Source organism: Salmo trutta, chromosome 31 (genome assembly GCF_901001165.1).
Source record: "Salmo trutta chromosome 31, fSalTru1.1, whole genome shotgun sequence".
NCBI classification, from domain to species: domain Eukaryota; kingdom Metazoa; phylum Chordata; class Actinopteri; order Salmoniformes; family Salmonidae; genus Salmo; species Salmo trutta.
The window spans coordinates 32,402,281-32,473,127 of record NC_042987.1 but is presented as its reverse complement, the minus strand read 5'-3'; the positions used below and the strand labels follow the sequence as shown (position 1 = coordinate 32,473,127).

At 44.0% G+C, this 70,847-nt stretch overlaps 4 protein-coding genes and 1 long non-coding RNA gene across 14 annotated transcripts in view; 4 read left to right on the top strand and 1 right to left on the bottom strand.

Annotated features, from left to right (window-relative positions):
* The window catches only part of LOC115169993 (metal-response element-binding transcription factor 2), a 17,138-nt gene extending 13,617 nt beyond the window's left edge, over positions 1-3,521 (top strand). For all 3 annotated transcript variants that reach the window (XM_029726176.1, XM_029726175.1, XM_029726174.1), the window contains exon 15: positions 853-3,521. In XM_029726176.1, the coding sequence (XP_029582036.1) occupies positions 853-1,222 (370 nt within the window). In that variant the 3' untranslated portion in view covers positions 1,223-3,521. The remainder of the gene's footprint in view (positions 1-852) is intronic.
* Positions 3,522-4,090: 569 nt separating this feature from the next.
* Positions 4,091-11,367, top strand: LOC115169992 (uncharacterized). Of its 3 annotated transcripts, XR_003870951.1 has the most exons (11): positions 4,091-4,309; positions 5,248-5,335; positions 5,479-5,548; positions 5,711-5,809; positions 6,013-6,073; positions 6,162-6,513; positions 6,659-6,928; positions 7,930-9,715; positions 9,863-9,935; positions 10,046-10,797; positions 10,920-11,367. XR_003870951.1 is itself a non-coding variant. In XM_029726173.1 (10 exons), the coding sequence occupies exons 2-10, from the start codon at positions 5,265-5,267 to the stop codon at positions 10,189-10,191; spliced, it is 2,928 nt and encodes a 975-aa protein (XP_029582033.1). In that variant the 5' UTR covers positions 4,091-4,309; positions 5,248-5,264; the 3' UTR covers positions 10,192-11,367. The 3 variants fall into 3 exon arrangements, 1 of the variants encoding a protein (XP_029582033.1); XR_003870952.1 differs by lacking the exon at positions 5,248-5,335; XM_029726173.1 differs by having other exon boundaries at positions 10,046-11,367.
* A 4,734-nt stretch (positions 11,368-16,101) lies between these two features.
* LOC115169990 (coiled-coil domain-containing protein 18-like) lies at positions 16,102-54,557 on the top strand. 5 transcript variants are annotated; one of them, XR_003870948.1, is made up of 10 exons: positions 16,102-16,276; positions 16,373-16,482; positions 22,635-22,772; positions 22,869-22,978; positions 29,141-29,278; positions 29,375-29,484; positions 35,639-35,776; positions 35,873-35,982; positions 39,288-39,371; positions 42,640-42,761. XR_003870948.1 is itself a non-coding variant. In XM_029726171.1 (4 exons), exons 2-4 carry the CDS (start codon positions 49,614-49,616, stop codon positions 54,451-54,453), a joined length of 426 nt encoding a protein of 141 aa, XP_029582031.1. In that variant the 5' UTR covers positions 49,183-49,466; positions 49,568-49,613; the 3' UTR covers positions 54,454-54,557. The 5 variants fall into 5 exon arrangements, 4 of the variants coding, with proteins under 4 accessions (XP_029582031.1, XP_029582028.1, XP_029582030.1 ...); XM_029726171.1 differs by lacking the exons at positions 16,102-16,276; positions 16,373-16,482; positions 22,635-22,772; ... (5 more) ...; positions 39,288-39,371; positions 42,640-42,761 and adding exons at positions 49,183-49,466; positions 49,568-49,731; positions 49,885-50,098; positions 54,360-54,557; XM_029726168.1 differs by lacking the exons at positions 16,102-16,276; positions 16,373-16,482; positions 22,635-22,772; ... (5 more) ...; positions 39,288-39,371; positions 42,640-42,761 and adding exons at positions 49,183-49,470; positions 49,568-49,731; positions 49,885-50,098; positions 54,360-54,557.
* Positions 52,093-54,839, bottom strand: LOC115169991 (uncharacterized). Of its 2 annotated transcripts, none has more exons than XR_003870949.1 (2): positions 54,252-54,839; positions 52,093-52,239 (listed from the first exon to the last, which is right to left on the bottom strand). It is a non-coding gene; the product is annotated as an uncharacterized LOC115169991 (long non-coding RNA). The 2 variants fall into 2 exon arrangements; XR_003870950.1 differs by having other exon boundaries at positions 54,341-54,839.
* A 12,048-nt stretch (positions 54,840-66,887) lies between these two features.
* The window catches only part of LOC115169989 (gelsolin-like), a 40,570-nt gene continuing 36,610 nt past the window's right edge, over positions 66,888-70,847 (top strand). Inside the window, exon 1 of the mRNA XM_029726167.1 lies at positions 66,888-67,045. The gene's annotated coding sequence lies outside the window, so the exon portion shown is untranslated. The remainder of the gene's footprint in view (positions 67,046-70,847) is intronic.

Here is a 70,847-nt window from a genome sequence, read left to right as displayed (position 1 = left end):
TTTCTACCCTGCTAGAGCTGCCCCGTCAACTCTAAGTGCTGTTATTGTGAAGTGGAAATGTCTTGGAGCAGCAATGTCTCAGCCGCGAAGTAGTAGGCCAAACAAGCTCTCAGAATGGGACCGCCATGTGCTGAAGCGCGTAACAATTGTCTGTCCTCAGTTGCAATACTCACTACCGAGTTCTGTACTGCCTCTTGAAGCAACGCCAGCACAATAACTGTTTGTTGGGAGCTTCATGAAATGGGTTTCCATGGCCGAGCAGCCTCACATAAGCCTAAGATCCCCATGCGCAATGCCAAGTGTCGGTTGGAGTGGTGTAAAGCTCGCTACCATAGAAATCTGGAGCAGTGGAAACACCTTCTCAGGAGTGATGAATCAAGCTTCACCATCTGGCAGTCCGACGGACGTATCTGGGTTTGGCGGATGCCAGGATAACGCTACCTGCCCCAATGCATATTGCCAACTGTGAAGTTTGGTGGAGGAGGAATAATGGTCTGGGCCTGTTTTTTCATGGTTCGGGCTAGTCCCCTTAGTTACAGTGAAGGGAAATCCTACCGCATAGTGACATTCTAGACGATTCTGTACTTCCAACTTTGACAACAGTTTGGGGAAGGCCCTTTCATGTTTCAGCATGACGGTGCTCCTATGCACAAAGCGAGGTCCATACAGAAATTATTTGTCTATTGGTGTGGAAGAACTTGACTGGCCTGCACAGAGCCCTGACCTCAACCCCATCGAACACCTTTGGGATGAATTGGAACGCTGACTGCGAGCCAGACCTAATCGCCCAACATCAGTGCACAACCTCACTAATTCTCTCTCTTGCTCTCTCTCTTCCCTATTCCTCCCCAGCTTGTGTAGCTCCAGTAAGACGTTCACGAGTCGCCACTGGCCCATCGCCCAGCCCCCCCTGAAGAGGAGACGGGGCCGGCCACGTCGGGCCCCCCTCCAGCCCCCCAACCCTGAGATCCCCCCTCACCAGCCAGACCCCCACCACCTCCCAGAGCCCCCCAACCCCCTGCCGGGGCTCCACTCCACGGACATAGTGCACGGGCTGTGCCAAGGTGGTCAGCTGTCCCACCTGAAGAGCTCAATCAGTAGCTACTTTGGGGTGGCAGGCCGCCTGGAGTGCGGGGAAAAGTACCGCATCCTAGCTCGCCGGGTCACCCTGGACGGCAAGGTTCAATACCTGGTGGAGTGGGAGGGCGTCACTGCCTCCTAAACTTGTCATAGCGCTTACGTGGTTTATTACATATACGTAGCGCTCAACATGTTTACACAGCGTTTATAAAGCGTTATAAACTGGGTGGTTCTGAATGCTGATTGGCTGAAAGCTGTGGTATATCAGACTGTATACCACGGGTATGACAAAAATGTATTTTTACTGCTCTAACTACATTGGTAACCAGTTTATAATAGCAATAAGGCACCTCAGGGGTTTGTGGTATATGAACAGCCCTTAGACGTGGTATATTGGCCATATACCACACCACCTCGGGCCTAATTGCTTATTTGCACTCTCCTTCTGAGATCGGGCTTCCCAAGTGTTGCCCAGTCTGAAACGGCGCTTGCATTTCCAGTGATATGGTCTTTCTGTGACTTGTCTTTTGTGTTTCAGATCTGTTTCGATTTTGTAAACTGAAGAGGTTAAGAGATAAGCTTTGGCAGAATGTAAAATGAATGGTGTTTAGAGTGGCTAGGTAGGGGGTGTGAATGGTGTTTGAGTGTCTTTGCGCCTGACCTGATATGTTGAAAGTGTGCCTGTTTGTGAGTAGTTGATGTTCGAGAGGGACTCAAACAACAGAGATGATGTTGTGCTGCTGCAAACCCGTTTATTATTATTGTTTATTATGAATTATTATATATATATATCTTTACTTTTCTACTTGTTTTTATTGATATGCCTCGAGTGTGTAGTGAGACACAGTTAATTTTTTACGATTTGGATTTGATTGCACATACTGTATCAAGTTCAGCCTGTCATACAGCAATTCTCCTGAACCCGTTGTGCCCAGGCTCATAAAATCACTTAGATATGAAGTTTCTCTTTTCAGTCTTTGGCAGCTGAAAGCGTGTAACCTCTAGCTCTAATCTCTGCTTAATGTTCTCCAAATCATCTCACTATGAATAGTATTAATTTCACTGTATTCTAGTCCAAATCTACACTATGTCAAGATTTTACTCAGACTTTTTCTAACGCATTATTAATTACTGGTAGAATTTGCTTTGAGGGCTGAGCTTGTGCGAAAGAACGTTAGTGACTGAATTCATGCGGTAACTGATACTGTTAGGCCTTGTTACATTTGAAAGGTTGAGTAATGTACCCACGTTTTTTACTTGTGTTCTACAATATATGTTCTGAAGATATACATTTTTGCTGCATTTTTTTATATGCAATCATTGTACTTTTAAATATCTACAGTTACATTTATGAACCTCTTAAAGGACTTTGTTCCTTAGTTTTCTTCCCTCTGTGTGGTTATTTTATGACTTTGATCAGTGCGAACATTGAATGCAAAAATCTCATGGACCTTTTTACTTAAAAAATAATCATTCTTAAAGCCGCCTATGCAACTTAAGTCTCGAAAGACAATTGTTTTTGTATTTCAATCACTTGACCGCAAGATTGGCATCAGCAACAAACCACAACAATATTTTGGTTACATCTGACTCAGGCCTTTTTGTTTTTTTATTTCAGGTGCTATTTATTTCACCTTTCACTCCTCAGAACTGTGCACTTAGTCAGACGTCTGCTGGTACAGCCAAACTCACCTAGAACCCACTCAGGATATGCTCAGATACTTTACTGTATTAATGACGTGCTCATAGAACTCAAAGATTTGGAATATAACATGTTATTGATGGAACATTGGAACATTTTCTGTGGTGTCAGTATTTCGTTGAAGTTAATTTTAAAGAAAATGTAGCATTAATTTAGTCATTCCTCTGTGACTGGCTGTTTTCAAAAAGCTGTAGTTCAGTCCATTATGCTACTGGGTCACAAAATGTCTCTTAGTTCATCTGAAAACATTATCTTCCACTTATCTCATGAAGTGTTTTTAATTTTTTTAATTTTTTTAGTTCCCTTCACCTCTGAGGGGTTAGATTCAATACAGAAGACACATTTCAGTTGAATGCATTTAGTTGTACAACTGACTAGTTATCTCTCTCTTTCTCTCTCTCTCCTCTCTCTTTTCATTGTAAGAGTTCAAGCAGTTGATGCCTCTTGCTGTTGGATGTGTTTTTGTTATTCTCAGAAAATGCCATTTTCCCCTTGAGGCAGTGGAGTTGGGTCTTGACGTTGATACCTCCTTTATTTAAAAAAAGAAAAAAAGTTGAGTTATTTTAAACTTTTCTTCTGTATCAAACTTTATTGGTCACATACACATTTAGCAGATGTTATTGCGGGTGTAGTGAAATGCTTGTGTGTATGTTCCAGTGTTAGAACCATGGATCTTTGTTTTCTACTGGCTTTGAGCAGGCTTCTTCAGCCGAATAATAAATATCTAAAAGCCTACTGATATCATTGTTTTGTTTTTTTTCTTCACAATGGCACTTTTGTTTTGATTCCACTATGTCATCTTGCTGTTTTTTAAATAAATGTATGACATGTTACATTTCCATGAAGTAAAACAGAGTAGAGAATTCATTCAGGTCACACATTGTCACCAGCTAGCTAGTTAACATTAACCCAGATTTCACTCCAGTAGTTGGCTTACATGTCAGCTGTGTCATTGTGGTCATCTCTGGCGATCATCATTGACATGATACAAGGGTAGTTTATATTTATTCGTATATGTATAAGTTTTATTCCAAAGATGAAGTGGCAGTTTCGAGACAACTGGAAACTCGGGGAGGGAAATGAGGTCAAATCATGACAACGGTGATCTTCAGATTGGAGATCTAGAAAGATGCCAGAGTTTCCGACTTGGAATTCCGATTGTTCCCAGTCGGAGCTCGTTATGTTCGAGTTCCCATTGGTCTTGAACGTGCTGAAGTCGGAGATGTTCGAGTTCCCAGTTGTTTTGAACGCGGCATATGTCCCAAGATACAAGACAAGATGATATACTATACTAAGTGTGGCCTATTGTTGTCGTGGGGTATTTTTGTTTTCTTCTTTCGCCTATGACGTAATCTGGTCCAGAAATACGTCACCTGAACATGAGCGTGACAGGACTTCTTGGGTCAGTTCTTCATCAAGGAGTCAGTCAGTTTTCAGGCCTACCTACCATCAGGCTAGGAAAGGACACCCGCTCAGACTTCGTGAGGTCAAGTCTGTCACAGAGGCTAATGTAGGCTAATCCACGAGGTACATGTATGTTGATTGTAGACCACTGCGACTTGTCTAGCAGATGACCCGCTAATGCGTTGCCAGCCTCGACTCCAGGCTTCACTCGGGAGACGAAAGCCTGTGGCTGAGTTTAGGAAAAGGAAACGCTGCCGTATGTTTCTATGTAATGTTAAACGGACACGAGGCACACGCAGGGAAATGTTTCTCTGCCCCTTCAGTTTCCGCTTGAGTTTTCTAGATGTTTGATAAACGTGGTTAACGTGTTGCTAACAGGGCACTGAGGATTAACAAAGAAAAATAATGATTATTAGCTACGTGGTGGTGGGACTAGGCTATAGGTTGGTTTGGGTTTAAACGCCCCTCCTGTAATTCTCGCATAAACCACTATATGTCACCAACATGCATGTATTTCATCACTTCCACTGGATGCCACTAGTCCGCTCAACTAAAATTATCATCTGTCTCATCTCAACTTTGTTAAATCACACCGACAAAACGGTTTTGAGGTACATTGATCTTTTATTTTGTTATTTACAAAAAGTTATATAGCTCAATAATTTAACAAAGTTAGAGCAGTTGCTTGGCCCTACATCCATTTCCGGACTTATTAATGATATGTACCCATTTGATTCTTGAAAAAACGTTTAAATGCCGCAGGAACTTAGTTCAATTGTCATATCCCATCAGACCCCCAAATATAAGCTTGTTTAACTCCAATCTGTGTAAACAAAGTAAATGTAAACAAACATTATATACCCTCAAAACATGGTTCCAACTATAATTGTGATATAATGGATGGTCAGTCCTTGCGTCCATAGCTCTATGAATTTGAGAGCGGGTACGTCTCCAGCCCCATCTCAGCTTTTTTTGCGAAACAACTGCTGATTGCCCCTTTAAAACCTGAAAACACATGAATTTAATTGAGTTGTGGGAATAAGATATATGTTTATCTTCAGACAACATCATCCTAAAAATGTCTGACTACATTGTGAAAATCGAGGGAACTGGTCCCGAGGAGTCCGAGGCGTCCCCTGAGAAGTCCAGGTAGCTATTTTTAAAGCAGACAGACAAGACAGACTGACAGATCTAAAATGGATCTATATAGGTGCTCAACAACCACTCACGACCACTAAATAGACTCAACAACCAAATCTCAATGGTTAACTCAGACGTGCTGTGGCCTACAGGGACCCGTCTCCTGAGCCTGCTGTCCTGCCCGTGACAGATGTGTCCTTCCTTGGAGCAATGGAACACACGGTGAAAAATGAATATTGAAATTGTTGAATAAATCTTGAGCATAAAATGTCTTCTAATCTGCTGGGTCTAGTTGAAAGCATAAAACATGATAGCAATCTACAATATGTTATCTAGTACCTTTAGCCTAGCAAGCTATTAATCAATAGATTTTCATGCTCACAGAATGAGATGCTTAGCTCCCTGGATCAAGTGATGGACAGTCAAACACAGGAAAATGGTGAACAAGTGGAAGCAACTGAAAGTCAGAGGAAGAGACGGAAGGTAGCAATCATCTAATGTTACTGTCAGTACATTTCTCACAAATAACCTGCCAACCTGCCTTCAAAAGCCAAGGGGACTCTCGTCGTCAGCCGTTACCCAGTGTAACGGCTGCATTTCATGAACTCAATGTGCTATCAAATGTTATGATTGCTGCATTGTCTATATTAGTATATTTGACACGGTTTACAATTGTCTCGAAACAGGGAAACCTAGGTTTGTCCTCTGCTGGGTGTTCACTTGGATGTATTCCAAGCTTTGACTCAGGTCAGTGTTTAATCTTTACTTGATTACTTTATTGTATCACTATGATAACACCAGCAATGTGTCAGACATTTCATCTTCTTTCCTCTAGTGTCCCTTACATCTACGGTCAACACGGATAACAACTCAGCGGAGAGTCTAGAGCAGCTGCAGTACCAAGGGGTCCTGAGGCTGGATACATGTGATGAGGTGGAGGTCAAGATGCCTGTAGATAATGACACCCTGATGCCCACAGTCGTTGACTGTGACTCCTTGACAGCGCTGGACCAGATAGCCTCCTTGAGGACTCTTCAGGAGGAGATGGACAGAGTGCTAGACATGGACACTGAGGATTGTCTCTCAAGAACAATTAGCTTTGAAAGCAGCACAATTCCAGAGAGGAGTGGAAGCACAAAGCCATATTGCAGTGGTGTACGCTCGGCAACCCCCTACGCTTCAAAACCGTAAGTATTTTTTTTTACCAATTCTGTGACAGCCTATGCTTTTCTCATTCTTACTTTAATTTTAAATGTGAAAGTTGAAAACAAATCCTAGATCTATGAAAGTTATCTGAATAAACCCAATGTTGTTTTTCATTGTCTGTTGTAGATCCCTTACATCTATTGACGCACATGGGGCTGAAAATGAGGTGGAGGCCAAGGTGCTCAATATCGACTTATCTTCATTCACCCTGGACCGGATTTACTTCTCCAGTATTCTGCAGGAGGAGAACGACAGAGTGCTGGACATGGACACTATGGATTGTCGCTCACTGTCAAGAACAGTTCACTTTGAAAGCAGCCCAATTCCGGAGAGGAGTGGAAGCTTGAAGACGTATTGCAGTAGTGTACGGTCGCCCACCCCCTACCAGTCAAGATTGTATGTTCATTTCGTTTGACTACATTATTCATTCCATTCTCATTCTTGTAAGAGTTGAAAAAAGGTCCTAAACAGGTGGTCTATGACATCACTTATCTGATAGTAAGAGTTTTGTTGCAAAATGCAATATTCACACATTTCTCAACTTTGTGTGTAAATGATTACTATTTTAATATTAATAGTACTATTCTCAGAATTTGAATTAATAGATTTTAGCTTTAAAATGTGTTTAGTTGCTAAACGCTATATATCCATTGTTTAACCCCTTACACTCATGGGAATTGGCCTATATGGATAGGGCTAAATTAAAATGTTTCTAACAGAAGAAATATGGAAAGTATATTAATAACCACGGTAGCAATTTGGAGATTATGGGGAAATTATTAGACTAAAGGTGAGGACACAACAGTTCACCTGACAAGACTGAATCCAAACATTATACTGTTGATATTATGTACATTTGAAATTGACTGTCGGCAACATTTTTGCTGCATTTGTTGATAAAGAAATCTGCAAACACTCTGGATACATTCAGTAACAAAAAAATGACAAGGGTTTGAGTGAGAGGTCTAACTGGTGTTTCCAAGTGGCCACACACCTCTCCAAAGTGTGCACTTTTATGACTCAAGAGTCTTCAACTATAAGGTGCTTTATTAAAATCTCCTAGCTGTGCCGTTGAAGAATTAGACCAAGCACACTTGTAGTTGTTTTGTTTGGAACACAATTACTGTTGTTGTTTACGCAGTCCTAAGAACGGTTCATTATAAATCACAATCTGGGTCAGGTGGGCATAATTTCAAAAAGAATTCTATTGCCAACAAGTTATAAAATACAATCTTACAGTCTTAGGCTTTCACAAGGCAATTCAGAGAACCAGATCGTAATTTTTGTGTGCATAGAATGGAGTCATGAGTGCATTCAGGACATTTTCTTCACAATACAACAAAGATTTGGAATGAAACTCTTTGTATGTTCCCAACGGTGTACTTTGTCTATTACAGATCCCTTACCTCCACTGAGGCACATGATCAAGTTGCACACAGTTCAGGCACACAAGTGAGCCTCCAAATCCTGATGGACCCTCTGGAGGAGCTTTTTGGTATCACTCAGGATATGATATACACAGATGTCCAGGATAGAGTGATTGAAGTGCTGCAGGACATCTACTCGGCAGCTAACCAGCTAGAGCAACAGCTATTCCAGAGTGTCTTTGACAGGCAAGCCAGAGCCATTGTAAAGGCGGTAGTGCAGCAGATCAATGCCGCCCTGTCCAGGGCTCTCCAACAGACCTGCTCGGGATCACAATTACTTACTATAGTGGGATCTGCCAAGCTCTATAGCAAAGATGGGTTGGCAGCGGTTGAGGGCCAAGGAGTTCCTTTGATCACCTCATCAGCAGAGGGAGACAGGGATGGCAACAAGGAAGGAAGTAGACCGTTGAAACGTTGTTTTAACAGCTTTGTTCGTGTTTTGTCAGCAAAAATGAGGAGTATCTCCAAGGGGATCAAACAGAGCAGCGAGAGGGCACAACAAGAGCACAGGCTAGTTGTTGAACTGCCAGCATCATCTGACGAGGGTACAGAGCAACAGGCAGCAGAGAAAGCTGGATCTAGTACAGTTTCTGAACCCTCTAGGGAGATCACAGAGGTCAGTGAAGTTCTTCAGTCGGAATCCGATGATTCTCTACTTCCCTCCATCGGGGGAATGCTCTTCCACGTTGGATCCATGCCTCATACAGAGGATTCAGTGGAGCTATACGGCAGGGTCCCATCAAAGTTGACACCAGAAAGTATGGTGCAGGAAGAACGTGTTGATGAAGGCTTGTCTAAGGATTGTTCCAGGACAACTTCTTCAACCAGCACCACTTTCAGCATGGACGACGTCCAGAAGACTGCTACTTTGACCACTTCTGGAAGTGACAGGGGTAGAAGCATTATCACTACCCCAGAAACGCCAGAGCAGAGTCTGCACCACCAGGGAGGTGGACTGGACAGCCCTGTCTCCTCAGAGAGAAGAGTGGCTGAAAGTGTCAGAAAGAGCCCTGCAACTTGGTCAGACGCAGAGGGATTAAGTTATGCAAAAAAGGCTGTGTCGGAGTTAATGGAGAGGATGGTGCTCAGCCGTGAGGATGCAGCGTCAGCAGAGAAGAGCCTGGAGATCCTCCTCTCCTCTGGTATTCTTCGTCCTCACACTGACAAGTTAGTCGACCAGCTGCGAAACCTTTTGATGGTGAACAGCACACTAACAGCACAATCTGTGTCTGGCAGGTCAAAATCAGAATCTGCTCTGCCAAAGTCCAGCATGACAGGGGAACTTCAAAGGGAGATCTCAAGGAAGGGTTTGCTGGAGATAGCATATACTATCACCGAGAGATCTATAAAGACCCTTTTGGAGCAGCTGCTCACTGCCCTCCTCCCTCCATCTGCAGTGGTTGAGGTTGCCAGGTCATGTCAGAACATCCGACCAGTCACTCCCTCTCAGGTGATGAGTTCTGAAGTTAGCCCAGGGTGCTGCAACCCTCTTTCAATGATTTGCCGTGTGATCATAGATGTCTTTACGATCACAAGACAGGTGGTTGAGACAGCCAGTGAAATGGATATGTCTCCCCCCGGAGAGAACATTAATGGAAGGCTTTGTAGCAACACGGCACCACTGCCCACTGATTCAACCCCATCTGTCCACCCGATCAACCGTGAGTGCGACAGATCTTTGATGACCAAACCAACAAACAAAGTCAAGAGCTTGACATTCTCATTTCCTAAGCTCCGAAAGATCAGTCTCATAAAGGTAAAACCCAGTCTTCATTATTTTGGGCAAGGCATTGAGATCAACTTGGACAGTAAATGTATTGGTATTTTGACTGCAATCAAAAATAAATGTTAAGCTTGTTTGAAATTCTTTGAAATTCTTCTTTCCTCGCGTTTAAATCATCAGAGCAAGAAAGTCAACAAAGGGGATATCGCTCCCGTTGAGACCACCAAGGATCCTGCGGATGTCAACTATAGTAGTATGTAGCTAATAGATTACTAACTTTGCTTTCAAAAGCATACAGGTAGTACTGTGCATGATCAGTGTTTTCTGTTATCCATTTTCTAACGCCACGTTCTTTGTTCACAGTATTCTGCACTACTCCAACACCAGAGAATGCACAACGACAAGAGGAAAATCTTGCCTCCTGCTCCTCACAGAGGAAGGAAAGGCCAAAGAACCAATTCTTTTTAATCAGGGTATACTCTGCCATGTCTAGGCATGACAACAGCTAGCGTCAGTAGAAATGTCCTTTTGGTTATTTGGCAACACAACCAGAGGACCATCTCGTCACCTACTCCACAACGAGGAAGGAGAGGCTCAAGAAGTGTTCATTTTCACTGCCATAACTAATCATTTCAACTCAGTCCTACTGACATCCCACTGTGCAAAAACTGGTTTAATCAACATCGCTTCCACATCATTTCAACACACCAAAAAATCTACATGATGAACTGATAGGATTTACAACAAGTCATGAACGTCAGGGCATTTCGTCTTTTCTTCACCCAACTTTTAATCTAAATCCAATGACATGGTGATTTTTTTTTAAAACGTTGAAGTGACGTTAGTTGACAACTCAACCAAATGTAAATCACAACTAGATGTTGAACTGACATCTGTGCCCAGTGGGATTTGCTGTTGTCAGTCTTCTACACGGGTTTTGCAACTGCATCAGAGGACCATCTTGCCTCCTACTCCCCAACAAGGAAGGAGAGGCCCAAGAATTGTTACTTTTTTGTCAACCAGTCCTTTCAACTCTTTCAAAACTCATTTCAAAACTCTCTTTTCACCTATTAATCTCATTCACGAAGCTTCCAAAGAAATATCTCAACAAAAATGTAAGTGGATCTCACTCCCCTTCCGACCATCCAGAGTGAGACATAAAGCATGCAGGTAGTGCTGTGCATGATCAGTATTTGTTATAATCTGTTTTTTAAACACCACATCCTCTTGTTCATAGTGTCCTACAACACCACCAGAGGAGGAACTTGCCTCCTGCTCGCCAATGAGGAAGGAGATGCCCATGAAGCTTCCTTTCACTTCCTTCAATAATAAACTGCCACTTCATGCATTCATGAGTCCTTTAGTGAAATTTATATTTGAAAAAGTAAAGTAGAGTGGAGAGATCGACAAAGAAGAAAATTAATGGGCATTCAAAGTTCAAAGAAATCCTTCATGACATTCTATGAGTCTTAATCCAGTGGTAGAGTTCAACATGGACTATATAGGTCTGGCTGCCAAGCCTGTGAATCCTATTCTCTTCTCCCCTTTGGACTCAAATATTGATAAAGTCCCTGGCAGTCAGGTTCATGTGTGACACAAATGGTCTGACAAGAATATTTACTATGAGTTAAACACCATTGCAAACCATGAGGCAATCTGACCATAAATAAATAGGCTTTCCATTATATACTGTGATCCTGGCTTCAATCACACATTCATTAAGTTGGTTGTAACAGATGATATAACAGTATTGATTACTTAAATGTTACACAGACGCCCAAAGGTCACTATTACTGATGGTGCAGTCTTCTATCCACCCATTGGCTAATATACAGTAGCTACATCTATCATACAAACACACTCTAAAGCCTGCTTCCCATCAGAATGTGCCTTGTTGATCAGAGTTCAGTGGGAGTCATGAGACTGGAGCACGAAGTCTCAGTGGGTGTTAAGGTAAATCAGGAGATGTGTGTTAGCTCTTAGCCGAGTGTAACACACCTATCTCTCATGTTTAATGCACTTGATCCATATTCAAGAGTTGATCGAAAAGTCCAAGTAGTCGGTTCCACGGAATCTGTATATTAAATGTCTAACAGATGAAGCCACTTGTGATATAAATATAGGTATGTCGAATCTGGCACTCAAATGGTGGTATATTGGGACACAATTTAATGTCTCATCTGTAGATACTATCCCCTTATGGCGTTTCTTCCCTCTTAAATGACCTTCAAAGTAATTGTATTTCTTTATGAAAATGCTGCTGTAAGTTTGTTCTCTCATCAAATGTCTGAGATCAGTCTCATTTTGAAGGGAATTTATTCGGATATATGACTCATGATATGTTGTCAACTACATGAATCAAAAGGTATGACCCAGTGACTTCATCTCCATGCATTATATTATTTGGTCATTCTGCATATTTAAGAACAACAATTTGCCAGGAATATCAGAAATTAACACACAAACACAAAAAAGAAAAATCAAGGAGGCCGAGATGCAAAAATATTATTCATTTAAATCCATACTGAAAATAATGGAAATAGTGATACATTAGAAATCTCTGGCAATGTTTTCAATTGGAAGGTCTAATTGTGACACCACTCGTGACATTTGCAGTTCACGACCTCTTTGTACAACCAATCACTTTTTAGACAGTTCCCTCTCGTCCAATCGGATGACGTGATGTTGAAACGTGTAGTTGTGTTGTTTTTAATTTGGAAGTGAGCGAATCAGGGAACTGTCAAGCTGTAAAAAAGAGCACCACGTAATTCCAGAGTATCACAGTTGCTATAGCTTCAGTTAGCTAATTAACATAAACCCTAGCAACCTGTTGATTGATGTAAGCAGGCTAACGTTAGCTAGCTAGCGTGTGTAAAATAATAGCCACCAATGTTTAACAACGATGAGGATCTTCTAGATGTGACCACTTTAAGGAATCAATTGTGATTTACGGAGATACGTTTGAAAAGTTTGGGAGAACAATTATGGTAACGCTAACTTAGCTTATAATTGTCAATCGACATGTTTACTGGTGCAGGTCAGGTTGGCCAAAGCCAGGAAAATGCCATTTCATCACCCACATAGCTAGCCTAATTGGCAAAAATGAACAGACGGTTCGGTCCTCTGAAAGTCCAACATGTGTGGCCCTCACTTTGACATGTCTCTTCCCCATCCTCCTAGTCAATCAGGACATGAGTCACAGTGAGTGGTCTGAGCAGAGTACAACATGTGGGTTGCCAGGTCGCCTGACCTAGAGCAGGGGTTCCCAAACTTTCCAGCATTGGGGAACAGCCCCACCTGGCAACCCAATTCTGGAGAGAACCCTCAGCCTACCTAGTACTGAGTCCAGGGTGAGAGAGATAACCAATAGTTATATTGTATAAGTCAATGGAGAGAACCATCCAGTTTTTGTGGTGGACAGTGTCTGTAACTGTATATCTTCGTGAATGTGTGTGGTCATTTGTGCAGTAGTGTGTATCTTGTCCATGACTTTGTCTGTTTGTTTAATAACATCAAATCAAATTGCATTAGTCACATGCGCCGAATACAACAGGTGTAGACCTTACAGTGAAATGCTTACTTACGAGCCCCTAACCGACAGTGCAGTTTCAAAAAATACGGATAAGAATAAGAGATAAAAGTAACAACTAACTAAAGAATAGCAGTAAAAAATAACAATATATACAGGGGGGTGCCGGTACAGAGTCAATGTGCGGGGTCACCGGTTAGTTGAGGTAGTATGTACATGTAGGTAGAGTTATTAAAGTGACTATGCATAGATGACAACAGAGAGTTGGCCCCGGGGGGGGGGGGGGGGGGGGGGGGGGGGGCAGCAATGTGAATAGTCTGGGTAGCCATTTGACTAGATGTTCAGGAGTCTTATGTCTTGGGGGTTGAAACTGTTTAGAAGCCTCTTAAACCTAGACTTGGCATTCCGGTACCGCTTGCCGTGTGGTAGCAGAGAGAACAGTCTATGACTAGGGTGGCTGGAGTCTTTGACAATTTTCAGGGCCTTCCTCTGACACCACCTGGTATAGTGGTCCTGGATGGCAGGAAGCTTGGCCCCAGGGATGTACTAGGCTGTTCGCACTACCCTCTGTAGTGCCTTGCGGTCGGAGGCCGAGCAGTTGCCATACCAGGCAGTGATGCAACCAGTCAGAATGTTCTCGATGGTGCAGCTGTAGAACATTTTGATGATCTGAGGACCCATGCCAAATCTTTTCAGTCTCCTGAGGGGGAATAGGTTTTGTTGTGCTCGCTTCACGACTGTTATGGTGTGCTTGGACCATGTTAGTTTGTTGGGGATGTGGACACCAAGGAACTTGAAGCTCTCAACCTGCTCCACTGCAGCCCCGGTCGATGAGAATAGGGGCGTGCTCGGTCCTCTTTTTCCTCTAGTCCACAATCATCTCCTTAGTCTTGATCACTTTGAGGGAGAGGTTCTTGTCCTAGCACCACACGGCCAGGTCTCTGACCTCCTCCCTATAGGCTGTCTCGTTGTTGTCGGTGATCAGGCCTACCACTGTTGTGTCATCGTCAAATTTTATGATAGTGTTGGAGTCAGGCCTGGCCGTGCAGTCACGAGTGAACAGGGAGTACAGGAGGGGGCTGAGCACGCACCCCTGAGGGGCCCCTGTGTTGAGGATCAGCATGGCAGATGTGTTGTTACCTACCCTTACCACCTGGGGGCGGCCCATCAGGAAGTCCAGGATCCAGTTGCAGAGGGAGGTGTTTAGTCCCAGGGTCCTTAGCTTATTGATGAGCTTTGAGGGCACTATGGTTGAACGCTGAGCTGTAGTCAATGAATAGCATTCTCACATAGGAGCAATAGAGACGGCATCATCTGTGAATCTGTTAGGGCATTATGCAAATTAACTGGGCCTAGGGTTTCTGGGATGATGGTGTTGATGTGAGCCATGACCAGCCTTTCAAAGCACTTCATGGCTACAGACGTGAGTGCTACGGGTCGGTAGTCATTTAGGCAGGCTACCTTTGTGTTCTTGGGCACAGGCACTATGGTGGTCTGCTTAAAACATGTTGGCATTACAGACTCGGACAGGGAGAGGTTGAAAATTCAGTGAAGACACTTGCTAGTTGGTCAGCGCATGCTCGCAGTACACATTCTGGTAATCCGTCTGGCCCTGCGGTCTTGTGAATGTTGACCTGTCTAAAGGTCTTATTCACATCGGCTGCGGAGGGCATGATCACACAGTCTTCCGGTACAGCTGGTGCTCTCATGCATGTTTCAGTGTTTTTTGCCTCAAAGCGAGCATAGAAATAGTTTAGCTCGTCCGGTCGGCTCGTGTCACTGGGTAGCTCTCGGCTGTGCTTCCCTTTGTAGTCCGTAATGGTTTGCAGGCCCTGCCACATCCGACGAGTATCAGAGCAGGTGTAGTACGACTCGATCTTATTCCTGTTTTGACGCTTTGCTTGTTTGATGGTAAAGTCGGAGGGTATAGCGGGATTTCTTATAAGCTTCTGGGTTAGATTCCCGCTCCTTGAAAGCGGCAGCTCTAGCCTTTAGCTCAGTGCGGATGCTGCCTGTAATCCATGGTTTTTGGTTGGGGTATGTACGTACGATCACTGTGGGGACTACGTCATCAATGCACTTATTGATGAAGCCAATGACAGATATGGTGTACTCCTCAATACCATTGGAGGAATCCCAGAACATATTCCAGTCTGTGCAAGCAAAAGTCCTTTAGCTTAGCATCTGCTTAATCTGACCACTTTTTTATTGATCTAGTCACTGGTGCTTCCTGCTTTAATTTTTGCTTGTAAGCAGGAATCAGGAGGATAGAATTATTGTCAGATTTGCCAATTCGAGGGTGAGGGAGAGCTTTGTATGTGTCTCTGTGTCTGGAATATAGGTGGTCCAGAGTTCTTTTCCCTCTGGTTGCACATTTAACATGTTGATAGAAATTGGGTAAAACTGATTTAAGTTTCCCTGAATTAAAGTCCCCAGCTACTAGGAGTGCCGCCCCTGGGTGAGTGTTTTCTTGTTTGCTTATGGCGGAATACAGCTCATTCAATGCTATCTTAGTCCCAGCCTCTGACTGTGGTGGTATGTAAACAGCTGCAAAGAATACAGATGAAAACTCTCTTGGCAGGTAGTGTGGTCTACAGCTTATCATGAGAAACTCTACCTCAGGCGAGCAATGGCTCGAGACTTCCTTAGATTTCGTGCACCAGCTGTTGTTTACAAAAATACATAGACTGCCGCCTCTTGTCTTACCAGACGCCGCTGTTCTATCCTGCCGGTACATCGTATAACCAGCCATTATGTGTGAGATGAGTGTTTCTTAGATGTTTGTGTGTGTGTTGGGTTTGTGTGTGATTTATTTAGGCGTTCATTGCTTCTGTGTGTTTGTATATGTCTTATATGCATTGCCATTTTGTCGCTGATGGCATCTCTTAAATGTATGCCAGTTTTTCACCTCAGTCTATCTCATCCAGGGCCGTGGAGATGGAGGTTGCCCCCTCCTCAGGAAGAAGCTGGGTTACCTGCGTCAAGAGAACGACTCCCTGGAGAACAGACAGCTCATTAGGGACCTGGAGGTGGCCCAGATTGAACTGAGCAGCTCCAAGACCAAGGTACTTAGTGAGAACAACTATGAATGTGAAGATCGTTGACGTTCACTAGGTGGGGATGCTAAATGGTCTCTGTTTCTCTGCTCTTCCTTCCCTCAGGTCTGTCTCCTGGGCTCCACAGTAGGGGCTAAGACCTCCAGTGTGACTGTCACGAGATAACAGATCCTGGGCTTGGAGGCCGATGTAGAGGCCCAAGCCAAAGAACTCCGGTAACTAAGCATCTTGTAACTAAGCATCTTCTCACATAACCATAAAGCCCTGAACTTCTACACACACCTTTGCCCTGAAATTCTGAAAATGTTGTATTATTCTATTTAGTTTTGTCACGATACCAACATTTCCCAACTTTAAAAACATTAGGCACCAAATAGAATTTAAGGAGCACCAGAAAGATAGATTTTTTTATATAGTTTAGGCTTACATTAGGCCTACATGAATCCTACCTTTGAAGCACATCTCATGATTAGCAGAGCCCTTTATTTTTTTCCTGGGCCAATCAGATGTGCCTTGACCTACTGTCAAGTTACCAGGTTGTTAGCTAACTAGGTAACATGACTGAACAACGTTGTTTGTTATCCAACCAATAACAAGCGACCCAGGATCAGTTTAAAATGGATCACGACATGGTTTTATGAGATTTTACATTACATTTACGTCATTTAGCAGACGCTCTTATCCAGAGCGACTTATGAGATGATATAAAATGTGCACAAAATCGAGCAGAAAGAAAAAAAGCTGATCACAGCTGCCACATGTGATATGCGCATGAAGTGAACTGGAAATTATTGGACTGGCGCCTCCAAGATTAGTTGCTGTTGCTTAAAAAATGTAACTGACTTCATAAAGATTTTATAATGGGCGCCAGCTGGTTCTTAAGATCGTTGGTAGTATCATATGAAACGGTATTCTAACATTTTAGGATCATGACGTTTTGGTACCGTGATATTACCGTGGTAACGGTATACCATGCAACACTAGTTCTATAATGTCATACCATTTTATAACATTGGTTACAGAAGACTGAGGATTCTGTGCACCATGGTGGCTGTAAACTTAAAGCCGGGGTCCATCAATGCCTTCAGCAGCCCTGTAGGCTCCAGTCTTACTTCTGTGTTGTAGGAACGCGTGCGTTTTCCCCCGCTTTTTATGGAAACCATACCTAACCGCCCAGTAGCTTTCCATAGCCCCCCTACACACACTGTTTTATGTTTTAGATGTATTTAACCTTTATTTAAGTAGGCAAGTCAGTTAAGAACAAATTCTTATTTACAATGACGGCCTACCCCGGTCAAACCTGGAAGACTCTGGGCCAATTGTGCACCGCCCTATGGGACTCCCAATCATGGCCGGATGTGATTCAGCCTGGATTCAAACCAGGGACTGTAGTGTATCCACTTGCACTGAGATGCAGTGCCTTGGACTACTGTGCCACTCGGGAGCCACTGTGGTGGGCCCTGTCCATTGTGCTGACACAGCGCAGCGGAGCTATCTTTTTTTTTTTTCACCAACCTGCCACTCACTGAACTTTTTGCTATTTTATATATGGATCATAAAACTGAGGGGGCTAAAGTTTAAATTGAGGAGCCGGGCTCGCAGCTGTAAGTCTTTCTGGGTAAGACTCTAAGAGCTTTGCACACCTGGATTGTACAATATTTGCACATGATTATTAAAAAATTCTTCAAGCTTTGTCAAATTTGTTGTTGATTGTTGCTAGACAACCATTTTCAAGTCTTGCCATAGATTTTCAAGCCATGTCTGTTGGAAAGCAGACTGAACCAGGTTTCCTTCTAGGAGTTTGCCTGTGCTTGACTTTATTCTGTTTCTTTTTATCCTAAACAACTCCCTAATTCCTGCCGATGACAAGCATACTCACAACATGATGCAGAAAATATGAAGAGTGGTAGTAGTGAGCAAATGAGGTTTAAGTTCCTTGTCGGCTCGAGTATTTGAACCAGCAACCATTTCGTTACTGGCCAAATGCTCTATCCACTAGGCCAGTGGTTCCCAAACTTGTTATAGTCCCATACCCCTTCAAACATTCAACATCCAGCTGCGTACCCCCTCTAGCACCAGGGTCAGCGCACTCTCAAATGTTGTTTTTTGACATCATTGTAAGCCTGCCACACACACTATACGATACATTTATTAAACATAAGAATGGGTGTGAGTTTTTGTCACAGCCTGGCTCGTGGGAAGTGACAAAGAGCTCTTATAGGACCAGGGCACAAATAATAATCAATAATTTAGCTCTTTATTTAGCCAACTTACATATAAAACTTTATTTGTTCATCGAAAATTGTGAATAACTCACCACAGGTTAATGAGAAGGGTATGCTTTAAAGGATACACATAACTCTGCAATGTTGGGTTGTATTGGAGAGAGTCTCAGTCTTAAATAATTTTCCACACATAGTCTGTGCCTGTATTTCGTTTTCATGCTTGTGAGGGCCGAGAATCCACTTTCACATAGGTACGTGGTTGCAAAGGGCATTAGTGTCTTAATAGCGCGATTTGCCAAGGCAGGATACTCTGAGCACAGCCCAATCCAGAAATCTGGCAGCAGCTTCTGATTAAATTCAATTTTCCCAGAACCGCTTGTTGCAATTTCGATGATGCACTCTTGTTCAGATATCTGTAAGTGGACTGGAGGCAGGGCATGAAAGGGATATCGAATCCAGTTGTTTGTGTCATCAGTTTCAGGAAAGAAATTGCGTACCCAATTCACTCAGGTGCTTCGCTATATCACATTTGACATTGTCCATAAGCTTGAGTTCATTTGCATACAAAAAATCTTACAATGATGGAAAGACCTGTGTGTTGTCCTTGTTAATGCAGACAGAGAAGAATTCTAACTTCTTAATCACAGCCTCAATTTTGTCCCGCACATTGAATATAGTAGAGGAGAGTCCCTGTAATCCTAAATTCAGATCATTCAGGCGAGAAAAAACATCACCCAGATAGGCCAGTCGTATGAGAATCTCGTCATCATGCAAGCGGTCAGACAAGTGAAAATTATGGCCAGTAAAGAAAACTTTAAGCTCGTCTCTCAATTAAAAAAAACTTGTCAAAACATGTCTCTTCCCCATCCTCCTAGTCAATCAGGACATGAGTCACAGTGAGTGGTCTGAGCAGAGTACAACATGTGGGTTGCCAGGTCGCCTGACCTAGAGCAGGGGTTCCCAAACTTTCCAGCATTGGGGAACAGCCCCACCTGGCAACCCAATTCTGGAGAGAACCCTCAGCCTACCTAGTACTGAGTCCAGGGTGAGAGAGATAACCAATAGTTATATTGTATAAGTCAATGGAGAGAACCATCCAGTTTTTGTGGTGGACAGTGTCTGTAACTGTATATCTTCGTGAATGTGTGTGGTCATTTGTGCAGTAGTGTGTATCTTGTCCATGACTTTGTCTGTTTGTTTAATAACATCAAATCAAATTGCATTAGTCACATGCGCCGAATACAACAGGTGTAGACCTTACAGTGAAATGCTTACTTACGAGCCCCTAACCGACAGTGCAGTTTCAAAAAATACGGATAAGAATAAGAGATAAAAGTAACAACTAACTAAAGAATAGCAGTAAAAAATAACAATATATACAGGGGGGTGCCGGTACAGAGTCAATGTGCGGGGTCACCGGTTAGTTGAGGTAGTATGTACATGTAGGTAGAGTTATTAAAGTGACTATGCATAGATGACAACAGAGAGTTGGCCCCGGGGGGGGGGGGGGGGGGGGCAGCAATGTGAATAGTCTGGGTAGCCATTTGACTAGATGTTCAGGAGTCTTATGTCTTGGGGGTTGAAACTGTTTAGAAGCCTCTTAAACCTAGACTTGGCATTCCGGTACCGCTTGCCGTGTGGTAGCAGAGAGAACAGTCTATGACTAGGGTGGCTGGAGTCTTTGACAATTTTCAGGGCCTTCCTCTGACACCACCTGGTATAGTGGTCCTGGATGGCAGGAAGCTTGGCCCCAGGGATGTACTAGGCTGTTCGCACTACCCTCTGTAGTGCCTTGCGGTCGGAGGCCGAGCAGTTGCCATACCAGGCAGTGATGCAACCAGTCAGAATGTTCTCGATGGTGCAGCTGTAGAACATTTTGATGATCTGAGGACCCATGCCAAATCTTTTCAGTCTCCTGAGGGGGAATAGGTTTTGTTGTGCTCGCTTCACGACTGTTATGGTGTGCTTGGACCATGTTAGTTTGTTGGGGATGTGGACACCAAGGAACTTGAAGCTCTCAACCTGCTCCACTGCAGCCCCGGTCGATGAGAATAGGGGCGTGCTCGGTCCTCTTTTTCCTCTAGTCCACAATCATCTCCTTAGTCTTGATCACTTTGAGGGAGAGGTTCTTGTCCTAGCACCACACGGCCAGGTCTCTGACCTCCTCCCTATAGGCTGTCTCGTTGTTGTCGGTGATCAGGCCTACCACTGTTGTGTCATCGTCAAATTTTATGATAGTGTTGGAGTCAGGCCTGGCCGTGCAGTCACGAGTGAACAGGGAGTACAGGAGGGGGCTGAGCACGCACCCCTGAGGGGCCCCTGTGTTGAGGATCAGCATGGCAGATGTGTTGTTACCTACCCTTACCACCTGGGGGCGGCCCATCAGGAAGTCCAGGATCCAGTTGCAGAGGGAGGTGTTTAGTCCCAGGGTCCTTAGCTTATTGATGAGCTTTGAGGGCACTATGGTTGAACGCTGAGCTGTAGTCAATGAATAGCATTCTCACATAGGAGCAATAGAGACGGCATCATCTGTGAATCTGTTAGGGCATTATGCAAATTAACTGGGCCTAGGGTTTCTGGGATGATGGTGTTGATGTGAGCCATGACCAGCCTTTCAAAGCACTTCATGGCTACAGACGTGAGTGCTACGGGTCGGTAGTCATTTAGGCAGGCTACCTTTGTGTTCTTGGGCACAGGCACTATGGTGGTCTGCTTAAAACATGTTGGCATTACAGACTCGGACAGGGAGAGGTTGAAAATTCAGTGAAGACACTTGCTAGTTGGTCAGCGCATGCTCGCAGTACACATTCTGGTAATCCGTCTGGCCCTGCGGTCTTGTGAATGTTGACCTGTCTAAAGGTCTTATTCACATCGGCTGCGGAGGGCATGATCACACAGTCTTCCGGTACAGCTGGTGCTCTCATGCATGTTTCAGTGTTTTTTGCCTCAAAGCGAGCATAGAAATAGTTTAGCTCGTCCGGTCGGCTCGTGTCACTGGGTAGCTCTCGGCTGTGCTTCCCTTTGTAGTCCGTAATGGTTTGCAGGCCCTGCCACATCCGACGAGTATCAGAGCAGGTGTAGTACGACTCGATCTTATTCCTGTTTTGACGCTTTGCTTGTTTGATGGTAAAGTCGGAGGGTATAGCGGGATTTCTTATAAGCTTCTGGGTTAGATTCCCGCTCCTTGAAAGCGGCAGCTCTAGCCTTTAGCTCAGTGCGGATGCTGCCTGTAATCCATGGTTTTTGGTTGGGGTATGTACGTACGATCACTGTGGGGACTACGTCATCAATGCACTTATTGATGAAGCCAATGACAGATATGGTGTACTCCTCAATACCATTGGAGGAATCCCAGAACATATTCCAGTCTGTGCAAGCAAAAGTCCTTTAGCTTAGCATCTGCTTAATCTGACCACTTTTTTATTGATCTAGTCACTGGTGCTTCCTGCTTTAATTTTTGCTTGTAAGCAGGAATCAGGAGGATAGAATTATTGTCAGATTTGCCAATTCGAGGGTGAGGGAGAGCTTTGTATGTGTCTCTGTGTCTGGAATATAGGTGGTCCAGAGTTCTTTTCCCTCTGGTTGCACATTTAACATGTTGATAGAAATTGGGTAAAACTGATTTAAGTTTCCCTGAATTAAAGTCCCCAGCTACTAGGAGTGCCGCCCCTGGGTGAGTGTTTTCTTGTTTGCTTATGGCGGAATACAGCTCATTCAATGCTATCTTAGTCCCAGCCTCTGACTGTGGTGGTATGTAAACAGCTGCAAAGAATACAGATGAAAACTCTCTTGGCAGGTAGTGTGGTCTACAGCTTATCATGAGAAACTCTACCTCAGGCGAGCAATGGCTCGAGACTTCCTTAGATTTCGTGCACCAGCTGTTGTTTACAAAAATACATAGACTGCCGCCTCTTGTCTTACCAGACGCCGCTGTTCTATCCTGCCGGTACATCGTATAACCAGCCATTATGTGTGAGATGAGTGTTTCTTAGATGTTTGTGTGTGTGTTGGGTTTGTGTGTGATTTATTTAGGCGTTCATTGCTTCTGTGTGTTTGTATATGTCTTATATGCATTGCCATTTTGTCGCTGATGGCATCTCTTAAATGTATGCCAGTTTTTCACCTCAGTCTATCTCATCCAGGGCCGTGGAGATGGAGGTTGCCCCCTCCTCAGGAAGAAGCTGGGTTACCTGCGTCAAGAGAACGACTCCCTGGAGAACAGACAGCTCATTAGGGACCTGGAGGTGGCCCAGATTGAACTGAGCAGCTCCAAGACCAAGGTACTTAGTGAGAACAACTATGAATGTGAAGATCGTTGACGTTCACTAGGTGGGGATGCTAAATGGTCTCTGTTTCTCTGCTCTTCCTTCCCTCAGGTCTGTCTCCTGGGCTCCACAGTAGGGGCTAAGACCTCCAGTGTGACTGTCACGAGATAACAGATCCTGGGCTTGGAGGCCGATGTAGAGGCCCAAGCCAAAGAACTCCGGTAACTAAGCATCTTGTAACTAAGCATCTTCTCACATAACCATAAAGCCCTGAACTTCTACACACACCTTTGCCCTGAAATTCTGAAAATGTTGTATTATTCTATTTAGTTTTGTCACGATACCAACATTTCCCAACTTTAAAAACATTAGGCACCAAATAGAATTTAAGGAGCACCAGAAAGATAGATTTTTTTATATAGTTTAGGCTTACATTAGGCCTACATGAATCCTACCTTTGAAGCACATCTCATGATTAGCAGAGCCCTTTATTTTTTTCCTGGGCCAATCAGATGTGCCTTGACCTACTGTCAAGTTACCAGGTTGTTAGCTAACTAGGTAACATGACTGAACAACGTTGTTTGTTATCCAACCAATAACAAGCGACCCAGGATCAGTTTAAAATGGATCACGACATGGTTTTATGAGATTTTACATTACATTTACGTCATTTAGCAGACGCTCTTATCCAGAGCGACTTATGAGATGATATAAAATGTGCACAAAATCGAGCAGAAAGAAAAAAAGCTGATCACAGCTGCCACATGTGATATGCGCATGAAGTGAACTGGAAATTATTGGACTGGCGCCTCCAAGATTAGTTGCTGTTGCTTAAAAAATGTAACTGACTTCATAAAGATTTTATAATGGGCGCCAGCTGGTTCTTAAGATCGTTGGTAGTATCATATGAAACGGTATTCTAACATTTTAGGATCATGACGTTTTGGTACCGTGATATTACCGTGGTAACGGTATACCATGCAACACTAGTTCTATAATGTCATACCATTTTATAACATTGGTTACAGAAGACTGAGGATTCTGTGCACCATGGTGGCTGTAAACTTAAAGCCGGGGTCCATCAATGCCTTCAGCAGCCCTGTAGGCTCCAGTCTTACTTCTGTGTTGTAGGAACGCGTGCGTTTTCCCCCGCTTTTTATGGAAACCATACCTAACCGCCCAGTAGCTTTCCATAGCCCCCCTACACACACTGTTTTATGTTTTAGATGTATTTAACCTTTATTTAAGTAGGCAAGTCAGTTAAGAACAAATTCTTATTTACAATGACGGCCTACCCCGGTCAAACCTGGAAGACTCTGGGCCAATTGTGCACCGCCCTATGGGACTCCCAATCATGGCCGGATGTGATTCAGCCTGGATTCAAACCAGGGACTGTAGTGTATCCACTTGCACTGAGATGCAGTGCCTTGGACTACTGTGCCACTCGGGAGCCACTGTGGTGGGCCCTGTCCATTGTGCTGACACAGCGCAGCGGAGCTATCTTTTTTTTTTTTCACCAACCTGCCACTCACTGAACTTTTTGCTATTTTATATATGGATCATAAAACTGAGGGGGCTAAAGTTTAAATTGAGGAGCCGGGCTCGCAGCTGTAAGTCTTTCTGGGTAAGACTCTAAGAGCTTTGCACACCTGGATTGTACAATATTTGCACATGATTATTAAAAAATTCTTCAAGCTTTGTCAAATTTGTTGTTGATTGTTGCTAGACAACCATTTTCAAGTCTTGCCATAGATTTTCAAGCCATGTCTGTTGGAAAGCAGACTGAACCAGGTTTCCTTCTAGGAGTTTGCCTGTGCTTGACTTTATTCTGTTTCTTTTTATCCTAAACAACTCCCTAATTCCTGCCGATGACAAGCATACTCACAACATGATGCAGAAAATATGAAGAGTGGTAGTAGTGAGCAAATGAGGTTTAAGTTCCTTGTCGGCTCGAGTATTTGAACCAGCAACCATTTCGTTACTGGCCAAATGCTCTATCCACTAGGCCAGTGGTTCCCAAACTTGTTATAGTCCCATACCCCTTCAAACATTCAACATCCAGCTGCGTACCCCCTCTAGCACCAGGGTCAGCGCACTCTCAAATGTTGTTTTTTGACATCATTGTAAGCCTGCCACACACACTATACGATACATTTATTAAACATAAGAATGGGTGTGAGTTTTTGTCACAGCCTGGCTCGTGGGAAGTGACAAAGAGCTCTTATAGGACCAGGGCACAAATAATAATCAATAATTTAGCTCTTTATTTAGCCAACTTACATATAAAACTTTATTTGTTCATCGAAAATTGTGAATAACTCACCACAGGTTAATGAGAAGGGTATGCTTTAAAGGATACACATAACTCTGCAATGTTGGGTTGTATTGGAGAGAGTCTCAGTCTTAAATAATTTTCCACACATAGTCTGTGCCTGTATTTCGTTTTCATGCTTGTGAGGGCCGAGAATCCACTTTCACATAGGTACGTGGTTGCAAAGGGCATTAGTGTCTTAATAGCGCGATTTGCCAAGGCAGGATACTCTGAGCACAGCCCAATCCAGAAATCTGGCAGCAGCTTCTGATTAAATTCAATTTTCCCAGAACCGCTTGTTGCAATTTCGATGATGCACTCTTGTTCAGATATCTGTAAGTGGACTGGAGGCAGGGCATGAAAGGGATATCGAATCCAGTTGTTTGTGTCATCAGTTTCAGGAAAGAAATTGCGTACCCAATTCACTCAGGTGCTTCGCTATATCACATTTGACATTGTCCATAAGCTTGAGTTCATTTGCATACAAAAAATCTTACAATGATGGAAAGACCTGTGTGTTGTCCTTGTTAATGCAGACAGAGAAGAATTCTAACTTCTTAATCACAGCCTCAATTTTGTCCCGCACATTGAATATAGTAGAGGAGAGTCCCTGTAATCCTAAATTCAGATCATTCAGGCGAGAAAAAACATCACCCAGATAGGCCAGTCGTATGAGAATCTCGTCATCATGCAAGCGGTCAGACAAGTGAAAATTATGGCCAGTAAAGAAAACTTTAAGCTCGTCTCTCAATTAAAAAAAACTTGTCAAAACATGTCTCTTCCCCATCCTCCTAGTCAATCAGGACATGAGTCACAGTGAGTGGTCTGAGCAGAGTACAACATGTGGGTTGCCAGGTCGCCTGACCTAGAGCAGGGGTTCCCAAACTTTCCAGCATTGGGGAACAGCCCCACCTGGCAACCCAATTCTGGAGAGAACCCTCAGCCTACCTAGTACTGAGTCCAGGGTGAGAGAGATAACCAATAGTTATATTGTATAAGTCAATGGAGAGAACCATCCAGTTTTTGTGGTGGACAGTGTCTGTAACTGTATATCTTCGTGAATGTGTGTGGTCATTTGTGCAGTAGTGTGTATCTTGTCCATGACTTTGTCTGTTTGTTTAATAACATCAAATCAAATTGCATTAGTCACATGCGCCGAATACAACAGGTGTAGACCTTACAGTGAAATGCTTACTTACGAGCCCCTAACCGACAGTGCAGTTTCAAAAAATACGGATAAGAATAAGAGATAAAAGTAACAACTAACTAAAGAATAGCAGTAAAAAATAACAATATATACAGGGGGGTGCCGGTACAGAGTCAATGTGCGGGGTCACCGGTTAGTTGAGGTAGTATGTACATGTAGGTAGAGTTATTAAAGTGACTATGCATAGATGACAACAGAGAGTTGGCCCCGGGGGGGGGGGGGGGGGGGGGGGGGGGGCAGCAATGTGAATAGTCTGGGTAGCCATTTGACTAGATGTTCAGGAGTCTTATGTCTTGGGGGTTGAAACTGTTTAGAAGCCTCTTAAACCTAGACTTGGCATTCCGGTACCGCTTGCCGTGTGGTAGCAGAGAGAACAGTCTATGACTAGGGTGGCTGGAGTCTTTGACAATTTTCAGGGCCTTCCTCTGACACCACCTGGTATAGTGGTCCTGGATGGCAGGAAGCTTGGCCCCAGGGATGTACTAGGCTGTTCGCACTACCCTCTGTAGTGCCTTGCGGTCGGAGGCCGAGCAGTTGCCATACCAGGCAGTGATGCAACCAGTCAGAATGTTCTCGATGGTGCAGCTGTAGAACATTTTGATGATCTGAGGACCCATGCCAAATCTTTTCAGTCTCCTGAGGGGGAATAGGTTTTGTTGTGCTCGCTTCACGACTGTTATGGTGTGCTTGGACCATGTTAGTTTGTTGGGGATGTGGACACCAAGGAACTTGAAGCTCTCAACCTGCTCCACTGCAGCCCCGGTCGATGAGAATAGGGGCGTGCTCGGTCCTCTTTTTCCTCTAGTCCACAATCATCTCCTTAGTCTTGATCACTTTGAGGGAGAGGTTCTTGTCCTAGCACCACACGGCCAGGTCTCTGACCTCCTCCCTATAGGCTGTCTCGTTGTTGTCGGTGATCAGGCCTACCACTGTTGTGTCATCGTCAAATTTTATGATAGTGTTGGAGTCAGGCCTGGCCGTGCAGTCACGAGTGAACAGGGAGTACAGGAGGGGGCTGAGCACGCACCCCTGAGGGGCCCCTGTGTTGAGGATCAGCATGGCAGATGTGTTGTTACCTACCCTTACCACCTGGGGGCGGCCCATCAGGAAGTCCAGGATCCAGTTGCAGAGGGAGGTGTTTAGTCCCAGGGTCCTTAGCTTATTGATGAGCTTTGAGGGCACTATGGTTGAACGCTGAGCTGTAGTCAATGAATAGCATTCTCACATAGGAGCAATAGAGACGGCATCATCTGTGAATCTGTTAGGGCATTATGCAAATTAACTGGGCCTAGGGTTTCTGGGATGATGGTGTTGATGTGAGCCATGACCAGCCTTTCAAAGCACTTCATGGCTACAGACGTGAGTGCTACGGGTCGGTAGTCATTTAGGCAGGCTACCTTTGTGTTCTTGGGCACAGGCACTATGGTGGTCTGCTTAAAACATGTTGGCATTACAGACTCGGACAGGGAGAGGTTGAAAATTCAGTGAAGACACTTGCTAGTTGGTCAGCGCATGCTCGCAGTACACATTCTGGTAATCCGTCTGGCCCTGCGGTCTTGTGAATGTTGACCTGTCTAAAGGTCTTATTCACATCGGCTGCGGAGGGCATGATCACACAGTCTTCCGGTACAGCTGGTGCTCTCATGCATGTTTCAGTGTTATTTGCCTCAAAGCGAGCATAGAAATAGTTTAGCTCGTCCGGTCGGCTCGTGTCACTGGGCTAGCTCTCGGCTGTGCTTCCCTTTGTAGTCCGTAATGGTTTGCAGGCCCTGCCACATCCGACGAGTATCAGAGCAGGTGTAGTACGACTCGATCTTATTCCTGTTTTGACGCTTTGCTTGTTTGATGGTAAAGTCGGAGGGTATAGCGGGATTTCTTATAAGCTTGTGGGTTAGATTCCCGCTCCTTGAAAGCGGCAGCTCTAGCCTTTAGCTCAGTGCGGATGCTGCCTGTAATCCATGGTTTTTGGTTGGGGTATGTACGTACGATCACTGTGGGGACTACGTCATCAATGCACTTATTGATGAAGCCAATGACAGATATGGTGTACTCCTCAATACCATTGGAGGAATCCCAGAACATATTCCAGTCTGTGCAAGCAAAAGTCCTTTAGCTTAGCATCTGCTTAATCTGACCACTTTTTTATTGATCTAGTCACTGGTGCTTCCTGCTTTAATTTTTGCTTGTAAGCAGGAATCAGGAGGATAGAATTATTGTCAGATTTGCCAATTCGAGGGTGAGGGAGAGCTTTGTATGTGTCTCTGTGTCTGGAATATAGGTGGTCCAGAGTTCTTTTCCCTCTGGTTGCACATTTAACATGTTGATAGAAATTGGGTAAAACTGATTTAAGTTTCCCTGAATTAAAGTCCCCAGCTACTAGGAGCGCCGCCTCTGGGTGAGTGTTTTCTTGTTTGCTTATGGCGGAATACAGCTCATTCAATGCTATCTTAGTGCCATGCCTCTGACTGTGGTGGTATGTAAACAGCTGCAAAGAATACAGATGAAAACTCTCTTGGCAGGTAGTGTGGTCTACAGCTTATCATGAGAAACTCTACCTCAGGCGAGCAATGGCTCGAGACTTCCTTAGATTTCGTGCACCAGCTGTTGTTTACAAAAATACATAGACTGCCGCCTCTTGTCTTACCAGACGCCGCTGTTCTATCCTGCCGGTACATCGTATAACCAGCCATTATGTGTGAGATGAGTGTTTCTTAGATGTTTGTGTGTGTGTTGGGTTTGTGTGTGATTTATTTAGGCGTTCATTGCTTCTGTGTGTTTGTATATGTCTTATATGCATTGCCATTTTGTCGCTGATGGCATCTCTTAAATGTATGCCAGTTTTTCACCTCAGTCTATCTCATCCAGGGCCGTGGAGATGGAGGTTGCCCCCTCCTCAGGAAGAAGCTGGGTTACCTGCGTCAAGAGAACGACTCCCTGGAGAACAGACAGCTCATTAGGGACCTGGAGGTGGCCCAGATTGAACTGAGCAGCTCCAAGACCAAGGTACTTAGTGAGAACAACTATGAATGTGAAGATCGTTGACGTTCACTAGGTGGGGATGCTAAATGGTCTCTGTTTCTCTGCTCTTCCTTCCCTCAGGTCTGTCTCCTGGGCTCCACAGTAGGGGCTAAGACCTCCAGTGTGACTGTCACGAGATAACAGATCCTGGGCTTGGAGGCCGATGTAGAGGCCCAAGCCAAAGAACTCCGGTAACTAAGCATCTTGTAACTAAGCATCTTCTCACATAACCATAAAGCCCTGAACTTCTACACACACCTTTGCCCTGAAATTCTGAAAATGTTGTATTATTCTATTTAGTTTTGTCACGATACCAACATTTCCCAACTTTAAAAACATTAGGCACCAAATAGAATTTAAGGAGCACCAGAAAGATAGATTTTTTTATATAGTTTAGGCTTACATTAGGCCTACATGAATCCTACCTTTGAAGCACATCTCATGATTAGCAGAGCCCTTTATTTTTTTCCTGGGCCAATCAGATGTGCCTTGACCTACTGTCAAGTTACCAGGTTGTTAGCTAACTAGGTAACATGACTGAACAACGTTGTTTGTTATCCAACCAATAACTAAGCGACCCAGGATCAGTTTAAAATGGATCACGACATGGTTTTATGAGATTTTACATTACATTTACGTCATTTAGCAGACGCTCTTATCCAGAGCGACTTATGAGATGATATAAAATGTGCACAAAATCGAGCAGAAAGAAAAAAAGCTGATCACAGCTGCCACATGTGATATGCGCATGAAGTGAACTGGAAATTATTGGACTGGCGCCTCCAAGATTAGTTGCTGTTGCTTAAAAAATGTAACTGACTTCATAAAGATTTTATAATGGGCGCCAGCTGGTTCTTAAGATCGTTGGTAGTATCATATGAAACGGTATTCTAACATTTTAGGATCATGACGTTTTGGTACCGTGATATTACCGTGGTAACGGTATACCATGCAACACTAGTTCTATAATGTCATACCATTTTATAACATTGGTTACAGAAGACTGAGGATTCTGTGCACCATGGTGGCTGTAAACTTAAAGCCGGGGTCCATCAATGCCTTCAGCAGCCCTGTAGGCTCCAGTCTTACTTCTGTGTTGTAGGAACGCGTGCGTTTTCCCCCGCTTTTTATGGAAACCATACCTAACCGCCCAGTAGCTTTCCATAGCCCCCCTACACACACTGTTTTATGTTTTAGATGTATTTAACCTTTATTTAAGTAGGCAAGTCAGTTAAGAACAAATTCTTATTTACAATGACGGCCTACCCCGGTCAAACCTGGAAGACTCTGGGCCAATTGTGCACCGCCCTATGGGACTCCCAATCATGGCCGGATGTGATTCAGCCTGGATTCAAACCAGGGACTGTAGTGTATCCACTTGCACTGAGATGCAGTGCCTTGGACTACTGTGCCACTCGGGAGCCACTGTGGTGGGCCCTGTCCATTGTGCTGACACAGCGCAGCGGAGCTATCTTTTTTTTTTTTCACCAACCTGCCACTCACTGAACTTTTTGCTATTTTATATATGGATCATAAAACTGAGGGGGCTAAAGTTTAAATTGAGGAGCCGGGCTCGCAGCTGTAAGTCTTTCTGGGTAAGACTCTAAGAGCTTTGCACACCTGGATTGTACAATATTTGCACATGATTATTAAAAAATTCTTCAAGCTTTGTCAAATTTGTTGTTGATTGTTGCTAGACAACCATTTTCAAGTCTTGCCATAGATTTTCAAGCCATGTCTGTTGGAAAGCAGACTGAACCAGGTTTCCTTCTAGGAGTTTGCCTGTGCTTGACTTTATTCTGTTTCTTTTTATCCTAAACAACTCCCTAATTCCTGCCGATGACAAGCATACTCACAACATGATGCAGAAAATATGAAGAGTGGTAGTAGTGAGCAAATGAGGTTTAAGTTCCTTGTCGGCTCGAGTATTTGAACCAGCAACCATTTCGTTACTGGCCAAATGCTCTATCCACTAGGCCAGTGGTTCCCAAACTTGTTATAGTCCCATACCCCTTCAAACATTCAACATCCAGCTGCGTACCCCCTCTAGCACCAGGGTCAGCGCACTCTCAAATGTTGTTTTTTGACATCATTGTAAGCCTGCCACACACACTATACGATACATTTATTAAACATAAGAATGGGTGTGAGTTTTTGTCACAGCCTGGCTCGTGGGAAGTGACAAAGAGCTCTTATAGGACCAGGGCACAAATAATAATCAATAATTTAGCTCTTTATTTAGCCAACTTACATATAAAACTTTATTTGTTCATCGAAAATTGTGAATAACTCACCACAGGTTAATGAGAAGGGTATGCTTTAAAGGATACACATAACTCTGCAATGTTGGGTTGTATTGGAGAGAGTCTCAGTCTTAAATAATTTTCCACACATAGTCTGTGCCTGTATTTCGTTTCATGCTTGTGAGGGCCGAGAATCCACTTTCACATAGGTACGTGGTTGCAAAGGGCATTAGTGTCTTAATAGCGCGATTTGCCAAGGCAGGATACTCTGAGCACAGCCCAATCCAGAAATCTGGCAGCAGCTTCTGATTAAATTCAATTTTCCCAGAACCGCTTGTTGCAATTTCGATGATGCACTCTTGTTCAGATATCTGTAAGTGGACTGGAGGCAGGGCATGAAAGGGATATCGAATCCAGTTGTTTGTGTCATCAGTTTCAGGAAAGAAATTGCGTACCCAATTCACTCAGGTGCTTCGCTATATCACATTTGACATTGTCCATAAGCTTGAGTTCATTTGCATACAAAAAATCTTACAATGATGGAAAGACCTGTGTGTTGTCCTTGTTAATGCAGACAGAGAAGAATTCTAACTTCTTAATCACAGCCTCAATTTTGTCCCGCACATTGAATATAGTAGAGGAGAGTCCCTGTAATCCTAAATTCAGATCATTCAGGCGAGAAAAAACATCACCCAGATAGGCCAGTCGTATGAGAATCTCGTCATCATGCAAGCGGTCAGACAAGTGAAAATTATGGCCAGTAAAGAAAACTTTAAGCTCGTCTCTCAATTAAAAAAAACTTGTCAAAACATGTCTCTTCCCCATCCTCCTAGTCAATCAGGACATGAGTCACAGTGAGTGGTCTGAGCAGAGTACAACATGTGGGTTGCCAGGTCGCCTGACCTAGAGCAGGGGTTCCCAAACTTTCCAGCATTGGGGAACAGCCCCACCTGGCAACCCAATTCTGGAGAGAACCCTCAGCCTACCTAGTACTGAGTCCAGGGTGAGAGAGATAACCAATAGTTATATTGTATAAGTCAATGGAGAGAACCATCCAGTTTTTGTGGTGGACAGTGTCTGTAACTGTATATCTTCGTGAATGTGTGTGGTCATTTGTGCAGTAGTGTGTATCTTGTCCATGACTTTGTCTGTTTGTTTAATAACATCAAATCAAATTGCATTAGTCACATGCGCCGAATACAACAGGTGTAGACCTTACAGTGAAATGCTTACTTACGAGCCCCTAACCGACAGTGCAGTTTCAAAAAATACGGATAAGAATAAGAGATAAAAGTAACAACTAACTAAAGAATAGCAGTAAAAAATAACAATATATACAGGGGGGTGCCGGTACAGAGTCAATGTGCGGGGTCACCGGTTAGTTGAGGTAGTATGTACATGTAGGTAGAGTTATTAAAGTGACTATGCATAGATGACAACAGAGAGTTGGCCCCGGGGGGGGGGGGGGGGGGGGGGCAGCAATGTGAATAGTCTGGGTAGCCATTTGACTAGATGTTCAGGAGTCTTATGTCTTGGGGGTTGAAACTGTTTAGAAGCCTCTTAAACCTAGACTTGGCATTCCGGTACCGCTTGCCGTGTGGTAGCAGAGAGAACAGTCTATGACTAGGGTGGCTGGAGTCTTTGACAATTTTCAGGGCCTTCCTCTGACACCACCTGGTATAGTGGTCCTGGATGGCAGGAAGCTTGGCCCCAGGGATGTACTAGGCTGTTCGCACTACCCTCTGTAGTGCCTTGCGGTCGGAGGCCGAGCAGTTGCCATACCAGGCAGTGATGCAACCAGTCAGAATGTTCTCGATGGTGCAGCTGTAGAACATTTTGATGATCTGAGGACCCATGCCAAATCTTTTCAGTCTCCTGAGGGGGAATAGGTTTTGTTGTGCTCGCTTCACGACTGTTATGGTGTGCTTGGACCATGTTAGTTTGTTGGGGATGTGGACACCAAGGAACTTGAAGCTCTCAACCTGCTCCACTGCAGCCCCGGTCGATGAGAATAGGGGCGTGCTCGGTCCTCTTTTTCCTCTAGTCCACAATCATCTCCTTAGTCTTGATCACTTTGAGGGAGAGGTTCTTGTCCTAGCACCACACGGCCAGGTCTCTGACCTCCTCCCTATAGGCTGTCTCGTTGTTGTCGGTGATCAGGCCTACCACTGTTGTGTCATCGTCAAATTTTATGATAGTGTTGGAGTCAGGCCTGGCCGTGCAGTCACGAGTGAACAGGGAGTACAGGAGGGGGCTGAGCACGCACCCCTGAGGGGCCCCTGTGTTGAGGATCAGCATGGCAGATGTGTTGTTACCTACCCTTACCACCTGGGGGCGGCCCATCAGGAAGTCCAGGATCCAGTTGCAGAGGGAGGTGTTTAGTCCCAGGGTCCTTAGCTTATTGATGAGCTTTGAGGGCACTATGGTTGAACGCTGAGCTGTAGTCAATGAATAGCATTCTCACATAGGAGCAATAGAGACGGCATCATCTGTGAATCTGTTAGGGCATTATGCAAATTAACTGGGCCTAGGGTTTCTGGGATGATGGTGTTGATGTGAGCCATGACCAGCCTTTCAAAGCACTTCATGGCTACAGACGTGAGTGCTACGGGTCGGTAGTCATTTAGGCAGGCTACCTTTGTGTTCTTGGGCACAGGCACTATGGTGGTCTGCTTAAAACATGTTGGCATTACAGACTCGGACAGGGAGAGGTTGAAAATTCAGTGAAGACACTTGCTAGTTGGTCAGCGCATGCTCGCAGTACACATTCTGGTAATCCGTCTGGCCCTGCGGTCTTGTGAATGTTGACCTGTCTAAAGGTCTTATTCACATCGGCTGCGGAGGGCATGATCACACAGTCTTCCGGTACAGCTGGTGCTCTCATGCATGTTTCAGTGTTATTTGCCTCAAAGCGAGCATAGAAATAGTTTAGCTCGTCCGGTCGGCTCGTGTCACTGGGCAGCTCTCGGCTGTGCTTCCCTTTGTAGTCCGTAATGGTTTGCAGGCCCTGCCACATCCGACGAGTATCAGAGCAGGTGTAGTACGACTCGATCTTATTCCTGTTTTGACGCTTTGCTTGTTTGATGGTAAAGTCGGAGGGTATAGCGGGATTTCTTATAAGCTTGTGGGTTAGATTCCCGCTCCTTGAAAGCGGCAGCTCTAGCCTTTAGCTCAGTGCGGATGCTGCCTGTAATCCATGGTTTTTGGTTGGGGTATGTACGTACGATCACTGTGGGGACTACGTCATCAATGCACTTATTGATGAAGCCAATGACAGATATGGTGTACTCCTCAATACCATTGGAGGAATCCCAGAACATATTCCAGTCTGTGCAAGCAAAAGTCCTTTAGCTTAGCATCTGCTTAATCTGACCACTTTTTTATTGATCTAGTCACTGGTGCTTCCTGCTTTAATTTTTGCTTGTAAGCAGGAATCAGGAGGATAGAATTATTGTCAGATTTGCCAATTCGAGGGTGAGGGAGAGCTTTGTATGTGTCTCTGTGTCTGGAATATAGGTGGTCCAGAGTTCTTTTCCCTCTGGTTGCACATTTAACATGTTGATAGAAATTGGGTAAAACTGATTTAAGTTTCCCTGAATTAAAGTCCCCAGCTACTAGGAGCGCCGCCTCTGGGTGAGTGTTTTCTTGTTTGCTTATGGCGGAATACAGCTCATTCAATGCTATCTTGGTGCCTGCCTCTGACTGTGGTGGTATGTAAACAGCTGCAAAGAATACAGATGAAAACTCTCTTGGCAGGTAGTGTGGTCTACAGCTTATCATGAGAAACTCTACCTCAGGCGAGCAATGGCTCGAGACTTCCTTAGATTTCGTGCACCAGCTGTTGTTTACAAAAATACATAGACTGCCGCCTCTTGTCTTACCAGACGCCGCTGTTCTATCCTGCCGGTACATCGTATAACCAGCCATTATGTGTGAGATGAGTGTTTCTTAGATGTTTGTGTGTGTGTTGGGTTTGTGTGTGATTTTTTAAGGCGTTCATTGCTTCTGTGTGTTTGTATATGTCTTATATGCATTGCCATTTTGTCGCTGATGGCATCTCTTAAATGTATGCCAGTTTTTCACCTCAGTCTATCTCATCCAGGGCCGTGGAGATGGAGGTTGCCCCCTCCTCAGGAAGAAGCTGGGTTACCTGCGTCAAGAGAACGACTCCCTGGAGAACAGACAGCTCATTAGGGACCTGGAGGTGGCCCAGATTGAACTGAGCAGCTCCAAGACCAAGGTACTTAGTGAGAACAACTATGAATGTGAAGATCGTTGACGTTCACTAGGTGGGGATGCTAAATGGTCTCTGTTTCTCTGCTCTTCCTTCCCTCAGGTCTGTCTCCTGGGCTCCACAGTAGGGGCTAAGACCTCCAGTGTGACTGTCACGAGATAACAGATCCTGGGCTTGGAGGCCGATGTAGAGGCCCAAGCCAAAGAACTCCGGTAACTAAGCATCTTGTAACTAAGCATCTTCTCACATAACCATAAAGCCCTGAACTTCTACACACACCTTTGCCCTGAAATTCTGAAAATGTTGTATTATTCTATTTAGTTTTGTCACGATACCAACATTTCCCAACTTTAAAAACATTAGGCACCAAATAGAATTTAAGGAGCACCAGAAAGATAGATTTTTTTATATAGTTTAGGCTTACATTAGGCCTACATGAATCCTACCTTTGAAGCACATCTCATGATTAGCAGAGCCCTTTATTTTTTTCCTGGGCCAATCAGATGTGCCTTGACCTACTGTCAAGTTACCAGGTTGTTAGCTAACTAGGTAACATGACTGAACAACGTTGTTTGTTATCCAACCAATAACTAGCGACCCAGGATCAGTTTAAAATGGATCACGATATGGTTTTATGAGATTTTACATTACATTTACGTCATTTAGCAGACGCTCTTATCCAGAGCGACTTATGAGATGATATAAAATGTGCACAAAATCGAGCAGAAAGAAAAAAAGCTGATCACAGCTGCCACATGTGATATGCGCATGAAGTGAACTGGAAATTATTGGACTGGCGCCTCCAAGATTAGTTGCTGTTGCTTAAAAAATGTAACTGACTTCATAAAGATTTTATAATGGGCGCCAGCTGGTTCTTAAGATCGTTGGTAGTATCATATGAAACGGTATTCTAACATTTTAGGATCATGACGTTTTGGTACCGTGATATTACCGTGGTAACGGTATACCATGCAACACTAGTTCTATAATGTCATACCATTTTATAACATTGGTTACAGAAGACTGAGGATTCTGTGCACCATGGTGGCTGTAAACTTAAAGCCGGGGTCCATCAATGCCTTCAGCAATGTCTCCCTGGCATGCTATCAGTACAGATAACAGCACATCTTGACCACCAAAGTCCATTTGATGTCACAAAGCTGTCCAGTACTTAAAAAATATCCTCTCCTGTTGTCCTGGTTTCCAGTGGTTTGCAGAAGAGGAAATTTTCCTTAACTGACCCCCCATAAACATAACTGACATATACCAGGAGCTGTGCCAGGCCCGCCATGTCTGTTGACTCATTCAGCTGTAATGCATAGAATTCACTTGCTTGTATGCGAATCAGTAATTGTTTCAAAACATCTCCTGCCATGTCACTGATGCGTTGTGTAACTGTGTTGTTTGATGAAGGCATTGTCTGTATAGTTTTTTGGGCCTCTTCCCCCAGCGTTGTCCCAGCCGTATCCGCGGCAGCCGGAATAATTAAGTCCTCCACAATAGTATGGGGCTTGCCTGTCCTAGCCACTCGGTAGCTCACCGTATAAGACGCTTCTAGACCCTTCTTATTAATGGTACCTGCTGTTATGCATGTCTTACTACTAGAAAGATGTCTTAATTCTCGCTCAAAAATCCCCGGGGCTTATTTTTCAAATTGGCATGTTTTGTTTTTCAATGTCTGCGCAAGAGTGAAAGTTTCATTGAGTTGTGAGATAGTACTTTTGGACATATGTGGCTGAGGAAGGGCACTACTCCCAATATAAGTGAACCCCAAATCAATGTAGTTCTCATCATATTTGCGCCTCTTCAATGGTCCAACGTCCCTGTCTGTTGTTCGGTGCTTTCCCAGGGAAGGGGGCATTAGCTCTTTGGCTGCATCAGATTCACAACTGTCAGTGTCCATGCTAGCTGGGCTAACAACAAATGTAGAATTACTGATGCTAGCATTGGATGTGCTCGTGGAAGCAGAACAACTTGTGTCGTCGACAGGTGCAGGTGTAGTACTGCTGGTAGCAGCTGGTAGCAGCAGTACTACCAGTAGAGCTGGTATGTGTCTCTATGGATGCGGGCCTTACTTTTTTTTAACCATTTATCCATTTCCGAGCAAACGAAATGAGCAGCAGCTACGTTTGGCTACATACGGACTGTTAGTGGAATTCCTGCGAGAGACTAACGGTTAATGTGATTAGATGTTCATTATTTGACTAGGCCACCTGTATTTGACATTGTGTTGTTATTTCTCTGAACACTAGATGGTTTAGTTTTATTTTTGGCAGTGAAACAATGCTACACAGGCGAGAAAATAAAACTCACCCAAGTGTATAGCCCCGTTGGAAAATATTAATGTACTGTTTAAAAATGTGAAGAAAAAATAAAAATGTAAAAAAAGAATATATAATAATAAAAAGAAAATGGGGGTATACTGGGGGTATACCTGGGGGTATACTGGGGGTATACTGGGGGTATACCTGGGGGTATACTGGGGGTATACTGGGGGTATACCTGGGGGTATACCTGGGGGTATACCTGGGGGTATACTGGGGGTATACCTGGGGGTATACTGGGGTATACTGGGGGTATACCTGGGGGTATACTGGGGGTATACCTGGGGGTATACCTGGGGGTATACTGGGGGTATACCTGGGGGTATACCTGGGGGTATACTGGGGGTATACCTGGGGGTATACCTGGGGGTATACTGGGGGTATACTGGGGGTATACCTGGGGGTATACCTGGGGGTATACCTGGGGGTATACTGGGGGTATACCTGGGGGTATACCTGGGGGTATACTGGGGGTATACTGGGGGTATACCTGGGGGTATACTGGGGGTATACCTGGGGGTATACTGGGGGTATACCTGGGGGTATACTGGGGGTATACCTGGGGGTATACTGGGGGTATACCTGGGGGTATACCTGGGGGTATACCTGGGGGTATACTGGGGGTATACCTGGGGGTATACCCCATACCTGGGGTATACCTGGGGGTATACCTGGGGGTATACCTGGGGGTATACCTGCACTAGGCTACCTGCCGCTCTGTCTCCCCTCTCCCTCATCTTCCGTCTCCCTTCTCCCCTTCTCTCCCTCATCTTTTTGGCTCCCTTACCCCCCTCTCTCCCTCATCTTTCTGTCTCCCTTCTCCCCTTCTCTCCCTCATCTTTCCGTCTCCCTTCTCCCCTTCTCTCCCTCATCTTTCTGTCTCCCTTCTCCCCACCCATATTTCCGTCTCCCTTCTCTCCCTCATCTTTCCGTCTCCCTTCTCCCCACCCATCTTTCCGTCTCCCTTCTCCCCACCCATCTTTCCGTCTCCCTTCTCCCCTTCTCTCCCTCATCAAATGTCTTAACGTTATCATACCATAGGTCATTGATCAAGGATTGCATACAATACAAGGATGTGCAATATGGCAAGGAGAAATTACATTAACATGTATGTTTGACATAAATACATAACATATTGCATATAACAGGAGCGTTTCTGATTACATGAACATGTTTTGATTCTGTGTGACAAGTGAGGCAGATGGAGACAGCGCTGTCCTGTAGAGATGGAGGCCGAGGATCAGTAACAGAGACAGCTGGACATCAAGAGCCACGAGGTGTGTGTGTTTTGCGGTGCAACATGTCGGTACCTCCCTGTTACTTATACAGCATTGTGACTGTCTGACAGTCTCCACTACCATGCTTGTGTGTGTGCTTTTGACTGTTTCTGCATGTGTGTGTGTTGTGTGTGTGTGTGTGTGTGTGTGTGTGTGTGTGTGTGTGTGTGTGTGTGTGTGTGTGTGTGTGTGTGTGTGTGTGTGTGTGTGTGTGTGTGTGTGTGTGTGTGACCCCCTGTCCCTCTCTGCATCGCTGGCTGTCGTCTCTGCAGGAGGAGTTGCATAGCAGCACTCTGGTGTGTAGTCACTTCAGTGTTTAGCTCCACTACTCCCTGCAGCAGAACATGTTACAGGAGAGCAGCACCCGCTGGCCGAGCTGGAGGACAGCCAGAGCCAGCTACAGGGACATGTAGAGAAACCTATAGGAGAGACAAGATAAATAGACAAATACTCTACCTAGATGAGAGACGAAGACAAATACTCTACCTAGATGGGTGTAAATGTGTCCTATAGAGGGACGTCAGAAATAACGAGGTGTAGTGCCAAATTGGTAAAACACGGGCCATTGAGCCAGCTACAGGGAGGTAAACCTACTAGAGAGACTAAGACAAATGGTCTACCTAGACGCCAGGTATGAATATGTGTCTTACAGACAGGGAGAACCCTAACATTGCATTGAGACCTAAGGTAAAACACACATCTGTCAAGCAAAAGCTATTGCATAATATTCCATTTATTTGAGTATTTGACACAGCAGGGTATGTGGTTATAATTGTCTTAGCTAATCATTTCACATGCTCTTGCCATATTTTTGTGTGAGTGTTCTTTTTTTCATGTTCTTCACCAAGAACACAGTATAAAGGACTCCATTGACCAAACCCAATCTAAATATCAACAGTTGCGGGGAATAACATTTCTGTTTACAAAGCGCGGCTGGACAGGAGACATGAGAGCTGAACTTCCCAAAGGCAACACTCTTTCTCTATCAAATTTGAAATCTTAGGGTATCACCAAGTCTTCCGTTGTTTTAAGGTGAATCATGTTAACTGTTTTACGGTAGTAGAAAGGAGTCTTTCAAGCAGTGAGGACATTCCCTATCATGGGGAATTCCAAAGGGACATATCTATCAGGCATAGTGATGCAGAGCCGTGGGTCAATCACAACACAATTCAGGAAATGATCAAAGTTCTGTTCCTGACTTGACAAATCATTTAAGACGTGCAATTTCCTATTCATAATGGTCTGCATTTGTTTCAACTTTAATGTTACGCCCACAGATTATCACAAATCAGGGTCGGTCCATAGTGAAAAATCATATGAGTTTTGAATTTAGCTCTGGTGACAGGCACTGTGATCTAACTTGCTGATGTGGCCTGGTTTGTGTCTGTCTAATACTAGGCTACATACAGTAATAACACTGTTTTCCTACTGGAAGCAGCACTAGAACAAAAGATCTACTTGAATGCAAGTCTTGTGTTTTTTTTAAATCCCTCCCGTTGACGCACATACTATCGCCTACAGAAATAAATATTTATCGTTGATTTATCTGTGTACTGTACTTTGCTTATCTGACATTAAGTTCAAAATTTACAACTGTAAAAAAAAAAATAACAAAACAATAACAAGAAACATTAGTTTCCATGACTACACAGGGATGAAAGCAACTTAATGTGAATTAAACTTTTTCAACATTTTGTTACGTTAGAGGCTTATTCTAAAATAGATTTTTCTCTTCTCATCGATCTACGCACAATACCTCATAATAACAAACCAAAACTGTTTTTTGACATTTTTGCAAAGAAAATAAAGAAAATGAAATATCATATTTACGTAAGTATTCAGACCCTTTACTCAGTACTTTATTGAAGTACCTTTCGAGGCAGCGATTACAGCCTTGAGTCTTCTTGGGTATGACGCTACAAGCTTGGCACACCTGTATTTGGGGAGTTTCTCCCATTCTTCTTTGCAGACCCTCTCAAGCTCTGTCAGGTTTGATGGGGAGCGTCGCTGCACAGCTATTTTCAGGTCTCTCCAGAGATGTTCGATTGGGTTCAAGTCCATGCTCTGGCTGGGCCAATCAAGGACATTCAGAAACTTGTCCTGAAGCCACTCCTGCGTTGTCTTGGCTGTGTGCTTAGAGTCGTTGTCCTGTTTGAAGGTGAACCTTCACCCCAGTCTGAGGTCATGAGTGCTCCGGAGCAGGTTTTCATCAAGGATCTCTCTGTACTTTGCTCTCTTCATCTTTCTCTCGATCCTGACTAGTCTCCCACTCCCTGCCGCTGAAAAACATCCCCACAGCATGATGCTGCCAGCACCATGCTTTGCCATAGGGAGGTTGCCAAGTTTCCTCCAGACGTGACACTTGCCATTCAAGCCAAAGAGTTCAATCTTGGTTTCATCAGACCAGATAATCTTGTTTCTCATTATCTGAGAGTCTTTAGGGGCCTTTTGGAAAACTCCTAGTGGGCTGTCATGTGCTCTTACTGAGGAGTGGTTTCCGTCTGGCCACTCTACCAGGCCTGATTGGTGGAGTGCTGCTGCTAGAAGGTTCTCCCAACTCCACAGAGGAACTCTGGAGCTCTGTCAGAGTGACCATCAGGTTCTTGGTCACCTCCCTGACCAAGGCCCTTCTCCCCCGCTTGCTCCGTTTGGTTGAGCGGCCAGCTCTAGGAAGAGCTTCTTCCATTTAAGAATGATGGAGGCCAATGTGTTCTTGGAGGCCTTTAATACCATTTTTTGGTGCCCTTCCCTAGATCTGTGCCTCAATACAATCCTGTCTCGGAGCTCTACGGACAATTCTTTCGACCTCATGGCTTGGTTTTTGCTCTGACATGCATTGTCAACTGTGGGACATTTATATAGACAGGTGTGTGCCTTTCCACATCATGTCCAATCAATTGAATTTACCACAGGTGGACTCCAATCAATTGGAAACAGGATGCACCTGAGCTCAATTTCGAGTCTCATCATAGTAAAGGGTCTGAATACTTATGTAAATAATTTATTATCATTTCATTTTTTTTTTATAAATTTGCAAAAATATCTAAACCTGTTTTCACTTTGTCATTATGGAGTATTGTGTGTAGATTGATGAGGGACATTTTTTATTTAATCCATTTTAGAATAAGGCTGTAACGTAACAAAATGTGGAAAAAGTAAAGGTGTCTGAATACTTTCCAAATGCACTGTATGTTTAGGGTTGTGCTTAAACACATTATTAGTAATTGAATATGAATATGTGACATAGAGTGAATGATATTTGTGCCAGGTGTCTGCGTTGGAGCTCGAGTGGGCGCGCTTGTCTCTGGATGAGGAGGTGCAGGAGAAGAGGACACCCGGCTGCACAGCTCCCCGGCTGCGCAGCTCCCCGGCTGCACAGCTCTCTGGCTCTGTCTGGTAACACTAGATGGAAGATTTTTATTCATTCACATTTCATGTGTAGTTTTTTTATAGAACGCTTCAGTCACACAATTCACTCAATTTAATTTAATTAAGTCATTGCATTAATGGCTGATTCGTTAATCAAGCCAGTCAAATGTGCTTCTTTGTTTATGCACAAAACAGATATTATGATATCTAATCTATGAAAAGTTTAATTTACCATAACCCTCTATAGTTGTAGTTGGTGCCACACGGAAACTTACCTCACTACTCTTACAGAGCCTTCACAAAGTATTCACACCCCTTGACTTATTCCAAATGTTGTTGTTACAGGCTGAATTCATGCATTCAGATTTATTGAAAATTAAATACAGAAATATCTCATTTAAATAAATATTCATACCCCTGATTCAATGTTAGAATCAACTTTGGTAGTGATTACAGCTGTGAGTTTTTCTGGTTCAGGCTCCTGGATTGTACAATATTTGCCCATTTATTCTTTTCAAAATTCTTCAAACTCTTTCAAATTGGTTGTTGATCATTGCTAGATGATAGATTTGCCATAGATTTTCAAGCAGATTTAAGTCAAAACTGTAACTCGGCCACTCAGGAAAATTCATTGTCTTGGTAAGCAACTCCGGTGTAGATTTGGACTTGTGTTTTAGGTTATTGTCCTGCTGAAAGGTGAATTCATCTTCCAGTGTCTGTTAGAAAGCAGACTGAAGGTTTTCTTCTAGGATTTTGCCCATGCATAGCTCCATTCTGTAAATGTTTTGTCCTGAAAAACTCCCCAGGCCTTAACGATTACAAGTATACCCATAACATGATGCAGCCACCGGTATGCTTGAAAATATGGAAAGTATTCACACCCCTTGACTTTTTAGACATTTTGGTGGTTCCGGGCCTAAATTTAAAATTCATTATTTAGAGTTTTGTTGTTACTGGCCTACACACAATACCCCATTGGTCCAAGCACACCAAGACAGTCGTGAAGAGGGCATGTGTCACGTCCTGACCAGTATAGGGGTTATTTGGGATTGTAGTTTGGTCAGGACGTGGCAGAGGGTATTTGTTTTATGTGGTTCGGGGTGGTGGTTTGTTTAGAAGGGTGTTTGATTTATTATTTCCGGGTTTTGGGTTATGTTCTATGTTTTTGTATTTCTATGTTCTTTCTAGTTTAGTAATTTCTATGTTAGGTATTGGGTGTTGGACTCTCAATTGAAGGCAGGTGTTTGTAGTTGCCTTTGATTGAGAGTCCTATATATAGGGATGTGTTTTGTTTGTTAATTGTGGGTAGTTGTCTTTAGCACTGCTGTTAAGTGTATAGCCTGCTAAACTGTTTCCTGTCGTCGTTTCTTTGTTTATTGTTTTACTTGTTCACAGTCTTTATTTAAAATAAATATTAAGATGAGCACGCAACCCGCTGCGCCTTGGTCCTCTCTACCCGAAGACACTACCAGCCCCACGCATCAGGCTTCCAGTGCCTCGTCCAGGGTATCCGGCAACAGTGCCTCGTCCAGAGTATCCGGCAACAGTGCCTCGTCCAGAGTATCCGGCAACAGTGCCTCGTCCAGAGTATCCGGCAACAGTGCCTCGTCCAGAGTATCCGGCAACAGTGCCTCGTCCAGAGTATCCGGCAACAGTGCCTCGTCCAGAGTGTCCGGCAACAGTGCCTCGTCCAGAGTGTCCGGCAACAGTGCCTCGTCCAGAGTGTCCGGCAACAGTGCCTCGTCCAGAGTGTCCGGCACCAGGGGAGACGGCCCACTGTCCGGCACCAGGGGAGACGGCCCACTGTCCAGAACCAGGGGAGACGGCCCACTGTCCGGAACCAGGGGAGACGGCCCACTGTCCGGAACCGGGTGAGTCTGCCACCAGTCCGGAGCCGCCAGAGCCGCTCGCCAGTCCGGAGCCGCCAGAGCCGCCCGCCAGTCCGGAGCCGCCAGAGCCGCCCGCCAGTCCGGAGCCGCCAGGGCCGCCCGCCAGCCGGGCGCAGCCAGGGGAGCCACCTAAGTGGGCTAAGCCAAGGGTGGAGTGGGGTCCACGTCCCGCACCTGAGCCACCTCCAGTATAGGTGGGTTGGGGAGGGGGGGGGGGGTGTAGCACAGGTGCCGTCGTTGACGGCAGCCACCCTCCCTTCCCTCCCTTTAGTTAGGGGTTTATTTTTGTCTTTTTTTTTAGGTGCATCCGGGGTCTGCACCTTTAGGGGGGGGGGGGGGGGTACTGTCACGTCCTGACCAGTATAGGGGTTATTTGTGATTGTAGTTTGGTCAGGACGTGGCAGAGGGTATTTGTTTTATGTGGGGTCGGGGTGGTGGTTTGTTTAGAAGGGTGTTTGATTTATTATTTCCGGGTTTTGGGTTATGTTCTATGTTTTTGTATTTCTATGTTCTTTCTAGTTTAGTAATTTCTATGTTAGGTATTGGGTGTTGGACTCTGAATTGAAGGCAGGTGTTTGTAGTTGCCTTTGATTGAGAGTCCTATATATAGGGATGTGTTTTGTTTGTTAATTGTGGGTAGTTGTCTTTAGCACTGCTGTTAAGTGTATAGCCTGCTAAACTGTTTCCTGTCGTTGTTTCTTTGTTCACAGTCTTTATTTAAAATAAATATTAAGATGTGCACGCAACCCGCTGCGCCTTGGTCCTTTCTACCCGAAGACGGACGTTACAGCATGACAAAACCTATTCCCCCTCAGGAGACTGAAAAGATTTGGCATGGGTCCTCAGATCCTCAAAAGGTTTTACAGCTGCACCATCGAGAGCATCCTGACGGGTTGCATCACTGCCTGATATGGCAACTGCTCGGCCTCCGACCGCAAGGCACTACAGAGGGTAGTGCGTACGGCCCAGTACATCACTGGGGCCAAGCTTCCTGCTATCCAGGACCTCTATACCAGGCGGTGTCAGAGGAAGGCCCTAAAAATTGTCAAGGACTCCAGCCACCCTAGTCATAGATTGTTCTCTCTGCTACCGCATGGCAAGCAATACCGGATCGCCAAATCTAGGTCCAAGAGGCTTCTTAATTAACAGCTTCTACCCCCAAGCCATAAGACTCCTGAACAGCTAATTAAATGGCTACGCTGCTGCTACTCTGTTATTATCTATGCATAGTCACTACCTACATGTACATATTACCTCAATTACCTCGACACCAGTGCCCCCGCACATTGACTCTGTACCGGCACCCCCTGTATATAGCCCCGCTATTATTATTTACTGCTGCTCTTTAATTATTTGTTATTCTTATCTCTTACTTTTCTTTTAGGTATTTTCTTAACTGCATTGTTGGTTAAGGGCATTTCACTGTAATGTCTACACCTGTTGTATTCGGCGCATGTGACAAATAAAATTTGATTTGATTTAATTTGAAAGTGGAATTATGTTTTTACAAATTTTTACAAATTAATTAAAAATGAAAAGCTGAAATGTCTTGAGTAAATATGTATTCAATCCCTTTGTTATGGTGTCTTGTTGCAAACAGGAGGAATATTCTTTATTATGTACAGGCTTCCCTCTTTTCACTCTGACAATTAGATTAGTAAAGTAGAGTAACTACAATGTTGTTGGTGTTTTCTTAGAGTTTAATGGCTGTGATAGTAGAAAACTAAGTGTTTTAGAGTCACAACTGGCCTCATGGTGAAATGAGGGCAGTCGCGTGATTTCCTTTCTCTTCGTCAACTGATTGGGGAAGGTCGCCTGTATATTTGCAGTGACTGGATGTATTCATACACCATCCAAAGTGTCATTAATAACTTCACCATGCTCAAAGGGATGTTCAGTGTTTTATTTTTAATTTCTTTTACTCATCTACCAATAACTGCCCTTCTTTGCGAGGCATTGGAAAACCTCCCTGGTCTTTGCGGTTGATTTTGTGTTTGGAATTCACTGCTCAACTGGGGGACCTTACAAGATAATTGTATGTGTGGGGTACAAAGATGAGGTTGTCATTCCAAAATCATGTTAAACACTATTATTGCACACACAGTGAGTCCATGCAACTTATTATGTGACTTGTTAAGAAAATTCTTATTCCTGAACTTATTTAGGCTTGCTATAACAAATGGGTTGAATACATATTTACTCAAGACATTTCAGCGTTTCATTTTTTTATTAATTTGTAAAAATGTCAAACACAATTCCATTTTGACATTATGGGGTATTGTGTGTAGGCCAGTGTCAAAACATTCTCAAAATAATCTATTTTAAATTCAGGATGTGATACAATAAAATATCTAAAAAGTCAAGAGGTGTCAGCACGTACTGAAGGCATTGTAGAAACCATCAGATAAGACCACAAAATAATTTATATTTGTAGACTCCAACTGTTCACTGTTGTATAATGGGAGTCATTTGAGTTCAGAGCAGCTCCTACCCTATAACAAAGAGAGAGAGGGAGAGATATTCTTATCCCCTGAGGAGCTGACCGAATGAGACAGCCCCATGACTCTAGTGCCTCCACAACCAGTGTTCTTATTGTGTCCCATTTCCTCCCCCCACCCCCCATCTCCTCCTCTAACCCCCATCTCCTCCTCTAACCCCCATCTCCTCCCCCACCCCCATCTCCTCCTCTAACCCCCCATCTCCTCCCCCACCCCATCTCCTCCCCCACCCCCATCTCCTCCCCCACCCCCATCTCCTCCTCTAACCCCCATCTCCTCCTCTAACCCCCATCTCCTCCCCTAACCCCCTATCTCCTCCTCTAACCCCCATCTCCTCCCCTAACCCCCTATCTCCTCCTCTAACCCCCATCTCCTCCTCTAACCCCCTATCTCCTCCCCTAACCCCCATCTCCTCCCCTAACCCCCATCTCCTCCTCTAACCCCCATCTTCTCCCCTAACCCCTATCTCCTCCCCTAACCCCCTATCTCCTCCCCAAACCCCTTATCTCCTCCCCTAACCCCCCATCTCTTCCCCTAACCCCATCTCCTCCTCTAACCCCCATCTCCTCCCCTAACCCCCATCTCCTCCTCTAACGCCCCATCTCCTCCCCCACCCCCATCTCCTCCCCCACCCCATCTCCTCCTCTAACCCCCCATCTCCTCCTCTAACCTCCCATCTCCTCCTCTAACCCCCATCTCCTCCCCCACCCCCCATCTCCTCCCATAACCTCCCATCTCCTCCTCTAATGTCCCATCTCCTCCTCTAATCCTCATGTCCTCCCCCACGCCCCATCTCCTCCCACAACCCCCTATCTCCTCCTCTAACCCCCCATCTCCTCCTCTAACCCCCCATCTCCTCCCCCACCCCCCATCTCCTCCTCTAACCCCCCATCTCCTCCTCTAACCCCCATCTCCTCCCCTAACCCCCTATCTCCTCCTCTAACCCCCATCTCCTCCCCTAACCCCCTATCTCCTCCTCTAACCCCCATCTCCTCCTCTAACCCCCTATCTCCTCCCCTAACCCCCCATCTCCTCCCCTAACCCCCATCTCCTCCTCTAACCCCCATCTCCTCCCCTAACCCTTATCTCCTCCCCTAACCCCCTATCTCCTCCCCTAACCCCATCTCCTCCTCTAACCCCCATCTCTTCCCCTAACCCCCTATCTCCTCCCCTAACCCCCATCTCCTCCTCTAACCCCATCTCCTCCCCTAACCCCCTATCTCCTCCTCTAACCCCCATCTCCTCCTCTAACCCCCTATCTCCTCCCCTAACCCCCCATCTCCTCCCCTAACCCCCATCTCCTCCTCTAACCCCCATCTCCTCCCCTAACCCCTATCTCCTCCCCTAACCCCCCATCTCTTCCCCTAACCCCCTATCTCCTCCCCTAACCCCCCATCTCCTCCCCTAACCCCATCTCCTCCTCTAACCCCCATCTCCTCCCCTAACCCCATCTCCTCCTGTAACGCCCCATCTCCTCCCCCACCCCCATCTCCTCCCCCACCCCATCTCCTCCCCCACCCCATCTCCTCCTCTAACGCCCCATCTCCTCCGCTAACCCCCTATCTCCTCCTCTAACCCCCCATCTCCTCCTCTAACCCCCCATCTCCTCCCCCACCCCCCACCTCCTCCCACAACCCCCCATTCCCTCCCATAACCCCCCATCTCCTCCCCACCCCCCATCTCCTCCCATAACCCCCCATCTCCTCCTCTAATGTCCCATCTCCTCCCCCACGCCCCATCTCCTCCCATAACCCCTATCTCCTCCTCTAACCCCCATCTCCTCCCCCACCCATCTCCTCCTTTAACCTCCCATCTCCTCCTCTAACCCCCATCTCCTCCCATAACCCCCCATCTCCTCCCCCACCCCCATCTCCTCCCATAACCCCCCCATCTCCTCCCCCACCCCCCCATCTCCTCCCATAACCCCCTATCTCCTCCTCTAATGTCCCATCTCCTTCTCTAACCCCCATCTCCTCCCCCACGCTCCACTCTCATGGGGTGTGTGTATATATACAGCGCTCTGCTCTCTGAAGCATCCTTCCTAGGAAGAGTGACTTTTCGGTGCTCAGGGTGGAGTTTAACAGCGGAGAGTAGAGGAGCACTTTAGGACATTGCTTCTTCTATGTAGTCTATACAGGGGGAGGGAAGATGCTCAGATTCCTAACACTTGTCAGTTAGTACTTAAGTTACTCAGTATTCTAGTTTTAAGTTACTCAGTTAGTACTTTCATTCGGTCCCAGGTCCTACAGAGCCTGAGGTTTTTTGCGGGTAGTGCAGTAGCATAATGGGGGCACGGTTGTGCACTGTTAGGTGGACGCCAGATGGAGGGTGTCTAGAATGTGTGTGAGTTCCCGGTGTGATCTCTGCATGTCTGTGACAGTGTATTTGATTTGATCTCTGTGAGGATACTTGTATGCCTACTAACGTGTGTGTATTCCAGTCAGCTGTCGTCTGAGATAAATACGTGTCGTGGCGAGCTGTCATCCATGGAGCAGGAGCTGCAGAGGCTGCGAAGAGACACCAGTATGAATTCCTCCCAGCTCAGCTACGCGGAGGAGACCCTGCAGAAGACCCAGGGCCTACTGGAGGAGAAGACCGACGCAGGTAGGACACTGGGGGGGGGTATTTTAGATCCTTCCTTCCTTTTTTCTTCATTTCTTCATTCATTTCCTTTAGATTTCTGTGATTCTAGGACTGAACTGAACATAGAACGTTCATTGTGGAAACCCTTTCTTCCCCTTCTCCTCCCCCCTGCAGTTGTGGACTTGGAGGAGAAGCTCCACTGCTGTGAGGAGGACAGGCGGAACTCTGTGCAGCGTGTGAAGGATCTGGAGGGACAGCTACGGGAGGTGCGCGATGAGATGCATGACACTCTAGAGAAACTACAGGAGCTGAGAGACCTGTTACAGCGCACGCAGCTCAGTGCAGATGAACGACAGATTTCATTGGAGAAACTGTCCGCTGAGCTCAGGTGAGCCTCTCTGCCAACCGCCCGACACACACACACACACACACACACACACACACACACACACACACACACACACACACACACACACACACACACCCTTGACCGGTGGTCTCCATTTGTTGCTTCATTGAAGAAGACAGGTCTCCCCTCACACCTTTAGAAAATGCTTCTAAAACAAAATCATCTCCAAACAGACAAAAGTCCCCCTCCCCAAGTACGGTCAGTGGAAAATGTAATAAAATGACTGCATGACAATTTGAAGGTGAAGGTATTTCATTTTTAAAACCTATTTCATTACACATTTCATTGAAGAAGCGCTGCCAGTACACTGGAAGTAACACGTGCTGTCTATGGACAGTGTGACCATGGCAACCGCTGACCTGCCGAGCGCTGTGGAGTTGTGTCTGCGACTTCGTTGACCAACCAATTTGGGGAGACTGATTCCAAAGTCCTGCGTTTTGATTTGGTTTTAACACAATGAAACATTCTTTGGTCAGATTACCTTGTTTGTCTTTTACTGTGACTTTTTACTATATAAAAAAGGAAATATGATATGTGTAATATATGTATATACTATTTTTAAAAGTACATATTACGTACTGTGCATAACTTATTTGTTGAGAATTAGGTGCAATGCTGAAAACGTAGTTCCTCTTTGCACTGAATCCTGACGTGAGCTCATCATCATCATCATCATCATCATCAAGGGAAAGCCTCCGTTTCAAGAGGAGGCTAACTGTGTACTCTACAGTGGCAGGCTGAGTTGGTCTCTGTCATTCATAATATGGATCATGCTATTTTTATTATTTATATATTTCAAAATGTATTGTTTTTCTAATGTATAAATTGCGTGTTCTTTTGAGGCTTTGTCGCAGTGCGGAAAACAAAGAGCAGTTGCTTTGGACACACACACACACACACACACACACACACACACACACACACACACACGGATATCAAGCACCCGTGGGAATCATAAAATGAGTCATAAATCATTTGATACACATGATCTCTTTGTGTACATAGAGAAACAGAACAGGATATTACATTTTACGTCCTGTTCTCCATTCCAAATACAATAGCACTCTTGTCTGTCTGGTATGGAGTTAATGCCCTCTGTTTGATACCAACCAGCCAGTTCATCTTTGGTAAACGTCTTTGTCAAATATACAGTTGTCCCCCAGCCAACATGACTTGACAAGTTGACAGAGTCACAAACTGTCAAAGGGCACGCTCTAACCGGGTGTATGTCATGGGGATTATTGTGAAGCTTTGACAGGTATACATGTGGATCGTCTCTCATTCAAACATAATGACAACTACAGTAACACCTGATGATCTGTAAATCCTATTGAACAGCTACAGGGCTGTAACTCCTCCCCTCAGGCATGGATGCAGTAGTATTGAAGTTAAACTGAAGGCATCAAAAAGTCTACGTACTGTGACTGAGCACAGGCTGTCTGAGGGGATCAGAATCACTGGGTCACACACTGATTCATCTCTCCTGGACAGAACTACCTTAACATGAACATCTGACCAAATTGCGTGAGATATTTTGTTATGGGTTAACTGAGATTACACACTGACTAGTTATTTAGGATGCAAGGTCATTTGTAGATCAGGGATTCAGACTGCAATGCAGTTAATCTCAAACGCACACAACATCTCTGCATTAGAGTCGCAAGTAGTTTTCCTTTGATTCCCTCGTGTGTGTGAAACAAAATGCCCTTTACACAGATGTGATCAGATGAGATCTTCTGGTTGAAATAGAATATGCCCCTGGTGAACAGTGATTTCACAGTTGTGCCGGTGCTTCTGGGTAGGTTCCCCAGCTCCACATAACATGCCTTCAGATCCACTGTGTGTGTGTGTGTGTGTGTGTGTGTGTGTGTGTGTGTGTGTGTGTTGGACATAGACACAGCACTGAAGGAGAGACAGGGGGAGCTCCAACAGAGAGGACAGCTGGTACACACAAATACAAAACTGAGGCAACATTAATTGCGTGGCGCGTTATAGTGTATTTAATTTGAATGGCCAAAGTCTTAATGGATGGAATTATAAGAAATAAGGCCTTTCTCTCTCTCTGTCTCCCTCCTCTTCCTCAGCTGGGCCAGTTGGACGTGGTCATCAGAGACCATAACCTGGAGATAGACAAAAAGGGTCAGTCCCTACAGCAGACTGGACCAGAGAAAGATGTTAAAGACTGAGACAGACATCATAAAGGCCACATTACACTCTTTTGGGGTTGTTGTTGGCCCTGGAAACCATATTCTTGTCCATTCTGGTATAGTGATAAATGTGAAGGGCTGTTTACTATCACCTCATGTTTTGTCTCTACAGGTGGAGTTTTTGAGTGACAGGCTAGACCTGCTAAAAGCACAGCTACAATGGAAGGAGGATTCTTAGGAAGGTATGAGAGAGGGAGAGATGGATGGAGGGAGAGATGAGTTATGGTATTATTATACTGATGGATGGATGGAGGGAGAGATGAGTTATGGTATTATTGTACTGATGGATGGAGGGAGAGATGAGTTATGGTATTATTATACTGATGGAGGGAGAGATGAGTTATGGTATTATTATACTGATGGATGGAGGGAGAGATGAGTTATGGTATTATTGTACTGATGGATAGAGGGAGAGATGAGTTATGGTATTATTGTACTGCTGGAGGGAGTGATGAGTTATGGTATTATTATACTGTTGGATGGAGGGAGAGATGAGTTATGGTATTATTATACTGATGGATGGAGGGAGAGATGAGTTATGGTATTATTATACTGATGGATGGAGGGAGAGATGAGTTATGGTATTATTATACTGATGGAGGGAGAGATGAGTTATGGTATTATTATACTGATGGATGGAGGGAGAGATGAGTTATGGTATTATTATACTGATGGATGGAGGGAGAGATGAGTTATGGTATTATTATACTGATGGAGGGAGAGATGAGTTGTGGTATTATTATACTGATGGAGGGAGAGATGAGTTATGGTATTATTATACTGATGGAGGGAGAGATGAGTTATGGTATTATTATACTGATGGATGGATGGAGGGAGAGATGAGTTATGGTATTATTATACTGATGGAGGGAGAGATGAGTTGTGGTATTATTATACTGATGGATGGAGGGAGTGATGAGTTATGGTATTATTATACTGATGGAGGGAGAGATGAGTTATGGTATTATTATACTGATGGATGGAGGGAGAGATGAGTTATGGTATTATTATACTGATGGAGGGAGAGATGAGTTATGGTATTATTATACTGATGGATGGATGGAGGGAGAGATGAGTTATGGTATTATTATACTGATGGATGGAGGGAGAGATGAGTTATGGTATTATTATACTGATGGATGGAGGGAGAGATGAGTTATGGTATTATTATACTGATGGATGGAGGGAGAGATGAGTTATGGTATTATTATACTGATGGATGGAGGGAGAGATGAGTTATGGTATTATTATACTTATGGATGGAGGGAGAGATGAGTTATGGTATTATTGTACTGATGGATGGAGAGAGATGAGTTATGGTATTATTATACTGATGGATGGAGGGAGTGATGAGTTATGGTATTATTATACTGATGGATGGAGGGAGAGATGAGTTATGGTATTATTATACTGATGGAGGGAGAGATGAGTTATGGTATTATTATACTGATGGATGGAGGGAGAGATGAGTTGTGGTATTATACTGATGGATGGATGGAGGGAGTGATGAGTTATGGTATTATTATACTGATGGATGGAGGGAGAGATGAGTTATGGTATTATTATACTGATGGAGGGAGAGATGAGTTATGGTATTATTATACTGATGGATGGAGGGAGTGATGAGTTATGGTATTATTATACTGATGGATGGAGGGAGTGATGAGTTATGGTATTATTATACTGATGGATGGAGGGAGAGATGAGTTATGGTATTATTATACTGATGGATGGAGGGAGAGATGAGTTATGGTATTATTATACTGATGGATGGAGGGAGAGATGAGTTATGGTATTATTATACTGATGGATGGAGGGAGAGATGAGTTATGGTATTATTGTACTGATGGATTAGTAGTATTGTTCTGACATAACACCACCAGTAACATCATAACATCATTTCATGGTGTTCAGTCTTCAGTTACCTTTCAGAACCATCTGAAACTATAAACTGGTCCCAGATCAGCTTCAGATATCTGATTGACCATCTAGGAGTAGGAACCCTCTGACTGACCTATGACCTATTGCTCCAGGACTCTGCAGCAGAGCCAGCACCTGTGTGTCGGGAGAGAGCAACACAAGAACTCCAGAGGACGACTGGGGAGCTGCAGGATACACTCGCTGTGAGAGCCTGTGCAGAGAGATGGACAGCATCACCCAACATGCCAGGGGCAAGGCGAAACCTTCATTTTGTTGCTGTTCATTAAAGGACATACCCAAATGAAACCATGCATTCTTTCTGTGTTGTATCCATAACAACAGTGTGGTATTTCTTTCAATTTTACTATGGCTAGAAGATGACCTGTGTGTTGTCTTCTATAGGAGGTGCAGGTGCGGGGTCCAGGCAGAGGTCAGACTGCAAGCCCCTGTCTCCTCTCTGCAGCTGGTGGAGAGAGAACGGCACAGCAAGGAGGTACAACTGGGCCCAACAACGGTCTTTGTAGTGTCTGTCAGTCGTTCTCTCTCTCTCTTTGTTTCAGTCAGTCTCTGTCTATCTTTCTCTCTTTGTTGCTGTCTCTGTCTGTCTCCGTTTCTCTTTCTCTCTCTGTTGCTGTCTCCGTCTCTCTTTCTCTCTCTGTTGCTGTCTCTGTCTGTCTCTGTCTCTCTTTCTCTCTCTGTTGCTGTCTCTGTCTGTCTCCGTCTCTCTTTCTCTCTCTGTTGCTGTCTCTGTCTGTCTCCGTCTCTCTTTCTCTCTGTTGCTGTCTCTGTCTCTCTCTCTCTCTCTGTCTCCGTCTCTCTTTCTCTCTCAGTTGCTGTCTTTGTCTCCGTCTCATTTTCTCTCTCTGTTTCCATCTCTGTCTCTCTTTCTCTCTCAGTTGCTGTCTCTGTCTGTGTCTCTCTCTCTTTCTCGCTGTCTCTGTCTGTCTCCGTCTCTCTTTCTCTCTCTGTTGCTGTCTCTGTCTGTCTCCGTCTCTCTTTCTCTCTCTGTTGCTGTCTCTGTCTGTCTCTCTCTCTTTCTCGCTGTCTCTGTCTGTCTCCGTCTCTCTTTCTCTCTCTGTTGCTGTCTCTGTCTGTCTCCGTCTCTCTTTCTCTCTCTGTTGCTGTCTCTGTCTGTCTCCGTCTCTCTTTCTCTCTCTGTTGCTGTCTCTGTCTGTCTCCGTCTCTCTTTCTCTCTCTGTTGCTGTCTCTGTCTGTCTCCGTCTCTCTTTCTCTCTGTTGCTGTCTCTGTCTCTCTCTCTCTCTCTGTCTCCGTCTCTCTTTCTCTCTCAGTTGCTGTCTTTGTCTCCGTCTCTTTTTCTCTCTCTATTTCCATCTCTGTCTCTCTTTCTCTCTCAGTTGCTGTCTCTGTCTGTGTCTCTCTCTCTTTCTCGCTGTCTCTGTCTGTCTCCGTCTCTCTTTCTCTCTGTTGCTGTCTCTGTCTGTCTCCGTCTCTCTTTCTCTCTCTGTTGCTGTCTCTGTCTGTGTCTCTCTCTCTTTCTCGCTGTCTCTGTCTGTCTCCGTCTCTCTTTCTCTCTCTGTTGCTGTCTCTGTCTGTCTCCGTCTCTCTTTCTCTCTCTGTTGCTGTCTCTGTCTGTCTCCGTCTCTCTTTCTCTCTCTGTTGCTGTCTCTGTCTGTCTCCGTCTCTCTTTCTCTCTCTGTTGCTGTCTCTCTCGCTCTCTTTTGTTTTCTTTCTTTGTCAGTCAGTCAGTCTCTCACACACAGTCACTATCTTTGTCTTTCTCCTCAGTTCCCTCTGTCTCTATCTCTACTGCTCTGCTCTTGGATATCAATCTCTTCCACGGTTCCTCTTTCACTTTGTTTCTCTTTTTTCCCTAATCACCTGTTCTCTTTATTTCTGTAATCACCACTTCTCTTATATCTTCTGTATACCACCTCTACCTTGTCACAACACAACTGATTGGCTCAAACACATTAAGAAGAAATTAAATTACACAAATTAACTTTGAACAAGTCACACCTGTTAATTGAAATGCATTCCAAGTGACTACCGCATGAAGCTGGTTGAGAGAATGCCAAGAGTGTGCAAAGCTGTCATCAAGGCAAAGGGTGGCTACTTTGAAGAATCTCAAATCTCAAATATATTTTGATTTGTTTAACACTTTTTTGGTTACTACATGATTCCATATGTGTTATTTCATAGGTGTGATGTCTTCACTATTATTCTACAATGTAGAAAATAGTAAAAATAAAGAATAACCCTTGAATGAGTAGGTGTGTCCAAACTTTTGTCTGGTACTAATATTGAACAAATATAGAAACTCAACATGCAACAATATCAAAGATTTTTCTGAGTTACAGTTCATATAAGGAAATCAGTCAATTGAAATGAATTCATTAGGCCCTAATCTATGGACTTCACATGAAGGGGAATACAGATATGCATCTGTTGGTCAAAGATAGTTTAAACAAAAAAGATAGATGCGTGGATCAGTATCTGGTGTGACCACCATTTGCCTCATGGTGTGCGACACATCTCCTTCGCATAGAGTTGATCAGGCTGTTGATTGTGGCCAGTGGAATGTTGTCCCACTCCTCTTCAATGCCTGTAAGAAGTTGCTGGATATTGGCGGGAATTGGAACACGCTGTCCTACACATTGATACAGAGCATCCCAAACATGGTCAATGGGTGACACATCTGGTGAGTATGCAGGACATGGGAGAACTGGGCAATTTTCAGCTTCCAGGAATTGTGTACAGATTCTTACGACATGGGGCTGTGCATTATCATGCTGAAACATGAGTTGATGGCTGTGTCTCTGTGCATTCAAATTTCCATCGATAAAATTCAATTGTATTCGTTGTCCGTAGCTTATGCCTGTCCATACCATAACCCCACCGCCCCATGGGGAACTCTGTTCACAACGTTGACATCAGCAAACTGCTCGCCCTCACGTGGTCTGCGGTTTTGAGGCTGGTTGGACGTACTGCCAAATTCTCTAAAACGATGTTGGAGGCGGCTTATGGTAGAGAAATTAACATTAAATTCTCTGGAAACAGCTCTGGTGGACATTCCTGCAGTCAGCATGCCAATTGCACACTCCCTCAACTTGAGACGTCTGTGGCGTTGTGTGACAAAAGTGAACATTTTAGTGGCCTTTTATTGTCCCCAGCACAAGGTGCACCTGTGTACTGATCATGTGGTTTAATCAGCTTGTTGATATACCACACCTGTCAGGTGTTTATAATAGCAATAAGGCACCTCGGGGGTTTGTGATATATGGCCAATATACCACGGCTAAGAGCTGTGTACAGGCATCCACGTTGCGTCGTGCATAAGAATAGCCCTTAGTCATGGTATACGGTCCATACCCCCCCCCCCCCCGGCCTTATTGGTTAAGTTTCGTAGTATTGTAGTTATGTTGGGGGGTAGAATAGTAGTTATGTTGGGGGGTAGTATTGTAGTTATGTTGGGGGTAGTATAGTAGGTATGTTGGGGGTAGTATAGTAGTTATGTTGGGGGTAGTATAGTAGTTATGTTGGGGGTAGTATAGTAGTTATGTTGGGGGTAGTATTGTAGTTATGTTGGGGGGTAGTATAGTAGGTATGTTGGGGGTAGTATAGTAGTTATGTTGGGGGGTAGTATTGTAGTTATGTTGGGGGTAGTATAGTAGGTATGTTGGGGGGTAGTATTGTAGGTAGGTTGGGGGGTAGTATTGTAGTTATGTTGGGGGGTAGTATTGCAGTTATTTTGGGGGGTAATATAGTAAGTAAGATTATCATGACATGACAGGCAAACATTATTTGAAACACACACACACACACACACACACACACACACACACACAGCAGGCTACCACTACAGGGAACACAATACTTGGTGTACAAATGTGGGTTTGCTGTTCAGAGACAGTAGGCTACACACAAAGCTGTCTGGAAAGAACAGACAGGCCTGCTGAGAGCAATAAACGTACATTTTGTGTGCGAAGGTCTGCCTGCATGCCTGTGTGACTGTTTGTGGCTGCATGCGTGTGTATGTGTGTCTTCCTGTATGTGTTTGCACAGACTCCCCCCACTGTCTGCCTGTACCATTGTATCTGAAAGTTATACAAAAATAAATGCAGTGTTTTTTTTCTTCAAGTTATCCCTAATCAAGCTGTTTAGTGATGTGTATTTGTACTGCATTTGTATAGAAATGTCTGACATAGACATTTCAAATGTCATATTATTGCTCTATTTTTGTCTCTGTCTCGTTCTTTCTCTCTCTCTCTTGTCCTCCCCCTCTTTTTCTTTCTTTCTCTCTCTCAATTCAATTTAAATTTAAGGGGCTTTATTGGCATATGAAGCATTTGTTTACATTGGCAAAGCAAGTGAAATAGATAAACAAAAGTGAAATAAACATTAATGAACAGTAAACATTCCACAAGTTCAAAAAGAAGAAAGACATTTCAAATGTCATTATGTATATATACAGCGTTGCTGTCTCTCTCTCTCGCTCTGTCTCTCTGTGTCTCTCTTTCTCTCTCTGTCTCCCCCCACCCGTCACCATCGGGGATCACTAAGGTTGAGGACGACTATGTATGTACTGTATCTGTTACATTTCAGAGACAGTTTGAACCATTGTAGGAAATAATGAGCCCTTTTGATTGGAGCTTGTATAGTTTATTAGGATCCCCATTAGCTACTGCACATGCAGCAGCTACTCTTCCTAGGATCCACATAAAAGTACAAATACATGACAAAGTACAGAACAGTTATAGACAAGAAAAACATAAGATATTACCTTAAATAAGGTTAGGTTAATGTAGGGTGCAGGGCTCAGGGTGATTTGAGGTAGAAGTGAGAGAGTGTGAAGTGTGAGGGGTTTCGTGCCACACGCCATCTCACCACAGCTGGCGCCGGTTGTCCTGGTTATGAGACACAACAGTGAAAACAACAACTCTAAACAAGAAGAACATCTTCAGTTGTTGACACCATTGTTTTATACATCTGTATTCTTCTTACTATGGATGTCACAATGTGTGTGACATGAAGAGAAAAATACCCTTTCAAACTAAATGCACTAGCCTCACATTGAACTCTTCAGTGATAAGAACTATGATGAGCCCTATTTAGGGGCCATAGAAAGAGCATTTAGGCTCTGGACATGTCCATACTATCCAAACACTCTGTAGGTTTTGTTTTCCTCAAAGGTCAGAAGTGACTGAGTTGACTCTTCTCCAAAAGCAGTAGAACTGGCCCATTTTACTATGTGTTCCAGTGACTAGCATGTTAGTAATGTAAAAGCATTTAAATTGGTGCATCTTAGTTTGGAAAATGGTGTGCAGAAAAGTGTTTTTTCTTTGGCGCACATTTCTTTCTTCAAGCTTTCCCTAACCAAGCTGTTTAGTGATGTGTCAATGTGCTGTTGGTTCTCTCTCTCTCTGTCTCTCACACACCATGGTGAATCACTGAGGTTGAGGATGTGCGTGTGCAGCTATCAGTAATGAGGATGTGGTTGTACTGACATGTGGTGCAGATGCAGCCTGTAGGTCTCTGTTTAAATCGCAGATTTCAGAGGTATCCCTAAAAGAATACTTCACTCTGTTATGTTTACTACTCTAAACCCAGTGACTTAAAATATATTATTTTATGAGGGAAACATTCTGGTTAACTTGTTTTTTTGTAAAAGATAAATCATTGTCATTGTCTTCTGCTTTTGACTTCCTTCCTACTTTTGTCATTCTTTGACAATATGTACTGTAACTGTCACATTTCAGACACTTTGAACCAGCGTAGCTATATATTGGAGGAGAAAATTAGCCTATTGGTTTGAGCTTCTATAGTCAGTTGATTATGCATGGGTACAGTGGTTAGGTTAATGTAGGGTGCAGGGCCCAGGGTGATTTGAGGTAGAAGTGAAAGAGTGTGAAGTGTGAGGGGTTTCCGTGTCACACGCCATCTCACCACAGCTGGCGTCGGTTGTCCTGGTTATGAGACACAACAGTGAAAATAACAACTCTAAACAAGAAGAACATCTTCAGTTGTTGACACCATTGTTTTATACATCTGTATTCTTCTTACTATGGATGTCACAATGTGTGTGACATGAAGAGAAAAATACCCTTTCAAACTAAATGTACTTATTCAAAAATAAATGCTGTGTTTTTTATCTTCAAGCTATCCCTAATCAAGCTGTTTAGGGATGTGTATTTGTATTGTTGTCTCTCTCGCTCTCGTTCTGTCTCTCTCGTTCTCTTGTTCTCTTTCTGTCTCTTTCTCCGTCTCTCTGTCTTTCCCTTTCTGTCTCTCTGTTTCTCTGTCTCTCTTTCTCTGTCTCTCTGTCTCTCTCTTTCAATTAAATTCAAATGGCTTTATTGGCATGGGAAAGTTATGTTTAAACTGGCAAAGCAAGGGAAATAGATAACAAAAGTGAAATACCCTTTCAAACTAAATGTACTAGCCTCGTATTGAACCCTTCAGTGATAAGAACTATGATGAGCCCTATTTAGGGGCCATAGAAAGAGCATTTAGGCTCTGGACATGTCCATACTATCCAAACACTCTGTAGGTTTTGTTTTCTTCAAAAGGTCAGAAGTGTAGATGAAGAGGAGGAGACAGATTAAAGAAGGATTTTTAAGCCTTGAGACAAGTGAGACATGGATTGTGGATGCTTCTGAAGCTAAGCAGGGTTGGTCCTGGTCAGTCCCTGGATGGGAGACCAGATGCTGCTGGAAGTGGTGTTGGAGGGCCAGTAGGAGGCACTCTTTCCTCTGGTCTAAAATAATATCCCAATGCCCCAGGGCTGTGATTGGGGACACTGCCCTGTGTAGGGTGCCGTCTTTCAGATGGGATGTTAAATGGGTGTCCTGACTCTCTGAGGTCATTAAAGATCCCATTGTACTTATCGTAAGAGTAGAGGTGTCAACCCCGGTGTCCTGGCTAAATTCCCAATCTGGCACTCATACCATCATGGCCACCTAATCATCCCCAGCTTACAATTGGCTCATTCATCCCCCTCCTATTCCCTGAAGCTATTCCCCAGGTCGTTGCTGTAAATGAGAATGTTCTCAGTCAATTTACCGGTAAAATAAAAAAATAAAAAGTGTGCCATTCAGAAGGTGAATGGGTAAGACAACAGATTGAAGTGCCTTTGAACCGGGTATGGTAGTAGGTGCCAGGCGCACCGGTTTGAAGTGTGTCAAGAACTGCACCGCTGCTGGGTGTTTCACGCTCAACAGTTTCCCATGTGTATCAAGAATGGTCCACCACCCAAAGGACATCCAGCCAACTTGACACAAGTGTGAGAAACATTGGAGTCAACATGGGCCAGCATCTCTGTCGAACACTTTTGACACCTTGTAGAGCCCATGCCCGACAAATTGAGACTGTTCTTAGGGCAAAAGGGGGTACAACTCAATATTAGGAAGGTATTCCTAATGTTTTGTACACAGTGTATATCTGACAGCTAAGAGTACGGCCAAGTGCCCGCCTGTCTGAAAATGTTATCAATGCCTTCACACAATGGAGGCTCTTACAATGTCCCCACAACGTCCATACAAAATTCTCACACTGTCTGGGACATGGACTCAATGGAAACGTAGGATGGTAGAGGTCCTTATCTCTCCCCCAGTTTACCAGTCTCCTAGCTACAGCCCTCTGGTCTTTAAACAACACTCCTGGTCAAACTGACCATCGTAAGGAAAAGGTCCTCCGTGGCCACCGTGGCAACAGATGCTGTGACGTCATAAAGGATTCCTGTTTGCTATGCCTGAGAGTGTGTTATTGGTCTTGGTAGAGATGTCACAAATACATTGGGTGTCTGTCTGCTAGAGGAGCGAACGGAAGTGTGTGTGTGTGTGCTCCTGGGTCGGCCATGTTTTGAGATGTTATGTCGTCACATGTTGACCTACTGTGGAGTCTTCCCGGCTTTTGTGTCGTTTGTGTTGACTACAACACACTCAGAGCTTTCTTTCATTGTCTGGTTGTTCATGTCTTATTCCACTTGTTTCATACCAACATCTTGCATGGTTGGTAATAATAGACTGCCATAAATATCAATGTGTATTGCAGATATGCATATTTTATGATGAAGTTGAACCATGTTGTCATTCAGTCATGAAAAGGGACTGTTTTGTTTTTCTTCATTGAAACAATCACATTTGCATACTTACCAGTTATCATTCTATCAAACTTCCATAAAAACATATTACTATTTTGCAGCATTTCTAAAGTCACATCGTCTGGTCCATGTTTTACTTCAGAGGGGGTTTCTATCAGACTAACTGTAAATTGCTGCAGATCAGATCTTTAAGAAGGGAACAGTTGGTTTTCAGAAATAAAATCTAAATTGAACAGTAAGGCCTTCAGCTCCTTGGGTCGTTGGGATCTTCAGAGGCCATTTTGAGAGGAAAGTCTTTAAGTTGAGCCAGCCCGCTGGGCAAAAATGGTTTGAATCAACATTGTTTCCATGTCATTTCAATCCAAAAAGTAAATGTGATGAGGTTGAATCAACTGTGGAAAACTGATTAGATTTGAAAAAAGTAATCAACGTAAGGGAATTTCGTCTTTTTTTTCACCCAACTTTTAACCTAAATCCAATGACACGGTGACATTTTTTGTTGATTTCATGTTGAATTCACGTTAGTTGACAACTCAACCAAATGTACTATAAATCCAAACTAGACGTTGAACTGACGTCTGTGCCCAGTGGGAGGGCACTGAAACCAAACACTTTTACTGGCATTGACCAACTGCTTTCCCATAGCATGTGTTTTAGTTTAACATGGTTTTGTAGGAGTTTGCTTCTCCTGTGAGTTGTATACCTTCATTCACAAGTATATAGCACTTCAATGTAGTTCTAACCAGCACAAGGCACATATATTCCACATTACTCACTTCTAGTGTGGACATATGGAATCTTAGAGTGTGTAAACATCTCTTTACTGTGAGAGAGGGAGTGTCAGTGGGTGTGACGGTAACATACCTTTGGGCTTTAGTTAGGACAATGGTTGCTGAGTTTTGTTTAATGAACTGAACTGGTTATTATGTGGAGCATTCTCCAAATGTCCCAGCTAATGTTTTAGGCTACTTCTAGTCTGCAGGCCTTTAGACAGTCAAACACAGCCTAAACACTACACCAATGTGGTAGGCCTGCCTGATTACAAACAACCACAAGACAGCCTGCAGGGAGGAGGTGAGGGCCATGGCAGAGTGGTGCATCGACAGGGCCGAAAGTGGAGAGGGTGATAAGCCTTGGCGTGCACATTACTGACAAGCTGAAATGGTCCATCCACACAGACAGTGTGGTGAAGAAGGCGCAGCAGCATCTCTTTAACCTCAGGAGGCTGAAGAAATGTGTCTTGGCCCCTAAGACCCTCACAAACTTCTACAGATACCAAGAAGATCATCAAGGACCTCAGCCACCCGAGCGACGGCCTGTTCACCCCGCTACCATCTAGAAGACGGAGACAGTGCTGAACTTTAGTCACTGTTACTAGCCGGCTACCACCTGGTACTCTACCCTGCACCTTAGAGACCAGCCTGGTCTAATAGACTAGACGTAACATAGTAAATGTAAATCCGGGACACTCAAATTAGTATGATATATTACGTTTGGTATGTTTACATAAGACAAATTGTTACTTAAGGCAAAAATGAAAGTAGGGTGGATGGTGTGCATAAAACACGAACGTCTAGCAACCCAAACATTGCGAGTTTGAATCTCATCACGGACAACTTTAACATTTTAGCTAAATAGCAACTTTTCATCTACTTAATACTTTTTAGCTACTTTGCAAGTACTTAGCATGTTAGCTAACCCTTCCCCTAACCCTTTAACCTAACTCGTAAACTTAGTAACTCGTAAACTCCTAGCCTAGCTAATGTTAGCCACCTAGCTATAATTCGTAACATCATACGTTTTGCAAATTCACAACATACAGTACGTTTTGTAATTCCTAACATATCATACGAAATGGGGGATGGATATCCACAAATTAATACATACCATACGAAACGTAACATATCATACTAAATTCAGTATCTCAGATTTATGTACAGAATAATACAAAATGCTCTGATACCAGGTTGCAGCAACTGCTGCCCTATGTACATAGTCATTGAACACTGGTCACTTTAATATTTACATACTGTTCTACCCACTTCACATGTATATACTGTATTCTAGTCAAGGCTCATCGTATATACTGTAGCTACTGCTGTACACTGTATAAAGTCAGAAAATCTGCTATCTCAGCCACTGCCTGTCACCAGGGGAGTACCCCAAGGCTTGATCCTAGGCCCCACCCTCTTCTCAATTTACATCAACAACATAGCTCAGGCAGTAGAAAACTCTCTCATCTATTTATATGTAGATGATACAGTCTTATACTCAGCTGGAACCTCCCCGGATTTTGTGATAAATGCTCTACAACAAAGATTTCTTAATGTCCAACAAGCTTTCTCTACCCTTAAACTTGTTCTGAACACCTCCAAAACAAAGGTCATGTGGTTTGGTAAGAAGAATGCCCCTCTTCCCACAGGTGTTATTACTACCTCTGAGGGTTTAGAGCTTGAGGTAGTCACCTCATACAAGTACTGGAGAGTATGGCTAGACGGTACACTGTCTTTCTCACAGCACATATCAAAGCTGCAGGCTAAAGTTAAATCTAGACTTGGTTTCCTCTATCGTAATCGCTCCTCTTTCACCCCAGCTGCCAAACTAACCCTGATTCAGATGACCATCCTACCCATGCTAGATTACAGAGACATAATTTATAGATCGGCAGGTAAGGGTGCTCTCAAGCGGCTAGATGTTCTTTACCATTCGGCCATCAGATTTACCACCAATGCTCCTTATAGGACACATCACTGCACTCTATACTCCTCTGTAAACTGGTAATCTCTGTATACCTGTCGCAGACCTACTGGTTGATGCTTATTTATAAAACTCTCTTAGGCCTCACTCCCCCCTATCTGAGAGATCTACTGCAGCCCTCATCCTCCACATACAACACCCGTTCTGCAAGTCACATTCTGTTAAAGGTCCCCAAAGCACACACGTCCCTGGGTCGCTCCTCTTTTCAGGTCGCTGCAGCTAGCGACTGGAACGAGCTGCAATAAACACTCAAACTGGACAGTTTTATCTAAGTCTCATCATTCAAAGACTAAATCATGGACAATCTTACTGACAGTTGTGGCTGCTTTGTGGGATGTATTGCTGTCTCTACATTCTTGCCCTGTGCTCAATAATGTTTGTAAAAATGACACTACACCGGCGATAACATTCGCAAAATATGTGTAAGCAACCAATATAATTGTATTTTATTTGACCAGGAGCAGGAGATAGTGCATGACATCACGCACACTTTTATTCTCTCAAAATAATAATGTTTAGCTTGTGGTGATGTTTCAGCTGGCCGTAACCAGCAAGTCACTCAAGTCAAAATGTTACAGAACGAGACTTGCTTATTCATTTCTGACCTTACCTGACCATTTACCGATGGAAATGATTGGCTGCAGCCTCTCTGTGTGTGTGCCTGCCTGCGTGCGTGCGTGTGCAAGAAAGTAAGTAGACTATGAATCCTACAGGACATGAACACAGCCTACTGTAGGCTACTGTATGCACTGCCTTATTATGTTACATTATGGATCGAACCCAAGAGACCAATTTGTCTATAGTCATTGATGTACAGTTTTCTACAACCTCTCCCTCAATGTCAGCAAAACAAAGGAGCTGGTTGTGGACTACAGGAAATGGCCCTCATTCACATCATCGGGGCTGTAGTGGAACGGGTCGAGAGCTTCAAGTTCCTTGGTGTCCACATCATTAAGAATCTATCATGGTACAAACCCCCTAGCACAGTCGTGAAGAGAACACGACAACGCCCCTTCCCCGTCAGGAGGCTGAAAAGATTTGACATGGGCTCTCAGATCCTCAAAACGTTATACGGCTGCACCATTGAGAGCATCTTGACTGGCTGCATCACCTCTTGGTATGGCAACTAACGGCTTGTCATCCGACCACACGGCGCTACAGAGGGTAGTGCTCTACAGAGGGTAGTGCTCTACAGAGGGTAGTGCGAATGGCCCAGTACATCACTGGGGCCGAGATCCCTGCCATCCACGACTTCTATACTGTACGTGTCAGAGGAAGGCCCTAAAAATGATCAAAGACTTCAGTCACCCAAATCATAGACTGTTCTCTCTGCTACAGCACGGCAAGTGGTACAGATGCACCAAGTCTGGAACCAACAGGACCCTGAACAGCTTCTCCCCCCAAGCCATAATAAGACTGCTAAATAGTTAGTTCAGGTAGCTATTTGGTTAACTATTTAACTATCTGCATTGACACCCCTTTTTCGCCAACTTTTTTGACTCATCAAATATGCTGCTACTACACTTTACTATCTGTCCCTTTATTCCTACTTATATGCACGTCTACCTCATTTACCTCGTACTCCTGTACATCGAATCGGTACTGGTACCGCGTGTATATAGCCAACTTATGGTCACTCATTGTGTATCTATTATTACTTGTATTATTATGTTTTATTTTTCTATTATTTTCTTTCTCTCTGCATTGTTGAGAACGGCCCGTAAGTCAGCGTTTCACTGTTAGGCCACACCTGTTGTTCACGAAGCATGTGACGAATTCCACTTCATTCGATTTTCTATACAGCTCTTTTTTTCATTTCCTTGATTGTCGACCAATCAATGCGTTGCTTCAATGCCAAACCCATAAGGCTGAACACCCCACAAGCGATGAACAGGCGTTTTAAGAAGCTGTATTCGCGTCCACATCTGTTTCTGCTCACTTAGCACCCATTCTCTCATTTTTCGTTACACATCTGTCAAACCGTGAGTTACTTTTTGATATTAATTAATTTTGTATTATAATTTGGTGCACTTTGATTCTTTGTTGCAATGCATTTTATTACAAAGTTGCGAGACTTGTTTGAACCTCCAATGGTCTCTATGGAAACTTTATTACGCCTAAACTTTTATCGAGATTTGTCTAAATTATCGTGCGCAATCGTAGACACTGTTGAAGTTAGGATTTAATTATTCCAACATTTGCGCAAAGTTACAAATTATTTCATATCCAGATGTGTGTGACCGACTGTGAATTCGGTCTATTCCTGTTTTAAATTTGAACAGAGATCGACTGAAACATTATCTCTTCAACTCTTTACGCAGTTGACTAATAGCCAAACAAATGCCTTTATTTTACCAGCTTTATCAATGAAGTGTAAATAGGCCTATCATTTTGAGAGTTGTGCATGGGACAATTTATACTAATCGGCTTGATAACATTTCCCTGCACAGCCAGTCCATTTGGGGGCACAGACTAGCCTATTCTGTTATGTAACATTCCCTGCGAAGATGGAAAAATGTCACCATTGAGTTCGAACTGCATCAGATTCATTATTATATGCATCAAATGATGCCAATGATTTATTTAATAGACCTATACTAGTACACTAGATGAGTTATAGAGTATATATATATTGTAACGACCCTGGGTTTATATATATATAAATACCTAGATGTCTGGTTAGACTGTAAACTCTCCTTCCAGACACACATCAAACATCTCCAATCCAAAGTTAAATCTAGAATTGGCTTCCTATTTCGCAACAAAGCATCTTTCACTCGTGCTGCCAAACATACCCTTGTAAAACTGACCATCCTACCAATCCTCGACTTCTGTTACGGAGTCTAGTTGATAGGTAATCGACTAGCCGGACTGTTCCCCGGACTCCGCGTGTAGGGATTTGTACAATGCATGAACAAGGCTATTGAACTAGACATTGGTGTCTGTCTTTATTACTTTATTCAATATATCATACTGAAACAACTTCGGCGATGTCATTTACAAAATAGCCTCCAATACCCTTCTCAATAAACTGGATGCAGTCTATCACAGTGCCATCCGTTTTGACACCAAAGCCCCATACACTACCCACCACTGCGACCTGTACGCTCTCGTTGGTTGGCCCTCGCTTCATACTCGTCGCCAAACCCACTGGCTCCAGGTCATCTACAAGTCTTTGCTAGGTAAAGCCCCGCCTTATCTCAGCTCACTGGTCACCATAGCAGCACCCACCTGTAGCACGCGCTCCAGCAGGTATATCTCACTGGTCACCCCCAAAACCAATTCCTCCTTTGGTCGTCTTTCCTTCCAGTTCTCTGCTGCCAATGACTGGAACGAACTACAAAAATCTCTGAAACTGGAAACACTTATTTCCCTCACTAGCTTTAAGCACCAGCTGTCAGAGCAGCTCACAGATCACTACACCTGTACATAGCCCATCTATAATTTAGTCCAAACAACTACCTCTTCTCCTACTGTATTTATTTATTTATTTTGCTCCTTTGCACCCCATTATTTCTATTTCTACTTTGCACTTTCTTCCACTGCAAATCTACCATTCCAGTGTTTTACTTGCTATATTGTAATTACTTCGCCACCATGGCCTTTTTTGCCTTTACCTCCCTTATCTCACCTCATTTGCTCACATTGTATACTATATAGACTTATATAGACTTATTTTTCTATATAGACTTATTTTTCTACTGTATTATTGACTGTATGTTTGTTTTACTCCATGTGTAACTGTGTTGTTGTATGTGTCATACTGCTTTGCTTTATCTTGGCCAGGTCGCAGTTGTAAATGAGAACTTGTTCTCAACTTGCCTACCTGGTTAAATAAAGGTGAAATAAAAATAAATAAATAAATAAATAAAATATATATGGGGCACTGTTTTAAAGCCTCCCGCCTCCATTTTGGCACTCCCCCACTGATGTAAAAATGTACTGACTGTCACGGATGTCGTAGGAAGGAGCGGACCAAAGTGCAGCGTGTGTGTCGTTCCACATTTTATTTTCACTGTGAAACTAGGCAATACATAAACTAAAGAACAAAAAACAGTGACGCAGAGGTGAAACATACACTAACTCAGAAACAATCTCCCACAAACCCAGGTGGGAAAAACACCTACTTAAGTATGATCTCCGATTAGAGACAACGATGACCAGCTGCCTCTAATTGGAGATCATCCCAAACAAAAACCCAACATAGAAATACAAAACTAGAACATAACATAGAAAAACTAAACTAGGAAAAAAACCCTATCACGCCCTGACCTACTCTACCATAGAAAATAACAGCTTTCTATGGTCAGGACGTGACACTGACACCTTATTACAGACACCTTAATGCATACTTTTAAGTTATATTATGTGAGGTAAACATCAAAATAAAACATGAAAAGAAATATAAAAAAACATTTTCCTTAAAGTATAATTGTTTTTCACTACAACAACAAAAATACTTAAAGATGCACTATGCAGAAATCACTCCGACATTTCCTGGTTGCTAAACATTCTAATAGTTTCTCTAATTTCAGTTTATGTGACAAAAGAAGCAAGTGTAGTGTAGAGAGTCATTGTACCATCTAAACCGCTATGAAGTATATTTTCCATAACCAAAAATATTGTCTTTGCAGTATTGAAGCTGGTGTACAAAACCTGAAAGTAAAAAATGCAAAAAACGAAATTTAAGAATGGGAAGCATAGAAATAGCACAAATAGAACAGAGCTACTGCTTCTTAGACTTGCTTTCAATGAGAATGGCAGATCTATAACATTTCTATTTCTATGTGAGTCTGGTTGGGGTTGCCCAAAAAGTTACATATTGCAGCTTTAAATACAGAATTCCATTCATTCCTATGCTCCTTCAGGGGAGTGTCAATATGACCAACTGGTGTCTGAAACATCTCTCATTGGCCAATACATATAGCATCAACAATCCAGCTTTTATACAGTGCAAAAATATCTAAAAACCTGTTTTTGCTTTGTCATTATGGGGTATTGTATGTAGATTGATGAGGGTGAAAAAAACGATTTAATCCAAGGCTGTAACGTAACAAATGTGGAGAAAGTCAAGGGAGTCTGAATACTTTCCGAATGCACCGTACATTATTATCCCCATGTGGAAATGAAAAGACAAGCGTATGTGTTTGTCTGTGTGAGAGAGAAAGGTATTTTCATATTTGGTCATAAATTTGTTTATCTTTTAATGTCACACACTGGATAGGTGCAGCGAAATGTGTTGTGTTACAGGGTCAGCCATAGTAGTACAGCACCCCTGGAGTAAATTAGGGTTAAGTGTCTTGTTGCAGGGTCAGCCATAGTAGTACAGCACCCCTGGAGTAAATTAGGGTTAAGTGTCTTGCTCAGGGCACATCAACAGGTTTTTCACCTTGTCGGCTCGGGTATTCGAAACAGCGAGCTTTCGGTTACTGGCCCAACGCGCTAACCGCTAGGCTGCCGTGTGGTGACAACCACATTTTACTTCAGTAGATATGATAACTAGCTCACCTAACACATTTACATCGTCCCAAGGGTGTGTTGTTGATTGAGTGCAAAGATAGATCCTCATCTATCTCAGTTAGAGCAGAACCAGAGAGCTAGTTAATTCACAGGCAGCACAGTTAGCTAAGGTTTGTAAGCTAATGAGTCACCCGCTGTTATCATACAATAATATCACTTTTACTGATTTGTTATAGTAGTAGGCATCATTAGAAGCAGTGGTTTTAGAAGCAGTTGGCCAAGCTTCCTGGCATCCAGGACCTATATACTAGGCAGTGTCAGAGG

Bases quoted from the DNA above. Each gene is read 5' to 3' on its own strand.
- LOC115169992 (XM_029726173.1), top strand. From the start codon at position 5,265: ATGTCTGACTACATTGTGAAAATCGAGGGAACTGGTCCCGAGGAGTCC. The intron at 5,810-6,012 runs GTAGCAATCATC...GTCTCGAAACAG, and splicing joins GTCAGAGGAAGAGACGGAAG to GGAAACCTAGGTTTGTCCTC. The intron at 6,074-6,161 runs GTCAGTGTTTAA...TCTTTCCTCTAG, and splicing joins TATTCCAAGCTTTGACTCAG to TGTCCCTTACATCTACGGTC.
- LOC115169990 (XM_029726168.1), top strand. From the start codon at position 49,412: ATGGGGGCACGGTTGTGCACTGTTAGGTGGACGCCAGATGGAGGGTGT. The intron at 49,471-49,567 runs GTGAGTTCCCGG...TGTGTATTCCAG, and splicing joins GGAGGGTGTCTAGAATGTGT to TCAGCTGTCGTCTGAGATAA. The intron at 50,099-54,359 runs GTGAGCCTCTCT...CTATTGCTCCAG, and splicing joins AAACTGTCCGCTGAGCTCAG to GACTCTGCAGCAGAGCCAGC.